The sequence below is a fragment of the Nicotiana sylvestris genome, chromosome 4, assembly GCF_000393655.2.
Source record: "Nicotiana sylvestris chromosome 4, ASM39365v2, whole genome shotgun sequence".
Taxonomy (NCBI): domain Eukaryota; kingdom Viridiplantae; phylum Streptophyta; class Magnoliopsida; order Solanales; family Solanaceae; genus Nicotiana; species Nicotiana sylvestris.
Window position 1 is genome coordinate 93,080,419 of NC_091060.1, and position 72,089 is coordinate 93,152,507.

A 72,089-nucleotide genomic window follows, 5' to 3' on the forward strand; every position below is an offset into this window, starting at 1 on the left:
TCCGATTGACTTTTCCAACTTAAGCCTCCTCAAAAGAGACTAAGTGTCTCAAACCTTACCAAAATTATTCCAGATTCGATCCGACCAATCTGATACCACATAACACGGATAAACAAAGCATAAAGAAGCATAAATAGGGAAAACGAAGCGATAACTCATGAGACTACTGACTGGGTCGTCACATCATTGGACTTAGACGGTGTCCAGCTTACTCTACGACATTATTACATGACTGCTTCCTGTTGAATATTGTTGTTATTGGTGTCTCGTCACAAGTATTGTTTTGTATTCCTTATCCTGTTTAGATTTATTATTAACATTGTTTCACTAGTAGTTCAACTTCATACTTGTTCAAGGTATTTAGTCCGGTAGATGTCTTGATTGTCCCTCGTCACTACTTTACCGAGCTTAGTCTTGATACTTACTAGGTACCGCTATGATGTACTCATACTACGCTTCTGTACATTTTTTGTGTAGATCCAGGTTCCATAGTCCTTGTTGATTATTAGCTAGCTGGTCGAGCTGTGGAGACTCAAGGTAAACCTGTTGCCGCGTTCGCAGGTTTCGGAGTCACCTTATGATATTTCCATTTTATTGTTTAATTGTATTCCGAACAGTTGCATTTTAGGGATTTTCTAGTAAACTTAGTAGAGCTTATTACTTGTACTACTGGTTTTCGGATTGTAAGTTATATATAAAGATGTCTATTTCATATTTATCAGTTGATGGTTAAATTCTTCTATTAATTCAGTAAGTGTTAGGCTTACCTAGTCTTAGAGACTAGGTGTCGTCACGACATCCTACAGAGGGAAATTGGGGTTGTGACAGTATGTTGATGAATATATGGTAGTACAAAATTAACTGAAAGCTCTGGAAGAGCCAATAAGATATTGAATCGTAGTAAGTCTCAAAGAAACTTATTGAGTTTTTAAAGTATTCGTGAAAACGATTGTTTATGTTGAGACTATAAATAAAGCAAAGATTTAATATCTTCTATTACTACAACTTATAGAGGTGTAATATGTATGTGAAAAGCTACCCGCTTTATTCTTCAGATTGTACTACACAAATAAAATAATGCCACAATAAAGTAGAAGTTTATTGATATAAAACCCATATCAATAAACTTAGAGTTTATTGATAATTGCACACGTTATGGTGTAAACTTGAAGTTTATCAATATTGATAATATTATCCAGTTGGCATATTGGTTTAGCATGTTAGTTTAAGTATGATGTGCAAAAATAAAAGAGAATTCACATGGGTAAATATTAAAGAACTAGAAAGTTCTTTACGAATTCTCTTATGTTGGTTGTTCTCATTAATTAATAGACCAACTAAAATTGGGATTGAATCCCATGAATGCTGGAAATATCAAAGGTGAATATAGGCCCATTCACTTGCCATGTATCCACATGTCACGACCCAAAATTTGGCCGGTCATGAGGTGCCTATCGTGAAACTATACCAGCCAAGTTATTTGCAAATACTCCATATTTCATTTAAAACATAAGAAAGCAATATTTTTAACCGAAATCCGATAAAACGTAAAAGTAGAAATCAAAACAAGCGGAAAGAAAGTACTAGCCTAACCTCGGATGTCACTAAGTCACGAGCAAAATACTACAACTGTTCGAAATAAACAAGACTACATAGTCTGAGAATATCCAACAAATGTACTAAGAGGAAGATAAGAAAGGAGAAGGTGTAACTGCGAGCGCCTGGCAGCTACCTCGCAATCTCCAAGGAAAAGGTCTCCAACTGATATGATCAGCAGCCGCTACCGTGACCCGAGATACATGGATCTGCACACAAGGTGCAGGGGGTAACGTATGTACACCAATTCAGCAAGTAAAAAGTCCAAACTATGGATTGACAGGTAGTGACGAACCAAACCTCAACAGATATACAAATAACTGTACGGAAATGTAGACATGCTTGCAGTTCAAGTAAAAACTTAATAGTAAGTAAATACAATATGACCAATATGGAGTATAAATCTCAAGAAATCTCTAAGTACCAATACACAAAAAGCATAAAGACTCCGGAGGGGCTTCTCTTAGCCCAAACGCTACATCAAGCCAACGAAGGCATGATCAATATCTTGCTGCGGCATGTAACCCGATCCCATACTATCTCTCAATATTAGGCTCTCGGCCTCACTCAGTCATTACTCTCCAATCCCATACATACGGGCTCAAAATGTCATGATACTAGCCCGAACAATGATATGATGTCAAATAACAATAATCGAGACTAAGGCATGATATAATATGCATGAATATGACTAAGTACAGAATATCAATGAAGCTAATGATATGACAACAAGAAATGACCTCTCGGGTTTCAACAGTATTGCGTAAAGCCTTGATTTGATATTTAGCATGATTTGCAACTCATTAACTTAATAACATAATTACAACACAAATATCGGCAAGGAAGAGTCACTAGGCGGTGCCATGGAATGACCCAGGCTGCAATTCTCACGGTGCACGCCCACACGCCCATCACTTGGCATTTGCGTCACCTCAATAGTAATCATAGAACACATAGTTCAGGGTTTCGAACCCTCAGAACCAAGTTTGGAAGCATTACTTACCTCAAGCCAAGCCAAACTCTAGCCCGCGATGCCCTTGCCTCTCGATTCGGCCTCCAAATACCACGAATCTAACCAATATCAAAACCATAATGTCAATATATGCTAAGGGAACAAAGCCCACGAGAAAATAATCATATTACATCAAAAATCCCGAAATTGGTCATACCAATTACCAAATAGCAAAATCGGGCCTCAAATAGCCCCTCAAATCCCCACTCAAAGCTATCCAATTACAAGCCCTAATCTCCCAACTTTCTTCCCTAATTTTCCACTAATACCATGATTAAACAATGAAAAATGGTCATAAACACAAGTAATAAGGCTTAAGTAGCTAACCCAACTGAAAACCTTTGATTCCCTTGAAAAATCACAGCACTAGCTTACTTCCCATCTTCAAAAATGGAGAAACTTAGCAAAATTCGCGAAGAGGATCTTTTTATACATTCTGCCCAGTGATTATGCACCTGTGGTCCATTTCCCGCACCTGCGGAACCACTTCTGTGCTCTATCCAACCACTTCTGAGGTTTTTCATTTAAATTTTCCTAACCGCACCTGCGAGGCCATATCCGCACCTGTGGTCATGCAGGTGCGTGCCTTCCTCTACACCTGCGACTTCTGCCCTTTTCACTTGTGGCCATATCTGCAACTGATTCTTGCTTCTGCGATCATCGCACCTGCGGTCCCCTAACCACAGGTGCGGTTATGACAGAACCAGCAATTTCAGTTGCATCCTCAAATTTCCAAACTTTTCGTTAACCATCCGAAATCATCCCGAGGGCCACGAGACCTCAACCAAAAATATGAACAAGTCATATAACACTATTCAAACTTGTACCAATTCTCGGAACACTCAAAACAACACTGAAACACCAAATCATCCTCGGATTCAAGCCTAAGGAATCCAAAACTTCCGAATTCCTCAAATGATCAAAAAGTCTATCAAACCTCATCCGAATGACTTGATATTTTGCACACACATCACAAATGACACGACAGACATACTCTAATTTCTGGAATTCCATTCTGACCCCAATATCAAAATTTCCACTACCGACCGGAAAGCGCCAAAATTCCAATTTTGTCAATTCAAACCTAAATCTACCGCGGACCTCCAAATTACATTCCGATCATGCTCCTAAGTCCCACACCTCACGAAGCTATCCGAATCATAAAAACAAAATTCCGAGATCGTTTACTCACAAGTTAACTTCTAGTTGACTTTTCCAACTAAACGACCAACTTAAGAGACTAAGTGTCCCATTCCTCTACAAAACCACTCCGAACCCGAACTAACCAACCTGATACCACATAATACAACTGAACAACACATAAAGAAGCAAAAATGGGGAAACGGAGTGGTAACTCATGAAACGACCGGCCGGGTCGTTACATCCTCCCTCTCTTAAACAAACGTTCGTCCTCAAACGAGTCAAGAAACATTTCTGAAGCCTCAAATAGGTGAGGATATCTACTCCGCATCTCTTGCTCAGTCTCCCACGTAACCTCCTCCACGGGTCGACCTTTCCACTGCACTTTCACTAAAGCTATATTATTTGATCTCAACTTTCGAACCTGACACTCCAAAATAGCCACTAGCTCTTCATCATAAATCAGATCACCATCTAACTGAACCGCGCTGAAATCCAAAACATGAGACGGATCGCCAACATACTTTCGGAGTATAGAAACATGAAAAATTAGATGCACACTCGACAAGCTGGGTGGCAAAGCAAGGTCATAAGCCACCTCCCCAATCCTTCGAAGAACCTCAAAAGGCCCAATAAATCGAGGACTCAATTTACCCTTCTTCCCAAATCTCATAACACCCTTCATGGGTGAAACCTTTAGTAGAACCTTCTCCCCAACCATGTAAGACACATCACAGACCTTTCTGTTAGCATAACTCTTTTCTCTGGACTGTGCTGTACGAAACCGCTCCTGAATCACCTTCACCTTGTCTAAAGCATCCTGTACCAAGTCTGTACCCAAAGCCTAGCCTCACCCAGCTCAAACCAACCAACTGGAGATCTACATCATTTCCCATATAAAGCCTCATATGGAGCCATCAGAATACTCGACTGATAACTGCTGTTATAACCAAACTCTACGAGCGGTAGAAACTGATCTCATTACTCTCCAAAATCAATGACACAAGCGCGCAACATGTCCTCCAATATCTAAGTAGTACGCTTGGACTGCCCGTCCGTCTGAGGGTGAAAAGTTGTGCTTAACTCAACATGAGTACCCAACTCTCGCTGCACGGCTCTCCAAAACTATGAAGTAAACTGAGTACCTCTATCTGAAATGATGGAAACTGGGACACCATGCAATCGAACAATCTCTCAAATATAAATCTCTGCTAACCGCTCTAAAGAATAGGTAGTACTCACAGGAATAAATTGCGCGGACTTGGTCAGCCGATCCACAATCACCCAAATAGCATCTAACTTCTTCAAAGTCTGTGGGAGTCCAACTACAAAGCCCATGGTGATCCGCTCCCACTTCCACTCTAGAATATCTATCTGCTGAAGCAAGCCACCTGGTCTCTGATGCTCATATTTCACATGCTGACAATTGAGACACCGAGCTACAAATCCCACAATATCCTTCTTCATTTTTGTCCACCAATAATGCTGTCTCAAATCCTGGTACATCTTCGCGGCACCCGAATGGATGGAATACCGCGAGCTATGGGCCTCCTATAAAATCAACTCCCGAAGCCCATCTACATTGGGCACACATATCCGGCCCTGCATCCTTAAAACCCCATCATTACCAATAGTCACATCTCTGGCATTGTCGTGCTGAACCTTGTCCTTAAGGACAAGTAAATGAGGATCATCATACTGGCGCTCTCTGATGCAATTAACTAAGGAAGACCGAGAAATCACACAAGCTAATACTCGACTAGGCTCCGAAATATCCAACCTCATGAACCGATTGGCCAAGGCCTGAACATCAACTACAACAGGTCTCTCCCCAATAGGAACATACGCAAAACTCCCCATACTCACCGCCTTCCTACTTAAGTCATCGACCACCATATTGGCCTTTCCTAGATGGTACAAGACAGTGATATCATAATCCTTTAGCAGCTCCAACCATCTCCGCTGCCTCAAATTGAGATCCTTCTACTTGAACAAGTGCTAGAGGCTATGATGATCAGTAAGCACCTCACAAGACACACCATAGAGATAATGCCTCCAAATATTCAACGCGTGAACAATGGCAACAAACTCTAAATCATGAACATGGTAGTTCTTCTCATGGGGCTTCAACTGACGAGAAGCATACGCAATCACTCTACCCTCCTGCATCAAAACACACCCAATAACAACTCTCGAAGCATCACAATACACTGTATAAGAACCTGAAGTTGATGGCAACACTAACACTGAAGCTGTGGTCAAGGTAGTCTTGAGCTTCTGAAAGCTCGCCTCACACTCATCTGACCACATGAATGGAGCACCCTTCTAAGTCAATTTGGTCAAGGGTGATGCTATAGATGAAAATCCCTGAACAAAACGGTGGTAATAACCCACCAAACCAAGAAAGTTGTGAACGTCTATGGCTAAGGACGGTCTAAGCCAACTCTGAACCGCCTCTATCTTCTTCGGATCAACATGAATACCCTCAATAGACACCACGTGTCCCAAGAAAGCCATTGAACTGAACCAAAACTCACACTTGGAGAACTTTGCATAAAGCTTCTTCTCCCTCAATCTTTGCAACACAAATCTCAAATGCTCTGCGTGCTCCTCCTGACTACGCAAGTACACTAGAATATCATTAAGGAACACAATGACAAATGAGTTGAGATAAGACCGAAACACGATGTTCATCAAATGCATGAACGTTGTTGGGGCATTGGTCAGCCCAAAAGACATCACAAGGAACTCATAATGACCATATTGGGTCTTGAAAGTTGTCTTAAGAATGTTCGAGTCCCTAATCTTCAACTGGTGATACCCTGAACGGAGATCAATCTTGGAGAACACCCTCGCTCCCTGAATCTGGTCAAATAAATCATCAATACGAGGCAAAGGATACTTGTTCTTGATTGTGACCTTTTTCAACTGCTTGTAATCAATGCACATCCTCATAGTTCCATCCTTCTTCTTCACAAATGAAATATGCGCACCCCACGACGACATACTAGGCCGAATATACCCCTTATCAAGGAGTTCCTAAAGCTGCTCCTTCAACTCCGCCGATGCCATACGATACGGTGGAATAGAAATAGGCTGAGTGCCCTGCACTAAATCAATACCAAAATCAATATCGTTGTCCGGTGGCATGCCTAGTAGGTCTGCAGGAAACACATCCGGAAAGTCCCTCACTACCATGACTGAATTAATGGTAGAAGTCTTTGCACTAATATCCCTCACGAAGGCCAGATAAGAAAGACAACCCTTTCCAACCATCCGTTGGGCCTTGAAAAATGAAATCACTCTACTAGGTACATAATCCGTCGAACCTCGCCACTCAATCCGTGGAAACCCAGGCATAGCCAATGTCACTGTCTTAGCATGACAGTCCAAAATAACATGACACGGTAATAACCAATCCATGCCCAATATCACGTCAAAATCAACCATACTAAGCAACAAGAGATCCAATCGGGTATCCAAACTCCCAATAGTAACTACACACGACCAATATACACGGTCCACCACAATAGTATCACCCACTGGAGTAGATACATGAACAGATGAAACAAGAGACTCAAGAGGCGTATCAAAATAATTTGCAAAATATGATGACACATATGAAAAAGTGGAACCAGGATCAAATAATACAGAGGCATCTCTGTGGCAGATTGAGATAATTCCTGTAATCACAACATATGAAGCAATAACATCTGGCCTAGCTGGGAGGGCATAGAAATGGGCTTGACCACCACCCGATCGAGCTCCCCCTCTAAGGCGACCCCTAGCTGACTGACTCCAACCTGAGCTGACTGAGCGGGTAGGGAAGTAACTAGTGCTGAAGCCGAAGGCTGACTCCTTCGCTGGGATGAACCTCCCGTAAGACGGGGACAAAACCTCTTGATATGGCCCAAATCTCCACATTCAAAGCAACCCCTTGCAACAAATGGCGGTGGGGACTGAAGGGAGCCCCGAGCACCGGGATGTCCACTAGAAGTACCATGCATAGATGAGCCCTGAACTGATGGTGCCTGAGTCGAACTCTAAGCTGGAAGGGTACTGAGAGATGAGTGATCCTGATGTGACTGTGAGAACCGTGGCTAGATGATCCACCACGGTAGCCCGAACGGGCCGGCTGAGCATGTTTGAATGGACGGCCTCTGTTGTGCTGAAGCTGACCTCCCGAAGGAATACCACCAAAGTTTCCAGATCCCCGAAACATCTTGGCCTCCCTCTCATCTCGCTCCTAGCGGTGAACTGACTCTATCTTTCTAGAAATGTCAACCACCTCCTCAAAAGGAGCGTCAGATACTCTCTCTCTAGTTAAAAAAATTCGTAGCTGATAGTTGAGGCCATCAACAAACCTCTTGATCATCTCCCTATCCGTAGGAACTAGCCAGATAGCATGACGGGCCAACTTGGAGAATCTAATCTCATACTGCGATATGGTCATATCCCCCTAACGTAGCTGCTCGAACTGCCTACGCAGCTCCTCTCTGCGGGAATACGGTACATACTTCTCTAGGAAGAGAATGGAGAACTGATGCCAGGTAAGGGGCGGTGCACCAATAGGCCTACACCTCTCATAAGCCTCCAACCAAGTAAAGGCAGCCCCAGAAAACTGAAAAGTAGTAAATGAGACCCCACTAGTCTCCAAAATACCCGCTGTATGTAACATCCTCTGATACTTGTCCAAGAAGCCCTGGGCATCCTCGCCTTATGAACCAGTGAAAGTCGGAGGCTAAAGTCTACCAAACTTCTCAATCGACGCTTCTTGTCATCAGGCATAACTGGAACCATATAATACTGAGTAGGTGCAACTAGTTGGGCTGGTGGTGCCTCCGGCGTCTGCAATCCTTGAACAACTTGCTCGTATGTACGGGCTGCGGGAGTCTGAGTGCCTCCCCCGGCTTGAGAAATAGCTACTGTAGTAGAAACTGTGACTGCCTGAGCAAGACTGGCGCACACGGTCAGAATTTGAGCCAAGGTCTCCTAGAGACCCGGAATAGCAATAGGCACAGTCGGTGCCTGAGCTGGTGCTGTTGGAGCATCCCTCACTGGAGCCTGATCATGAACTGGGACGGTGGGTGGATCTGCAAATGCTTCCTTAGTTGTTGTACGGGCTACACCCTTGCCCCTACCATGGCCTCGAGCGCATCCTCGGCCTCTAGTGGCCCCAACTGGTGGTACTGTGGTCGTCCGTCCAACCCGGTAGCACATGTCCTCACCATCTGTGAGAGAATAGAATAACAAAAGTTTAGTTCCAGAATCAACAGATTTGCACGACAAGAATTCAAGAATGTGAAGTTTTTCCTAAATGTTCTGCAACATCCCGAGGATAAGTACAAACGTCTCCATACCGATTTGCGAGACTCTACTAAACCTGCTCATGACTCGTGAGGCCTATGTAACCTAGGCTCTAATACCAACATGTCACGACCCAAAATCCGGTCCGGTCGTGATAGCACCTATCGTGAAACTAGGTCAGCCAACTTATTTTCAAATACTCTATATTTCATTTAAAACATAAGAAAGCAATATTTTTAACCAAAATCCGATAAAAGGTAAAAGTAGAAATCAAAACAAGTGGAAAGAAAGTACTAGCACGACCTCGGGTGTCACTAAGTCACGAGCAAAATACTACAATAGTTTGAAATAAACAAGACTACATAGTGTGAGAATATCCAACAAATGTACTAAGAGGAAGATAAGGAAGGAGAAGGCGGAACTGCGATCGCCCGACAGCTACCTCGCAATTTCCAAGGAAAAGGTCTCCAACTGATATGATCAGCAGCAGCTACCGTGACCCGAGATACCTGGATCTGCACACAAGGTGCAGGGGTAACGTAAGTACACCAATTCAGCAAGTAAAAAGTCCAAACTATGGACTGACAGGTAGTGATGAACCAAACCTCAACAGATATACAAATGACTGTACGAAAACGTAGACATGCTTGCAGTTCAAGTAAAAACTTAACACTAAGTAAATATAATATGACCAGTACAGAGTATAAATCTGAGGAAATCTCTAAGTACGAATGCACAAAAGGCATGATCAATGTTCTCTATGCCTCCACTCACAAGTGCTCAACCACTCGGTACTGTATATGGCCATCCGGCCCAGGGAAAATCCATACCGGAATATATACACATCACTGACCGCAGTCATCTAGTTCCGAGGAAGGCCATTCCAATCCTATGGAGAAGATCCATCTCCAGGTATCAATGCTTCGGATAAGATCCATGTCCAGGGAAGATCCATCCCTCAATATCATCAACTGCGCTCACTAGGGTGTAAAGACTCCGTAGGGGCTTCTATTAGCCCAAGCGCTATATCAAGCCAACGAAGACATGATCAATATCTTGTTGCGGTGTGCAGCCCGATTCCATACTGTATCTCAATATCAGGCTCTCGGCCTCACTCAATCATTACTCTCCAGTCCCCCACACACGGGCTTAAAATGTCATGATACTATCCCGAACAATGATATGATGTGAAATAACAATAATCGATACTGAGGCATGATATAATATGCATACACAGGACTGGGTACAGAATATCAATGAAGCTAATGATATGACAGCAAGAAACGACCTCTCGGGTCTCAACAGTATTGGCATGAAGCCTTGACATTATAATTAGCATGATTTGCAGCTCATTAACTTAATCACATAATTACAACACAGATATCGGCAAGGATGAGTCACTAAGCAGTGCCATGGAATGACCCAGGCCATAATTCTCATAGTGCACGCCCACACGCCCATCACTTGGCATTTGTGTTACCTCAATAGTAATCATAGAACACATAGTTTGGGGTTTCGAACCCTCAGAACCAAGTTTGGAAGCGTTACTTACCTCAAGCCAAGCCAAACTCTAGCCCGGGATGCCCTTGCCTCTCGATTCGGCCTCCAAATGCTCCAAATCTAACCAAAATTAGAACCATAACGTCAATATATGCTAAGGGAACAAAGCCCACGCGAAAATAATCATATTATATCAAAAATCCCAAAATTGGTCAAACCCGACCCCGGGCTCACGCCTTGGAATCCGATAAAAATCACATCACAAGAATCCTCATTCACCCATGAGTCTATACATACCCAAAGCATCAAAATCGGGCCTCAATAGCCCCTCAAATCCCCACTCAAAGCTCTCATATTACAAGCCCTAATCTCCCAACTTTCGTCCCTAATTTTCCACTAATACCATGATTAAACAATGAAAAAATGGTCATAAACACAAGTAATAAAGCTTAAATATCTTACCCAACTGAAAACCTTCGATTCCCTTGAAAAATCACTGCCCTAGCTCACTTCCTGTCTTTAAAAAAGGAGAAACTTAGCAAAATTCGTGAAGACGACCTTTTTATACCTTCTGGACAGCGATTACGCACCTGTGGAACCGCTTCTGCGCTCCATCCAACCACTTTTGCGGTTTTTCATTTAAATTTTCCTAACCGCACCTGCGAGGCCATATCCGCACCTGCGATCACGCAGATGCGTTTCTTCCTCTGCTCTTGTGACTTCTGCCCTTTTCACTTGTGGCAGAATCTGTGGCTGATTCTTGCTTCTGCGATCATCGCACCTGTGGTCCCCTAACTGCAGGTGCGGTTATGACAGAACCAGCAGCTTCAGCTGCATCCTCAAATTTCCAAACTTTCCGTTAACTATCCGAAATCATCCCGAGGCCCACGGGACCTCAACCAAAAATACAAACAATTCATATAACACTTTTCAAACTTGTACCATCCTCGTAACACTAAAAAAAAACACCGAAACACCAAATCACCCTCGGATTCAAGCCTAAGGATTCCAAAACTTTCGAATTCCGCAAACGATCAAAAAGTCTATCAAACCTCCTCCGAATGACCTGAAATTTTGCACACACATCACAAATGACACAATGGACCTACTCCAATTTTTGGAATTCCATTCCGACCCCGATATCAAAATTTGCACTACCAATCGGAAAGCGCCAAGATTCCAATTTCGCCAATTCAAGCCTAAATCTACCACAGACCTCCAAATTCATTCCGAACACGCTCCTAAGTCCCAAATCACCTCACGAAGCTATCCGAGTCATAAAAACCAAATTCTGAGATCGTTTACTCACGAGTCAAGTTTCAGTTGACTTTTCCAACTAAATGGTCAACTTAAGAGACTAAGTGTCTCATTCCTCTACAAAACCACTTCGAACCCAAACCAACCAACCCGATACTGTGAGCATGTGATTTTTGCCATATGTGAAATACTCCTACAAAATTAAAGAAAATAGATTTTTTCCAATTATTTGTAATTTTATAGAATTTTTGTAGGATTTTATTAATTGTTTGCATTTTGTTCACGTTTAATTTTTATTAAAAATAATAAAAATGCCCCAAAAATGTCAAAATCATGCATTACATATTAGACTTTATTTTTATATTTTAAGATTAATTAGTTAATTAATTTCTTCATTAAAATGAAAAATCACAAATTTTGCTCATTTTTACATTTTAGCCTTTAATTTTAGATTAGTAATTTTATCTTTTTAATTTAGGATCAACTAATTTTTGTAAATGTTATAATTAGATAATTAGATTAATTTTTGAAAATTAGATAAATTTGGGATTTTAATTAAAGAAAAGAAAAAAAGAAAACAAAGAAAAAAGAAAAAAGAAAAGAAATTGGAAAAGAAAAAGGGTTTAATTTGAAATTGGGCTAGTTCTCATACCCAAATCGGTCCATACCCAAGCCCAAAACCCTTCCATACCCGGTCTAGTGTCCTAGCCCCAAAACGACCCCATATTTCCCCCTTTCATCTCAGCCGTTGATCATCATAAATCTAACGACTGAGAACTGATTATTTGTTTTAGATAAAACTATCTGAATCGTGGCCCCCCATTGACCCCCTCTCACTTCGTCTCTCACCCCAAGCCTAGAGAAACCCTAGCCGCCCTAGGACGCCATCGCCGACTACGCCTCGCTCCGCCGCCCGAAATCGCCTTACAGCGGCGGAGCTTCACCAAATCGCTCCAAATTCACACCCCGTAATCCTGATGCACTCCCAAACACTATCCCATTATCCACTTCCCTAAAATCACCACCCAAATCCACCAATTTTAGATCTGAAAATCAAACCCAAACCTTAGTTCACCCAAACAACCCCAAACTTACACCATAGGACTCTCAACCTTCCCTCACCACTGTCTTACCTTTGATTTCCTAAAAATCCCTGCAAAATTCTTCGAATCTTGAATCTAAGATCCACTGAACCCTAACTTTTTCCCCTCTTTTGATTTTTCGGTCAATTTTTGGTTGTTTGAACCCAAAACCTCCATTAGTTGACTGTTCTTGTTGAGAACAATCGATTAATGGTAGTTCAAGTTCATTTCACCCCATTGAGGCTGTCCGAGTCCTTCACTGGTCCGAATTTGAAGCGAGTTCTGATAATTTCTTTTCCATTCTTTTCTCCTTTCCTCTTTTGATTATTCATTTCATTTTCTTTCTTCTTTTTAGCCGCATGTTTTAGGTTTGCAATTTTAGGTTTTCTTTTCTTTTGTTCACGACTGTTTTGTTTGTTTATTTGGCATCTGTGCATGTTAGGATTTCATCATCTTAACTTTAATTTCAATTGGCATAGGTTTGGTTTAATTAGGTCTAATCTTTGTAGGGTTTTAATAAATTGGCTATTCTGTTTTTTTTCTCTTATAATTGTTTGTTTTAGTTCAAAGTTGATTAGAATAATTCTGAAAGTTAATTAATAGTCCACTTGGTTGATTTCTGATTAGGTATTAGAAAAAAATAGTTTAGTTGCTTAATTGGTTGATTTGAAAACTGATTAGGATAATTTTTAGGTTTAAATTGCATCATTTCAACTCTGTTTGTCATTTGAATCTGGACTCTGATTCCTTTTGGCCTGGTCCTTGTTTGCCTTGATTTGTAACTCACTAGGAACTTGTAGGGGCCTAATTAAACTAAAAGGAAAACTTAGGGAGATTTCAGAACTTTAGAAAATAAATATCTAAAAGAAGAAAGTTCTAGAAGTGTACCAGCTGTCCAAAATTGATTTTGAAAGATGCTGAAAAATGGACAGCTGGACATTTATTCTCTGTCAATATGTTGTACTATCCAAGAATTAGGGTATAATATTCTTTGATACCATTTTGGATATACACTCTATAAAAGAAAAGAAAACCTGCACTCACACACATCAATCATCACATTTTGACCTAAAATTTCAAAATACAAAAGAAAACCTTTAAAACTTTTCTGGCCTAAAACTTCAGTTTTCTAGCTAGTTTTCTAGGTTAGTTCTTCGAGTACTCTGATTTTCAGGAAGCTTGAGTGTTGGTTCTTGGTTTTTCTAGGTTGTTTTCCCTGCTAATGTTGTTTGGTTCTGTTTGTTGCTCATTTCTTCAAAGTTTCAATCAGTATTTCCTCTATTTTCTGCTGGTTTTGTTGTTGTTTAAGGTACTGATTTTACCTCCCTAGATGTATTGCCTATTTGGAATGATATAATATTGACAAGTTTGGAAGTTATGTGTAATGAATGAGTATTCTTCCATGTGATTAGTTGACTTATTTGGAATGATATAATGAATGAGTTCTCATTTATTATTCAATATGTGGTGCTATAAAAGCTGTTGTTCTGAATCTCAAAAAACCAGTATGCTATGGTAAAATGACACTTGCTACTTTTTTTTACACTTAGTCTTGCATCATGAGCCCATGATAGGTTTGGTCACTTTTTAGTAGTGTTACTTACTGTTTTCTCTCTACTCTTTTGAATATATTGTGTTAATAACTACTCTTCACAAAGTTTTCTTATTCTTCTTGGTTGTATGTGGAGTTTGTAACAAGAAAAAGAAAGCTCTGAGATCCTTTGGTTAGAGTAAAGATGCTGATTTGCAAAGCAGCTCTATAGCTTGCCTTTGTAATTCGAAGCCCTCTTCTGAAAGTCTATAGCAATTGAAAGAGCTCAATGGGGTATTCTATTGGTATAACAAATTTTTCTTAAGCATATGGTCATATCTGAGATGAGTTGTAACTTAAATCTAGGGATTGTTCACTAATGACTCGATTTCAGTAAAGAATTAGTATAAAGTATGTTGTAATAATTTTTTTTGTAAGTTGATCACTGTGGTTAATAGTTGTGGTTTGTATTATCTTATGAATTTTATATTCAGTAGTCCATTGTTATAAACAGCATGTCCTCTCAGATTAGTCGAATGGGAGCCATACGAGTTGGGTCAAGCTTGCAACAAGGCCCAACATGGGAATCACCTGAGCAAGTTTGGGCCTAGACGGATGAGCCTGAGTATTAAACCCAACAGCTTGGCTCAGTTATAAAGCTTCCTTTGTGAACTATAGTATAAACGCATGTCCTTTATGTCTTTCAAATTATGTGTACCGTAATTTCCAACTTGAATTGTATTTTTGATTCTGATTTTCTTCATAAAAGTGAGTGGATTTATAACTTTTGACAAAAGGTGTATACTATGTAAGTTTGGCTTGAAACGTAAAGGTAGATAGGCCTAGCTAGTAAATCTTCGCGACTAGGCCCGCCTAATGTAAGCCCAATGTGGTTTATCCTTGACCAAGTAACCAACAGGCTATTGCTGGCCCAATTCCCTTATCCAAAATGATTAAGTTCCAACATATACTGAAAGCATGTATATAATTAATAGCTTTATATTGAATTTCAAGATAGATTTAAATATGAATATTCATTGATTGCTTTAATTGAGTACAATTTATTTTTTAAAAAATAAATCGAGGTGTGTCATTCATAAATGAATCCCCTAATCTATGGCCCTCACATTAATATTATAACTAGTATAGAAAACACTTTGAACATTCGTAGTTTGCTTTAGGCACGTTTATAATAAAATCATCATAACTACGGGTACGGTTTCCATGACATAGTTGTGATACCTAATTTCCAAATCCGGGGTACATTTGTATGACCCGACCACAACTTCTAATAACTTTAATAAATTAAATATGTTGTAGATCATGGGTACGATTCCCGTGATATGATTGGCAATGTGTATCAAACAAACAAGTGTACGACAATCGTAACTTGTTCCAGAATAATTCCATAAAATAATTAAAAGTAGTTTAAATATTTAAAAATACACACTAGGTTTAACATGTAGTAAATCAGATAATTAGGCCAATTTTAATCGTTTAAGCGACCGTGCTCGAACCACAGAACCCGGGAATGCATAACACCTTCTCCCGAGTTAACATAATTCCTTATCTAGAATTTCTGGTTTCGTAAACTTTTAAATAAAGTCAATTTCCTCGATTTGGGATTTTAAAAATAAACCGGTGACTTGGGACACCAAATAAATTATTCCAATTGGCGGCTTTAAAAAATAATTAAAATAATCCCATTTCGATTTATGTCACTTTAATTGGAAAAACTCCCTTATATCCTCCTCGGGTGGTAAAAAGGAGGCGTGACAGATACCACATAATACAACTGAACAACACATAAAGAATCAGAAATGGGAAAACGGAGCAGTAACGCATGAAACGACCGGCCGAGTCGTTACACCACATAAGATGCAATTATGAGATGGTTACATGTGCGATTATTATTAACCCACAACCTGATATTTGCGAGGTAACTTGCTCAATAATTTAGTCTCAAGCATAATTTCCATATTTTCTATTCAATAAAATTCATCTTGATAAATTGATTTACATCACAACTAGTTTATCAAAATAATTTATTTAGTGCCTTCACTTAATAACTAAACTATTTCTTATGAGAACAAAGTTATCTATATCAGTTGATAAAGGTTATATATGAAATTATATTGCATCCTCCCCTCACAAGTGCTATAGAGTCAGGAACCAAATAATTTCATCTTAGTATTATTAATGTGCGGTGTATATTTTGATTAACACATAATGCATAAAGGTGGGTTTCCATAATTAAAGAAGCAAGTTAGTTTTTCTAATATGAGGGAGAGATATGATAAGTAGTTGAGAAAAAGTTATGCGGAATGAATTATCATTTGTACTTCTAGATCCTTGAATACGATAATTTGAACTTGAAGTCTATAAAAGGATAATTCATCCGCAATGTATTGCAAAGTATGGTAGACACATTTGTTGATCCAAAGAAAGTAACTATATTCTCACTGCAAATGCTCCTATTAGAATAAGTCTTAGAAGGACAAAGTCTATGGTACACTTAAATAGTACAGATAAAATTCTTGATTAATAAAATGATCAAATGATCATAATAAGGAGACAAGTCATCTAGAAGATCACATGACATAACACTTCATAAAATCTTAGGAGGGGTTCAGTTTCCTGAAAAATATGAATTAAAAGATCTCTATGTTATGTTTTTATGAAAGAGGTTGGAACCGTTATAAAATATTCGTCGACTACATCTACGATAACACTAAATATATATGAGGATCTTATATTTAGAGAAACGATTCAAGTAGAATTGATTTAATAAGAAAGACATGTAGTTTTGGACCTGCAATTCAAACACTTAAAAGTATAAAGCGTGACATGAAAACTCGATATGCATATAAAGCCGATTTGTAAGGCTTATATGACTTAACTTATATCACAATCCTTGAAAGATTTAAATCACCTAAATCATATATAATCTTGGTCAAGGAGTACTACATCCTAAGTTAGGGCTGGCAAGTGGATCGGGCCCAATCCTAAGCAATTCTAAGTGGGCCGGTCCTAAGTGGTCCCGGGCTTCATGGACTTTTTGTAGGAACCAGCCCGCGATCGGGACTACGAACTAATTGTCCTGGGCTAAGTGGGCCCAATGGATGAACTTTCTATTTTTTTTAAATTTTTTATAGAAGTTAGAAAAAAAAGATGGTAATAAAAATATCTAAGGCAATGCGTTATAATTTTTATTATAGCATTAACAAAACATGGCAATATCTTTCTTAGTCTTCCTCTCCACTATGGAATGAGCACAACAAGGTGCTAATACCACCATTGAGAAGAAAAAGAAACTAATCAAGATGTGCCAAAATACAAGTTACATATTAATTTACACGGTATCTCTTACAAACTTCATAAATCGATTAAGGTCCGAAGGCATTTCCATTGGTGGTGGCGGAAAAGAAGCTTGGTCATTACCGCTTCCATGCGAAGCAAAATCCTCCGCAAGTTTAGCTAGCATTTCTTCGTAAGCTTCGTCTACCTCTGGTTATGATCCAGCAAGGCCAAAATTTCTTCTTTACGAACGGATCCAATCTCTGAAAAGTACTGATTTTTTCAAGCTCTACCTCATAGACGCTTTATAATCACCGAGTTGAAGTCTTGCTTGACTGAAAGCGCTCTCTGATGCCACTGTTGGAACTTGAATAGTTAAAATGTCTCGCTCCATCCTTGAAAGAACCAGAAAGTATGTTCTTTGTCCTTCCACCATTCCAAAATATTAAAGGAGCCGTCGAGATTCACTTCCTCAATTCCCTGTGACAAATAAACTGCAAGCTCATTTAGTTGTGAAAAATCACTAGTATTAGAACCTTGAGAACCCCTGAACCCAGCCCAAGTAGTAAGTGCTCTTATTCCCGCAGTTCATTTAGATGATTGAGAAACAGAAGAAAAAGGAGTTGGAACATTTGGTCTAGCCTGATCTAATGCAATTTGATAAGCATTATAAATAGTTCGAGCATTTATTTTAATTGAGGTTATTGCTTCCGGAAGTTTAGACAACTTCTCTTCTTCAAGTGCCAAACCATTATAAACTATTTCATACCAAAATTGAGGACCTCCTAATTTATAATACGATTTAACAAGGCATCAATACCATAAATAGGGGGGAATAGGGAAAAAAATATTTTTTAAACTTTTTTCTCATAGAATCAATAGCTTGTTCATAAATTTCCCCACCCTCTGAAAAATGAGCAAACAAATTTGCAAGTTCTGCAATATATACTAAACAGTTAGAAATAGTAGGATAATATTGCCCAGAAAATTTATTTGTAGCAATATGAAATTTTTCTAAAAAATCTACAAGCATTTTAACATTAGCCCAATCCGCATTTGTAAGATGCTCATCATCGTCACTTACATGAGCATTAAACGTTGAGTTTATGGGGTTTCTATATTCATATGAACAACTAAGCTTTCATACATGTAATTCCATCTAGTTGGACAAGGTTTAGGAACCTTTCTTTCTCTTAGGCCAAATTCATCGCATCTTTTAAAATATTCTCTAAGTCTACTTCTACCGTTTGAATAAAAAAGTCAGTTAAGAACCATTTTAACCTTTTTAATTTCAACATTTAAAATTCTCATACCATCACCCACAATTAAATGGTAAATATAACAAATACATCTGACATGAAAAATGTTACTAAATGCAGGACTTAGTGTAGTGGTAAGCAAAACTACAACATTTGTGTTACTAGTAGCATTATCCATTGAAACTGACATGATTTTATCAATAATGCAAAATATCTACAAATATCCGTAATTGTGTCAGCAATAAACTGCCCTGTGTAACGTGAATTAATTATTCTTTTAGCTATAATGCGCTTTTGCATTATCCACTCCTCATCAATTCAATGACTGGTAACAGTACGGTAATCACAATCATTACCACTTCTACCAATATCAGTTGTAATAGCAACACAATAATTTATATGAGTAAATAAATAGTGCAAATATTGTTCATATTCATTTTTATATTTATAAATATCGCTCTTTACGGTTGTGCGGAAAAAACCTTTATAAGTAGGATTCCAATTTTTTTTAATGTGATGCACAAAGTGAGGGTTAGAAGGAAAACAATAGGGTAAGTACATAACAGTAACCATTTTTGCCAATTCTTCCCGATCTTTTTTTTGGATCATAATATAAAATACCACCGGTAACAGTGTTAATTCCCGGTTGAAATTGATTAGACCCGATAATAGGGTCAACCTGACTAGGAGTAGGTAAACTTGACCCCTCGGCCAAGGCTTTCATATGAGAATATTTGGCTTTATCTTGAGGGTGTATTAATATGTGTCATTTCAAAGTTCCCCGCGACCGTCAAAATATTTAAAAGGCAATTCTTTGACACAAGTTTTACACTTAGCCTTATTTTGTAGAATTAGTTGAGTAAAAAAAAAGGCCAAACAATAGATGTTTCTGTCCGTTTGAGACGTTGTCTAGAAAAAGTAGGGGTAGTAACAGGAGGGTCAGACGAGGCATCATTTAGATTATCATTGTTTGGGTTAACTTCAGGAGCAGGACTAGTGGGTGTATCGTCATCCGGTTGCGTTTCATCAAAATCTATTTCTTCATCATCATTTTCATCAATAGTTGGATTACCATAAAGAGCATTCATATATTCATGGTTCAATTATTCACCAGTTCCAAAATTATGCAAAAATTGACTCTCAGTAAATTGTAATAAAATATTATCACTATCAAGAATAGCAGCAGGTGTAAGATGGGTATGGGGTTTGGGTCAGGGAGTCGGGGAAAGTGGAGGAGGAATAGATTGGCCACTAGATTCACCACTCTTGGATTTTCCCTTATTTTTACTAAACATTTTTTTAAGGAATAAGCCATCTTAATTAATCAAGCAGTACAAAGTACATAAAACTAACAAAACTATAATATTAAATCTTAAGAGTTGGAACGAGTTTACCGAATTAACGAACAACTTGTTGAAATTTTTGTTGAAGACTTCAATTCACCAACTTTACAATTTTTCACAAATTGCAACAATAAAGTAAGCAATTATAGAAGAAAATTAGAGAGAGATTGATGATTTTATGAGAAAAATGAAAGAGTGAGGGGGTATTTATAATTTAAAATAGGAAAAAAATATAATTATAAAAAGTTTAGGTTATAACAAAGTTGAGAGGGTTAAATGGTTATTTTGTAAATAGCCAACAACTATTTTGGCAGAGAAACAACTACATTTTAAATGCCCTAACGGGCAGATTTTTTTTTTATAAAATAAGAGTCGTTGGGCCCTTTTAGGCCCGTTTAAGACCGTTTGAACCGGCCCACTTCCCAGCCGATCCCGGTCTCATGGGCCTCGCGCACTAGACTGGCCCACTACCCAACCCACCTCCCTACGGTCCCTGTCTTATACGATTAGGACCGTTTTAGGCCCACAACCCATATGGACCGCGATTTTGGGCAGGTCCCGGTCCTTGACCAGCCCACTTGCCAGGCTTATCCTAAGTGCAATTTGTGCACATATGTATCTTGCTATAACTATAAGCTTGATATGTGATAGTAAGAATAACTCTAGGGAGATATTGAAAAAGCCATTCCACGACAGTATGTGGAGACATTACATATATACAAGAATGATGATTTCAAGGTGCAACATATTCATTCAATTTAATATGGATGATTTATTTATCAAATATCTACCAACGATCTTTTTAAGATGGTGCACAAGATTGGAGTGCGAAGGCTTAAAGATGTGAATTCATGCTCTCATCAGGGGGAGTTAATACGCGTTGTACTCTGTTTTTCTTACAAGTTTTTGTCCCACTGGGTTTTCCTTGCAAGATTTTTAACGAGGCAACAAAAAGGTGTATTGTTAGATATGTGTAATTTTTTTCTTTTACAAGAATTTTTTTCCACGGGGTTTTACTTTGGTTATGGTTTTAACGAGGTACATTATCTGTTGAATAGACATTTAAGGGAGAGTGTTATAAATAAAATTGTATTTAAGGTGAATATCTATAATTTAAGCGGGCTACCTTTGTGTTTAAGTCACTTTTCCCCTATAAAGGGTTCTATTCCATTATAAATCATCCCAAAATCAATAAGAATTCTCTTTCTATTTTTCTTTGCAATACTCTTCTTTTCTTATTATTTTATAACACATCTCATATTTCATGCAAGTTAAAATTTAAATATGCGCAATATATAAAAACAACATTTTAAATTAAGCAAAATACGAGGTCCTAAAATACCGATTTAAAGAAACGAGGTCCTAAAAATGCAAAGTTTTTTTGTTTACTTTCCAACTCCCTCCCCCTTTTGTTGCCACTCTATTAACTGTATTACCCGTATTGAACCTTTTCCGTTTTCAAGACCGAGAGAAAATAATGGAGGAAAAATTGCTCCAATTTTTACAGAAATGCAAAACTAGCAAACAATTGAAAGAGACTCATCTTCAGATTATTGTAAATAGCCTCATCAATAGCAACTTTATAGTGCCTAAGCTTATGTCTTTATCCTCAAACCTTATATCACTTAACTATACACTCAACTTTTTTAAAACATTACAAAATCCTAGTCTTATTGTATACAACACTTTGATTAAATGCTTCATAGGAAAGACACTGAAATATGCATTATATACTTATAATAACATGAGGATATCAAATATTACACCTAATAGTTTTACATTTACTTTTCTCTTGAGGTGTTTTGAGTCTTTTGAGTCTTTGGAAGCTGGCCAAGTAATGCATGGTCACATTGTGAAGTTGGGTTTTGAGTCTAGTGTGTTTGCTAAGAATACCCTTATGGATTTTTATGCTAAATGTGGTGGGAATTTAGGCTCAGCTCGGAAGGTGTTTGATGAAATGCTTGATCGGGATGTTGTTTCGTGGAACACGATGATTGGTGGTTATATGATTCATGGTGATCAAGAACGTGCCCTTTGTTTATTCGAGGCTATGCCTGAGAGGAATGTTGTTACGTGGAATTCGGTTATTGCTGGGCTATTGAAGGCAGGGAACATGGAGTTGGCTCGTTCTGTTTTTAAGCGTATGCCGGAGAAAAATGATGTTTCCTGGAACACAATGATTTCTGGATGTGTAAAGTTAAGTAACATAGAAGCTGCTAGAGCTGTTTTTGATGAGATGCCGGAGAAAAGTGTAATCTCTTGGACTGCTATGGTGTCAGGATATGCTACAATTGGTGATCTTCAATCAGCAAGAAAGATGTTTGACCGAATACCAGAAAAGAATGTGATTTCATGGAATGCCTTGATTGCTGGATATGTAAATAACCATATGTTTGATGAAGCTCTTTCAGTGTTTCAGCATATGTTGATCGATGGGAGTTGCAAACCCAATCAGACCACTTTGATTAGTATACTCTCAGCTTGCTCATATTTGGGATCTCATGAGCATGGAAAATGGATTGATTCTTTTATAAGAAAAAACAAATTTGACGTATCAGTCCCACTAGGAAATGCTTTAATTGATACATTTGCAAAATGTGGAGATATGGAAAATGCAAAAGCAGTTTTCTTAAGCATGGCTCAGAAATGCATAATTACTTGGACTACAATGATATCAGGATTAGCAGTGAATGGGCACTGCAGAGACGCCCTAGAACTCTATGAGAAGATGTGCTTGGAAGGAGTAGAGCCGGATGATGTTGTATTTGTTGCTGTTCTGTCAGCTTGCACTCACGGTGGGCTGCTGGAAGAAGGGAAAAGGGTATTTGACCAGATGGTGAATAAGTTTGGCATTAAACCACGGATTGATCATTATGGATGCATGGTTGATCTTCTTGGCCGAGCTGGAAAGTTTGAAGAAGCACTGAGTTTCATTAAGAGCATGCATTTGGAACCTAACGCAGTCATTTGGGCCACTTTACTTTCTGCTTGTAAAATTCATGGAAATGGGGAGTTGTTAGAGTCCTTAACCCGGAGGATCCTGGAGCAAGAGCCTAACAACCCAAGTTATTTGACATTGATAATGAACTTAAGCTCTTCTATTGGGCGGTGGCAGGATGCCTTGAACTTCCGTAGAGCTACTAGAGACAAGGGAATAGAAAAAATACCTGGTTGTAGCTCAATCCAAATAGGAAATAGTGTCCATGAGTTCTTAGCTAAAGATACAAAGCACTCACAGAGGAAGGAAATCTATAGAGTTTTAGGGTGTTTAAATGGACACTTAAAATTATGTGAGGTCGAATGAAATTTGCTGGCCGTGGTTTCTTAGAGATTCTAGCGATAGAAATATTTTTCTATAATATCCATTTCTTGATAGCTACTTGAATATGCATGGTTCTGAAGCCTGTACAGAAATGAGTTAAGTGAGAGCTTAAAGATTATAGTTAGCGACCAAGTTGAGTTTTCGATTTTCTTCATGGGTTTAACCAAGTGGCACCAAGCTTGACCAGATTATGTTTTATGGAGCGTTTTGTACCAGGCACTATCGATATAACCCAGTCCATTCCTGTTGGATCTGTGATTAAAAATAATTATGCGGAGTTTTACAGCCATGAGAGGGTCCTCAGAAGCGGAAAATTTCGTCAAAAAGCCGAATCTTCTGAAGAAATGTGGATGGGAGCATTCGGGGCAAAGCTCTCGTTGGCTAATAAAATTATGGTACACTACTGTTTTCTCACTATCCTGTCTTCAGTTTTGCCCTCACTATCTTCTCATTGGATGTTCGTTACATGGATCAGACCTTCTTTGTCTGTTGTTCTTTCCCATCTAAATTTTTAATATCAATTAAGTTTTTATGAAATTCATTGTCATAGATCATAATCTTGTCAAATATTACAACTAGCTGATGCCGTTGCACCTTAGTCCTTACTGTTCCAAGTTTTAACAGTGATTTATTTATTCTATATGGTAAATATTATCATATTTGAAATATATTAAAAAAACTTAAAGGAATTAAAATGCAGTATTTAGGCTGAGCAGAAAGGTCTTAATTTCGGATTTCTTCTATACCATGCAACTCTCGACTTTAAATCATGCTAGTTAGAGAAAATACCAATTAATTCAGTTTCCTCAAGTTCTCAATTCATCAAGCCCTGAATTGTCATTCTTCCTTTAGCTCAAATACTTCTTTAACCAAGCAAAACTTGGTCAAACAGGACAACACAACACTTAAACTAATGTTAACCAGACCTTACTCATGTTTATAGTATTTAAACTCTAAGTTAGTCATACTGGGAATATCCCCAGATAGGGCTTAGATGTTTATTCTTACAATTCTCAAGGATTTCATCATTAAAACCAAAATTCACCTCAACATTGTAGAAATCTTTAATATCCCTCTGCTTGTGCCCTCCACAATACTGAATTGCGGTACCTAGAGGGTGTTTAAAGCCTTAACCTTCATTTACCGCGTAGCAGTAGGGGGCTGAGCTAGTATTAAGTTTGCTAGTTCTTTTCTCAACCATGTTCTAAATACTATCTGAGACTTGTTCGGGTGAGGCACAATACAAGTTGGGGCAACTAATGAGCAATCTACACAAGACATCTCTAAATAAGTAGTCACTTGCAATTCCTAAGAGCGTGGTGTTAGTACCTCAATGTGACAACAAGGTACGATAGACAAATCCTATGCACGGATGTCACTTGGTAACAAGTGGTCTTATCAACGTTAATTGACATCCTATGCAAGTACTTTGAGATTGCTTCATATTAATTACCTTTTTTCTTCTTATTTCTTTTATTTATGTTGCTTCGGCTATCTTTCAAGATCCTTTGTAATTTGAGTGAGTAGACTCTGATTTGTCTTAGTGAGCTAGTACCGGGATTAATGTGTCCGTGTCTTTACAGATGACACATTAGTCTGTGTAACATGATTTAGCCCTTTTCTATATATGCTATGTCTTAAAAGTTGATTTAAACAGGAAATCAAATGAAAATCGATAAATTTTTTTAAATTCATGAAAGAATTGTGTTTAAAGATATCAAAAAACTTAGAAACAAAAACAAATATTTAATACGAGATTAAAAAGTTAAGTTATTTGAACTTGTGCTGTTATGTGGATCCAAAAACCCAATTTGTTTAACGATGATTGGGAGACATCAGTGGCCATGGTGGAGGTGAACTTTTGACCTATATTCGTAAGCCATGATAGAATTTATAACTCGCATTTGTCTTTTCAAGAAGCACTAATGCTTTTGAAAAGATAGAGTATTTGATTTAAAGATGATTTGCTTGTAGTCCTGGAGAAGATTAATCACTTTGTATTTCTTCTACTTTCCTCATCTTTTTTTCTTTGTTCCCTCTTTATTGTGATCCATTCCTAATGGTGCCAGCAACTTAGTTCATCTTATTCATTCGTTTCATTCACCTTCACTTGCCCGTTTGTTCTTATTCGAACTAATTAGAGATTGCAACATTTTTCCTCCTGGAAATATTCCTGAATCAAATTAACAAGTAGTCCTAATATAACTTTTTTCTCCTTCCACAAAGGTACTACAAATTCATTAAACATTAAACCAAAAAGAAAGGACTGCACGTAAAAGAGAGGATAGTGGTGCATGGAATACAGAGTGGAATCTTTTTCTTTTTTAGTGAAGAAAACAAAAATTATTGGTAATATTTAATACAATTTTCCATTAGTGGGTATCTTTTTGTTCTTAGAATATCTTAATGCGGATGCTTTTTGGTCTTTATGACGAAGTTCTATTAGAACAGTTTTCAGTACTTCTGATTTTGCTCCACTTTAAGCGGAAGATAAGGTTGAGTGAAATAAATATCAACCGCCAATAAATCTCCTTTCTTTATTTCTTATATGCTCTCTGAATCCAGTGATGTTGAAGAAGCAAAAGAGAGGTGAGGCTTTGAGCGTTTAATTAAAGGTCAATCTCTTTTTCCCCCTAAATAGAAAATTTTAGTGATTATACATTTATAGTTAAAGGAAGAAAGCAAGATTCCCACTCACGTGCAAATGAGAACCTTATTTTATCAAATCTCATGGCATACGAGAACCTTCTATAATGAAAATACCCATACCTGGAAAAGTAGTTTTCTTTTTTGAAAAATAGTTATAAGATGACTAAAGTTATTTATCTCATTGTTTTATGGATTTTTTCCTTCAAGATACACTATCTATGAACTTGTAGAAACATGACTATTTCTGCTATATGATAAATACCTAGATGATTATTATTGTACCGGTCCACCTATTCTCACCCTCTTCAACTTTACTATCCATGGCCAACGAAATTCAACATTAATTTGAGAAAACCTTGGGTGGATTGGGCCCCTATTAAAGCAAACTCTTCTGTTCTTCTTCCCCTTGGCTTGGGTTTCACCCAAAGTTGCTTTGACATATTGGGCTCCAGATGACTTGTAAATTTAACAGAAGACTACAACAACAACAACATACCCAGTATTATCCCACACCGTGAGGTTTGGGGAGGGTAGTGTGTACGCAGACCTTACCTTACCTTGTGAGGATAGAGAGACTGTTTCCAATAGATCTCCGGCTCAAGAAAGCATAAGCACCACATTAATGAAAATATAGATAAGAAGGGACAATACCAAAAAGCCATATAAAAGCAGAATAAAAACAACAAGATAGTAAGGTAATCACCAATGAAAGAAAACAACGGATATTCATAAAAACCTACTACCAACAGAAAGCGAGACTGCATGCCAATACTACTATTATGAACACTCTAGACTACCTACTCTACTACCCTAATTCTCGACCTCCATACCTTCCTATCCAGGGTCATGTCCTCGGTCAGCTGAAGCTGCGACATGTCTTGCCTTATCACCTCTCCCCACCTCTTCTTTGGCATACCTCTACCTCTCTGTAGGCCCTCCAATGTCAACCTCTCACACCTCCTCACCGGGGCGTCTGTGCTCCTCCTCACATGACCAAACCACCTAAGTCGTGCTTCCTGCATCTTGTCCTCAATAGGGGCCACACCCACCTTGTCGCGAATAACCTCTTTTCTGATCCTATCTAACATAAGACTCAAGTAATTATAACTTGAGTTCATAATGAATTAACATTATGGTTGAAAGAAGTGATTGAAAACTTCTACAGGTAAGTGTTTTTACAGATTTTAAAATCAAATTGGATTTGACACAAGACTTTAGCATCGCAGATTGTGAATCCTATCATATTATTACTAGTTAAAATTTATTAGTTTCATGGGTTGTTAACCCCTTAGCTGTATATTGTCTTAGAGTCATTAAAGAGTCGATCAAGTTGATCAGATTGGAGTTCAATTGAGCAAATAGTATAACATAATGTTAGTGGTAAATTAACACATGACTAGCTTGGCATTTTTCTACATTGAATTAAACATAAGCTTGTGATAATTAGATTTGAGAACTTCAATAATCTATGTGTTTATGAGCTTAATTGCCATGTTTTTTACAAAGTATGCATTCTTGTGGACAAGTTCTTGAGATAAAATGACAAGATTTTTGGTATAGGTCAACCATATTTGAGTATATGAAATGATAATTGCGCATGAAAGCTGTACTAGTACTTTGCACTATTCCAAACTAACTGGAAATAGCAATTCACAAAGTGCTGCTTGAACTTGAACTATTCCTATTTTTTTTTGTCAAATCCTTTTATTTCTTCCATAATATAAGTATAGAAAATTAATGCTGAAGGAAAAAGTAAAAATATATTACAGCAACGGAAAAGCTAAAGTTCAAAATATGTTTTCAAGTCCAAACATTTAGATCACATATATGATTGAAAGATATAGTGGGAAAATATTATGTGAAAAAATCCTGATAAGGAGCGTTTACCCTTTAATGGAACAATGGATGCGTATGTATTCGTCAGACCAGTGAATTCCGAATATCAAATGCTTATTAAAAAAGGACCAAATCTCCCATACTATTGCTACTGCAAATCATGCAAGTAAAAGACAAATTAGCCCCTTTTGGGTCTACATTAGACATATATAAACCCAGAAACCACTTGCAAGCCCTGCATCATATGCTCATTTCCAGTTTTGTAGCTTGAAGAGAGATGAGAGACATCAAAATTCTCCACACTACTTTCGGAATTTTAGGTGGGATTGTTCATTGTCCATGCATCTTCTTGTGCTTACTCCTACTTTTTTCTGGATATTGATTATTATACTCTTTTCCTTTTTTTCTTTTTTCCCTGGAATAGGAGATGTTTTTGGTTTATTACTCTTCATGGCGCCCTTGTAAGAATTCTTCAAAATTTTCGTTCTTTTTTTTTACGCGTGCTATTTTTGTCTTCTTATTTGGTTTTTTTCCTCATCAAAGCTAAAAGTGACTAAATGATCAAATTTTGACACTACATACAGGATTACATTCAAAAGGATTATTAGGAAGAAATCAACAGAACAGTTCTCTTGCATGCCTTATCTAATAAGTCTGCTCCAATGCTTGCTCGCTGCCTGGTAAGTTTCTTTAAGTAGCTCCATTGTAACTTGAAAACCTTTAATGTTTCTCCTATTAATACTCTGTGTAAAATAAGTTTAGCATTGTTTTTCCACTTTTCTTTGAGAAGTTATTGAGTTTAATTTAGGAATCTGACTTTTGGTGATTCAAACAGGTACAGTTTACCTTTTGTGTCACCAAACAACCTGCTGGTAACTGTCATCAGTGCCATAGGCATTGGCCTGGAGGCAACCTACGTGCTTATCTTCCTCATATTTTCCCCCAAGAAAGGGAAGGCCAAGATCTGCGGATACCTCTTTGTGGTTCTTTCTATCTTCTCAAGTCTGGCCTTGGTTTCCATGTTGGCATTTCATGGCAATAGAAGGAAGCTCTTTTGTGGCTTTGCTTTTGCAGCTGCTTGTATTATGATGTATGGTTCTCCTCTCTCTGTAATGGTAAGTACTCTTTCTCTTACACATGCATGTTCCTCCGTCCCATTATATGTGAAGGTGTTTGACTAGGTATGGAATCTAATAAATTAAAGAACACTTTTGATATGTTAGCCAAATATATGCAAAGCACCAAACATACCTTTTTAAATGAATAATGGTGGGAGTTTCATATATCTTCATTTTCCCTACCCATAAACAATGAACTTTTATATCAAGTGGGTCCCGACAAGTCATGTTATTAAGGGTAAAATAAAGATACTTAGACTAAGCTAGCGTTTGGACATAGATTTGGTTGAAATTTGAAAAAAGAATTTTTGAAGTTGTGTTGAAAAATAATTTTGGAGGTTTGAAGTTGTGTTTGGACATGCATTTTACTTAAAAAAGTGTTGTTGAAGTTTTGTGAATGGAAGAAAAAGTTTCACCAAAAAACTGGTCCAAACCAGTTTGTGGAACTAGATCAATTTTTTTTTAAAACTGATAAAATTCCATGAACAAACAATATTTTCAATTTGTTTGAAAAAAAGTAGTCAAAATCTATGTCCAAACAGAGGTAAATAGTTCATAAAAAAAAAGATCTCATAAGCTAAAAATAAAAGTGTATCCCATAAAATGGAACGGAGAGAATACTAAGTAATTATACTCAATAGGGTACTAGAAGTTATGTTACGCGGACTCTCCAAAATACTGTGCGCCGGTTTCGGGTTCTCCACAAATATACTACTTTTGGAGGATCCGATACACACCCGACAATATTTTTGGAGAGTCTGAGCAACATAGACTAAAAGTAAGAAAATTTTAAGTTTGTCATCCTTCATGATCTGTTCTTTTTAAGTTCGTGTGCTTGGACATTTTCTTCACCTTTAGATGTAGGTTGTCTTATTTACTGATTGGTCATTTTGTTGTGGACAGCAGTGCGAGCTCAAGGCCAAAGCCACTAAGGCAAAGGCTTGGGGCCTTTTTTTATTATTGTTAATAGTAGGTGATATGACTAGTTTTCTGTAAAATTATTTAATATCTCAAGATAAAAATTAGTTTAAGATTTTTATAAAAAATGGGTAAGAGAACTTTTTAGCCATGTGATTGATTAGCTGGGCACATGTAGCCTTAGAGCTACGGGTTCAACTGAATTCTATACTTCTTATATGGAACATAGATATATATGTGAAATATAAGAACTATTAGATTCTGAATCCATAATTTTGAAGGTTGAACCCATCAAATTAGAATTCTAGATCCACATCTGTTAATTAGCTATATTGTCAATTGAAAAAATGTTTGATTAAAAATTAATTGACTTTTAGAGATTAGTTAGAAAAATAGACTTGAATAAAAATATATATGAAATTTTTTTTCAAGAAAATTTTAAGGCCTCTTGGTAAAATTTTGCTTTAGTCCACCGAATTTGTTAAGCCGCCCCTGTGGACAGGTTACAAGAGGTATGCTTGTTTATAATATATATTTGCGTGTGTTGCCAGTTTTAGGCATTTTATTCACCTTTTGTCATTGGTTGGCTAATTTATATATGTCAGTCTATTTGTCAGTCTCTGGTAACTATATCACTGATTTTATTTACATGTTTTTACAATATTTGAATTTGAAAACATATTTAATTATTACTATAAAATAATTTCTTCTAAAATTGAGCACTAAATATTTAAGGATGTCTTTTATCTCAGCACTTGAATGTGTTTAATTTAAATTTACTTTAAGATTAATAATTATTAAATTCAAATAGAATACTAAGTAATAATTAACAAAATATTGAAGAAAATCTTAATTTACATGGTGTTGTAAAAATTGTTTGATTAAGCACGCTCTAAAAGCTAGCGGTAGTGGAAATTGACGGTGATGCTGGTCGACTCTGATGGTTGAGAGGTGGTGCCTAATATTTATTGTATTTGATAGAGCTGGCTGGCTGGTGGAGGTTGTGCAGTTGTAATTGACAGACGTGGTTGTATCGGTGGTGGCCATAAGTGAAAGCTAGCTTTCCAGTGATGATTGGCTGTGGAGGTGGTTGTTATTGGGTTGTGGTGGTGGTTGTGTGATGGAGATTGGCAGTGGTTAGGGGTGGTACCTGTGCGATGGAAGTGTGTTTGCAGTGTGATGGTTGTATGGTGGAAATGACTGGCAGTGATAGTTATGCATGGTCGCTGATAGTGGAGCTGGTTGGCGGTGATGGTGGTGGTAAAGAGTCACCTTCATAATTCATTTAGTACAAGCATTAATGATTTACAATTATGTACATGATCTGAATGAATTAGACAAATTTAGATAAAATAAGTGGCTTGAAAAAAAGAAAGAAACAAATAAGATACTCTTTTACGTTATTTTCTTTCATTCCTTCTCTTTCCCTTGGCAGAGGCTGGTGATCAAATCTAAAAGCGTGGAGTACATGCCGTTCTTCTTGTCTCTATCTGTTTTCATCAACAGTACTTCATGGTCAATCTTCTCCCTGCTTGGAAAGGACCCTTTCATTTTTGTAAGTAGCTTTTATTTTATTCAGTAACTTATACTTAGGTCATTTCATGACCAGAAAGTTAATAACATTGACAAATCTTAAGATTAAATCTCACAAAAGTGTTGTTTTATAGGTTCCAAATGCTGCCGGAACTATATTAGGAGCAGTACAGCTGATTTTATATGTAGTTTATCGTGATAAAAAAGGAGTCAAGAAAGACGAAATTAATGAATCAGTAGATCAGATGAGGACTGGGAAACTCCAAGACGGGAAGCTAGTCGACATCCAAAATGAGAATGCAAATCCATAACATTCATATGTACACAAAGTTTCTGAACTTTTGTACTTAAAAAGTATTATCCTGTCTTAACTCTGGTTGGATCAAAAGTTATGGTCACTAGTCTAATGTCAAATGAAAAAGGAGTTAGGTTCAAAAGTATAGAGAAAGTTCAATCACTGTGTAATAAATATTTTCTTTTTAACTTTTTAGTGTTATGAAATATTATACTATATAGTGGATGTCTATAACTCCTAAAGAAGTTACTTCTACTATTCTTCTCCATTAACCTCCCACTACTTCTTACTATTATGGTTGTAACTCCCACACCTCCATAACATTCTCCATGATCTTTCCCCATGATCTCAATAGTTAATACCATGTTCATGACATTCTTTTGTATTGCCTAAATATTATCCTATAAATAGACGGTTTGGGTATCACATTATATACATTTGAATACATGGAAGAAATAAGAATCTCTCATCTCTTTCTCCTTACATCCTTGTCTTCTTTCTTGTTTTATATTATTATTTTGACCTAAGTTTCTTAACATTTAGCAGCTTTTACTTTTTCTATTTTATCTAATTTTCTTGTCAAACTTTTCATATGTATTCTTTGAGTCTTCCTTAGATTAGTAATCTTACCTACATTTGAAATCTTTCATTCACACAACTAACCCCATTGTGGGCCTGAATTAGAAGTCTTGCCTATTCATGACTGCTAATGTATTTTAATCCCTTGCTACTTAATTTGTGGGTGAAGAGGTTGATGTCGGGCAAGCAATCAATATAATATTGGTTGGACGAGGGTAGGGGTGGCAGACGGACGGGTCAGATATGGGACATGGTCGGGTCGGGCCGGATATGGAACGAGTAATGAAAAAACGGATAGATTATCCGACCCGACCCATAAAAAAAGGTTAACATAATATGTCCATGGCTTCATGAATATGATCACTTTTCGGAGACTCCATTTGAGGTTTTACAAATGTAGAAGTTAAACCCATTGGTTATTCATTTTCTAAATGGATAATATGGTTCTTATCCATATTTGACCCGTTTTTAAAAAAAATTATTATCCAACCCATTTTTTAGTAAATAATATACGTGTTTAATTGTTTTTTAAAACCATTTTGCCACCCTAGACGAGGGCGATCTCCAATCCCTTACCAAGGGGAAAAGAGTGATTTCTCGTGTCAATAGCCTATTCTTAAAAGTTTAATGAAGGTTAGATATCTTTGACAAAGTTGTATTTTTGGTTAAATTGTGATCACACTCCCCAAATGCAGTTTAGACCATGGGCCTTCTTCTTTTCGACTGGCCTGATTATATTAAACTTTTTCCTTTTTATTGAGATTTTTCCCTTTCCAAAGGTTTAGAGAAGAGTTCTCACATACTGTATCAAGCCTAGAGGGAATCGTTGGATTTGGAACAAGGAATGAGACCATAACAAAAGCATCTCAAATCTGAAGTCTAAACAAATGGCAGCTAATTGTATCGTTGGATCTTGTAGGAAAGGATTAGACAATATAATATTGTGGATGACAATGCAGCTTAGTTTTGTGCTTTCTTGGTCAGTTCTCCATATTAATTTGAATGTGCTTTTGATTTTGGCTAAGCTTTTGGTCATTAGCCGACCTAACTTTAGTGATGAAAACATATATAATGCTTGAATTAGCTTTTGGCTGGTTGGTGAGTTATTCATCTGACCGATTAAATTACGAACTTTGTGGTTCTTGATTCTATCTGGTTTTATCCTTACACCAAACTAAACAATTTAGCTTTAACAATCATAAAAATATAATGTTTACCGTGAAAATGGTAATAACAATTAAATTTGTAAATGAAACTCTAAAAATACGTGATCTATTTTTATGCCAGTTGTTAGAGCAGTGGATGCTAGATATGTGAAGTTTAATTGGCGAAATACAAGCTAAAACGGGGCAGTAATCAAACCGAGGGGCTTGCTACCCGGGCCTCAGACTGATCGATGAAAGCCTCGAGGTCAATGCCTGGGCTCGAGCTCGAGCTATTAGGGATAACCGGGAAGGGAATAACAGCTAGGATATAATCAACAAGGCTCTTTATGGCCAATATCAAGCAATAAAAGAAGAACAAGTATGAAAGCAATAAATGGAAAGAGTCGTCTCGAGCGAGTAAGTAGAGAGAAGAGAGAGAGAGAGAGAGAGAGAGATAATTGTTATTGATCTTGTGTAGAATGGTTGGAGCAACAACAACCCTTTACAAAGTGGTAAGGATTCCCTTTATATAGGAGGGGAATCCTGTTATGGTACAACATGCATTAATTGTAAAAGCATGGAGATGAGACGGCTAGACGCGACGCCTCGATACAGGCTCTGGGTAGGCCGGCTCTGTCAGACTTAGCCGTGTGCCTTGGGAATTCCCTATTTTTCTCTAGCCTCGATCTTAGTCTTCTTTGAGTCGGGCCTTGACGAGCCCCGAGGGAGGGAACTCGGCCGCAACTTCGCGTCCGCGGGGTCTCGAGACATTCTTCTGAAGTGACTTGATAGCAAGAAATTATGCCCTCTGATTTCGCCACATACAGATAGTCTCCGCGTTTCCCAGAACAAAGCGATGGGAAACGACTCTGACACCCGACTCTTCGGGCTTCTCGTGATGAAGTCATACCGATGACGCAACCTGTGATGCGAGTTTTTGCTGTAACTGGGACATCCCATGAACTTATGTTTTCGACATCATTCAATGCACTGTCGGTTCCCGTTCTACAAGGTGAAAATACCGCCGTCAATTCGGTTATTCAAGAATGCAGTAATTGCGTCTACCGGTCAGTCTTCCAAAGGCTTCGATGACCGCGTCGTTATCTCCTATAAATGGGGACGTTCTGGCGTTGTTTTTCTATCCAAGTGCCTTCATCTGCTTATTCACCCTTTTCTTCTTACCATCTTCCTCTATTGTTGATCACCATGTTTGGAGTCTACGACCTCAAGGTTATTTGGCATCGTTCCGATAGGTCGTATCGTAGCCCTTTGCATGGCACGACTATGTCGTCCTGTCGCTGTTGTGGTTGTTGTTACGTCTGCTGCCTCTGTCCCTATTGGCTCGAGATGATGACATACGGGGGTCAACTTTCCTCGCTCATAAAAAGTTCTTCGGGTTATATACCGCTGCTCACAAGGGGGGCTCGAATTATACACCACTGCTCACCTTCATACCTCAGCTCGACGTAGCACTTTGCCCCGAGATGGTAGCTTGCATGACTCAATGTTCCAAGAAGTGGATTCTAAGTAGCCGTGCAAGCGAGGCCGATGCCCGCCAGGTTTGCTGTCTCTCCGAGGTTCTCTTGGCCAGTGAGGGTCCTCGACCTTTGGCGGGTTATGTCATTTTTTCATCCCTCCCTGCTTCTCGACCTATCCTTTAGGGATATCAGTGCGGAAGGCCGGGATGAGGCTTCTGAGGATGCGTGCCTGGAGGCATTTGTTGTAGGAGGTGGACCTTCGAGAGTAGACTAGTCTCTAGGCTTTTACCACGTGTGTGTATCCCTTTACTTTTTTGTTCCCGTATAAGGACCCCTTGCGGGCTTTTGTGATTGTATATAAGGACCCCCGAGGGTCGTTGTAAGCCAATATTTATGAAATATGAAGACATCTTCTTTACTTCTGCTTTTGATTTTTGCCATGTTCTTGTATACTCTTGTGCGTTTGCAGAGATGTTGAATGTATGCCTCTGTTGACGATCGTCAATATTTTTTTCGTTCTTTGGTCGACAGAAATGGCTCCTTTCTGAGCTTATCGTTGTTCCCGGAATCAAGCCTGAAGTGGTCCGATAAACTTGGATCATCGGGGCCCTCAAGCCTCGTGGAGATAGAGCACTGATGTGAAATTCATCTTCGGGCACTTGGAGCTTTTACTTTGAGCTTGACGTAGATAACCTTTCAAGGTGTTGTAGGCAGGTTTCTGAGGAAGGGGCTATTCGTACTTAGGCGACTTCCTGAGGTCGAGCCCTCGTGGACGGAGCTCAAAGTGCTTATTTTTCTTCTCGAGGTAAAACTTCGAGGTCAGGTACCATCTCAGAACTGGAGACGATGTTGCTGACCCTCTAGGGCCTAACTTCTTCTTGATGGAAAACTCTAGGGTCGGGTACCACCTCGGGATCCGTACCGAGGTTGTTGGCCTCCCGAGGCTTATCCTGGGTAGGCGAATCATTGTTGTTTCCCACATATACATGGGGCGGCTCTTGCTTCTTTGGAAGATCCCATTATTTTAGATAGCTACCCTTCCGCCTTGGCATCGAGTCCTTCATTACCTTAAGCGCAAAAATGTCCCTGCTTCAGTTTGCCAATTCTACCAATAGTCATGACTGCTACTTCAGGGCCTGCCCGTCAGGGAGGGGAGAGTTCCACTCCCAGTTCTCAGGATCCGCGGGAGTTTACTCTGAAGACTATGTCTTCGATAAGAGGGGAACATCTGGAGATGGTGAGGAGAGACTGCGGATGGGGCGAGGGGGCAGCGTTGCAGGCGCTTTCCCCGGAAGAGGGTATTGCTGACCCCGCTGATGGATTTCTGCATGTATACTTATACCCTTTCGCACTAGGCCCCCTTGATAGGGTCGTGCTTGATTTCTACCTGAAGTATCGGGTTACTTTGGCACAGATACATCCATCGTTTTGGCGAGTAGGGCTGATGATGAGATTTTTTGCGAAGAAGGTTGGGCTTGAATTTAAGCTTAGTCACCTCGTCAGGCTGTACCATCCCTTTTATCATCGAGGCCTCTTAGGGGTGCCACACACACCAACGGACAGGTTTGACTCTATGTGCAAAACACCTGATTATGCACACATTAAGTCTGTTTTTTGCCCTACCAGGAAAGATGCAGATTGGAAGCATAGGAGTGTGGAGTACCATTCTTTGGCCAAAGAATTCATGAGCGCATTCGTACGGGTAGTTCTAAGCTTCCTATGCAATCGCTTGATGCCATGCCAACACAAAATTGATGTCCCTCAACACCGAGAACTAGTGTTGTGTGCTTTATTTGAGAGGATACCGCTCAACCTGGGGGTCATCATGCACGAACAGATGCAGCGTACTAGGATGAACTACAAGTGGTGGTTGTTCTTTGCAAACACCCTATCGGCTTACTTGACGGAGATGGGAGTAAAATGGGACAAGGAGAATGATGACATTGAAGCTAAAGCTCCAGTGCCATATGATGTTACTCAGGTACTAGAGCCGAACAAAGGAAGGTCCTCTAAGCTTACCATTCAGCTGTTATCTGAGCAACTGCAAGCTGATATGCAAGAGAATATGACTGAGTTGATAGCGACTCGGGCAGAATTGAGTGCTACTATAGCTGAGTTGATTCAGACACGTGCGGATCTAAGCCGAGTCCAAGCTAAGCAGGTCACGCTGATGAGGGAGGTATCATTACTCCTCCGCGCTTTGGTTGAACGTACAAATATAGACATCTCAAAGCTGCTTGCATCGTCCACTGCTGGACCGTCTACTTCAGCCCATCCTATAGTCCCTGAGGCTCCGTTTTCCATGCCTACTGATACCGCCGTGTTGCATACTACAGACTCAGTTTCCCTTGGTGATAATAAGACTATGACCGAGCTCCCTATTCAGGAGGATGCTATTGCTAGGCCAGAGGAGGCCATGATAGATGTTATGGATGCTTCGAGTACCCACTCAGATGTTGATGCTACCTCCGTCCCAGCTGCCCATACCACTACTGTTGCTGTTTCCCTCCCGCCAAACGCGGAGGAGCCTTCCACCTTGACTTGAGGGATTTTCTCCTCACCCTACTCTACTTTATTTATGCATTAGGGACAACGCACAGTTCTAAGTGTGGGGTTATTTATATTTTTGTGCGGATGAATGTACGTAACAGTTACAATTTCTTTTTGTTGTTTTTGACATTGAATTAAGCTATATGTAGTAACTCTTAGACTCTTGTTGTGTTTAGTTGTAGTAAGTAACCGTATAATGTTTTAACAAAAAGAAAAAATAAAAAAAAATATTGAGTTGTGTGTGGAAGAGAAATAGAGGAATTTTCCCGACGACGGACTGCTTGGACAATTCTCTCGAGGGATTAAGGTCCTCAGAAAAGCACAAAAAGATTTTCTTAGACTTGAGTAGTTAGTAAATGAAATCTATTAGGCAATAATTCCCCTTGGTTTTTCTTTGGCCATCGGTTCTTTTCCAAGGGATAAATTTCTGAACCGGGTATTAGTTTTTCTTTTTAGAGTAGTGTAGCATGTAAAGACTCTGACTAAACTCAACATATTCTGTGACCTTTTTGATATTAACAGAGTTAGACCTAAGCATGTGGATTATCACTTTCTCCATGTGTTATGATGACTGTTTTTACCTTTAAAAAGTTGAATAGCTTCTTTGTGACACTTAGGCTCATTGTCTTGACTCCTGTGTTAACTGCTGTGCTGTATGCATTAAAAAATAGGACTTAACTCAGTACTTGCTTTGATTGAAAGTTGAAATGTATTCATCCTAGGTGAATCATGTGCCAATGTGTGGTGAGAATATTTGTATATGTCTCGTGTTGTACATGTGTGTCTAGAACTTGCCCGGTATGTGAGTTGAAGCGAAATCCTAGGTTCTGCTCGATTTGAAATATGATTTTAGGCCTTCTTTGATCCTTTTTAACTGTAATGCTACCACAAATCAAATCTATCCCTAGTTAACCATTTTGAGCCTATATACTTTTATTTGGCACCCACATTACAAGCCTATACCCTTTTTATTCTTAATTAACATTGTTTTAATTTTTTACCTCTTAAGGCACTTTAATTGCAAAACGAGCACTAAAAGAAGTAAGGAGGAACTGAGTGTGGGGTGACTTTTGAGTGGAACCAATGAAAGAAAGAAGGGTGCACTTATTTTGTAAATAAGACACCACTAGCGGAAAAAAAAATGGAAAATTGAATAAATTGTTGTCCTATTTTTGCTAGTGGGGTATACATTAAGGTAGTGCTTAAAGAAGAAGGGAACATTGATGGGAGTGATTTGTGTTGAAAAATGGAAGATGTGATTGAAGAATTTGCGCTCAATATTAATTATGTGTTGTGTTAAAGTGCTTAGGAGGGTGAACTACTATTCCTAAATATATCTTACCCGTCCCTTAGCCCACATTATAACCTTGAAAAGTCCTAATTGATTTGAGATCGAGCAAGCCTACATTAGTAGAGATTTACATTAAGGGCAAGCATATGGTACCTTTTGTGCGCATGTGACCTTCATTGAGAGAGTGAGAGAATTCTTCTACTGTTTTGAAGTCCTTAAATTACGTTCAAATTTTATTTGAATGTGCGGACTATCTTTCTCAATTTTGTGTTGAGAGCACATGTTTCATGATGAATATGCGACTTTATTAAACTTTTCAGTCAGAGTGAGTAAGTTGCCCCGAAAGTAGTTATCCTAAGGAGTCAGTTTCTGAGGCTGAGATGTCCCGAATTGTGCTATTTGATTGGTTTGAATTGTTCAATAGTGGTCTTGACATGTTATTAACATGGAGAAGGAAGTCCGAGAATGCATATGCAAGGGCCTAATTGTTGGTATCAACCAAAGTCATGGGTGTTTAAGCTTAATTGAAATGTGTGGCTTGATAGCAATAAGCTTAATTTTGTTCAATCGGTTGTGGGTTGATTTTACTTTGTTCGAGGACGAACAAATGTTTAAGTGTGGGGTGGTGATGTTGGGCATATTTCTATATGTTTTGATGTTACTTTTTCCATGTTTTAACCGCTTTTTGTTGCTATATAGTGTTAAAAATGCCCAACATGGTTTAATTAGTGGTTTTATGACTAATGGAGTTGTGTGTGATGATTTAAGGTGTGTGGAGTGCAAAAATATGAAGAAAAGATGTTCCAACTAGAGGAAAAGAGGTTGGATGCGTCGCATCCAACCTTGGAAAAAAAAGATTTTTGGTGCACCCCTTAGCAGTGAAGTCAGCCCATAGCATCCACCTTAGCATCCGCACCTGGGCAAAGCTGAGATGAAGGAACAAGCATCCACCTTAGCATGCGAAGCTGAGAAGCAGAGGACGAGGTGGATGTAAAGCATCCACCCCAGCATCAATCCCTGAAGCAGATTCGGACTAGAATAAGGAGAACTTTGGCCCACAACTTTTATACGCAATATATAAGCCAAAAACACCTTTTTTGGTCATATAACAAATCGGGAAGAGGAGAAAAAGGGCAGATCTGATTTTAGAGAGAAGAATAAGAGGAGATTCATCTTCAAGTATCAAAAATCAAGAGAAACAAAGAGCAAGGATTAAAAGAGTTTTTCTAAACTTTCTTCTAGTATCTATTTATTTTATGTTGTTTGAAGCTTAAATTGATGATTTTGAATTTATCGTTAAGGGTTGTTTATTTGATTCTGCTGTTAATTATTTTACTGCGTAGCTAACAGTGAAATACTATTTACGAATCTTGAGTTAAGCTTGAAAAAGGAAATTCTTGATTGCATATAGAATCAAATGGAACAAGATCTGAATCCTGGGCATCAGGTGAAAGATTCGCGATTAAGATAGAACTATGCTTAATTGCCTTGTTTGGTTGAAACATAGGAATTGTAAATGCATTTTAGTTAATATTAATACCATAGAAATATAGGTATTAATTTAACTTGAATAGGCGCATAAGAAATCGACAGATTCTTATGGATATTATCAACCCTATAATCAATAACCCAGATAATTCAATAAATCATTTTTAAGCTAAAAAGCATAGCATGATCTATAGCAAGCCCATAACCCTAGAATATATCTCTTATTAATTGTTGAAAGAAAACTTCATAAGTGGCGTAGTAAATGTGCGTAGTAGTATTGTTAAATTACTAGTTAAATTGTAAATTAGTAATTTATGTATTTTGTAATGAATTAGCTTGAATCGATAATTGTTTGAGTTTGCATCAGTTGATAAGTTAATCACAAGTCCTCGTGGGAACAATACTCTACTTATTACTATATTACTTGAAGATCGCGTACACTTGCGTGAGTATTTTGGTCGCAACAGGCATGAAAAAGCTGTAAGATCTCAACAGGCATTAAAAAGCTGTAAGACCTCAACAGGCATAAAAATACTGTAAGACCTCAACATGCATGAAAAATTTGTAAGACCTTACTACAGGCATAAAACTCGATCCCGAAGTTCAGGCTATATGTCGCATTTGTAAGACTCCCGAAAGGGCATACCCTCGATATAGACGCCTAAACTGCCACACTCGGGATCACAAATGGCTCCGGCCAAACCCAAATGACTATGGTCAATATGGCTGCACTAGCCAAATTAACGCGACTCAGGGATGCCCGACCGTCTCTAACAAAATCACAGGCCATTACTTCGAATCTACTTCGAAAAGAACCAGTTAAAATAGGCTACCCTCAACAGGCAAACAAGCTTCGACCATGTCATCTCCAAATCACAACGCTTTGAGCTACTCAGCCTACGAGCTAAACCTTCCTAGGTGCTCGAACATCGCTGCTAACGACTTGAAATCGAGGTTCTTCCCGAACCGACGACGGGTCAGGAAAATCATTTCAAAAAGTCCTTAACGAGAGGTAAACAAAGCCTACATATGCCCACAGGCAAAAGCGTAAGAGCCATTATCATCAGCCAAACGAGCCTCAGGGCCACACACTAAAAGGTCGCAACGACCAAAAGCGTAAGAGCCACTATCGCCAGCTTAAAATTTGAAAATTTGAGGATTAAAATGAGCTCGAGTCGTAACCCGATTCGAAGATCGGATCCCAAATAGTTAACTATACATGCCTAAGGGAACAACGTAAGAGCCATCGTCGCCAGTTTCACAAGCCTCAAGGCCACATACATAAAAGGTTGCTTTGACCCAAGGCGTAAGAACCAGTATCACCAGCTTAAAATTTAAAAACTTGAGGGCCAAATAAGCTCGAGTCGCAACCCGACTCGGAGATTGAACCCAAAATAGTTAAAATAGAAATGCCCAAGGTCAAGGCATAAGAGCCATTGTTATCCGCCCATGCAGGCACAAAAGATTGAAGGTCAAGTAGGCTCGAGTCAAAACCAGACTTAAAGACTAAATCCAAAACAGGTGAGTATAGCGTAAGAGCTCTAACGCCAGCTTGCATTAAAAGCCGCATCTACCAAGCATGAAAGAGCCTCCAAGCCTGCCTAACGAGCTCCGAAATCGTATTACGAATCTAAGGATTCTCGCCAACTCTGAAACCAGCCGGCCTGGTCAAAAGCAAAGCAAAAAGGGATACATAATAGACAAAGCTTCATGTTTTCTTTTATTTACATATGCAAAAAAGTGCGTTCTCCATCTACAAATGCGCTCTCCATCTACAAAGTCTATGCTCCGCTTCAAAAGGCTACGGCCTACCAGCCTCATCTTCACTCTCTGCAACATCGGCAAGAAGTGACCGAGCATCACGCTCGTCCGCCCTCGCTCGAGCCAGCTCTTCCGGGAGAATAAAACCCTTGGTGCCGATCTCTTCGAGTACCTCTCTTTGGGATCTGCAACAAACATATTCCTCGATCCTCTTTTCATGATCGAGGGCCCTCTTCAACTTGGCTTGGGCATCAGTAGCATCCTTCAAATGAATCACCATCTCCTGATCAGCCTTAATCCGACTCAATATTGCTTCAGCCCGAGCATCAACGATTTCAGCCCTGACCCTTGAAAGTTCGAACTCGAGCTTCGCAATTATATCCGCTTGAATTGAAGCGTTGTCACGAGCCAAGTGGAGTTGGGCCTCGAAGGCGGGAACTTTAGCCAAGGCACCCTTCTTCTCTGAAGCTTGAGCCTACACCTGATCTCTTAGTTCGCCACAATCATTCCTAACTCGATCGGCTTCACCCCTAGGGTGCTCCAAAGCCTCCGTCTTTTTCTACAACTGAGATAGGAAAAAATATTAACCTTAAAGGTTAAAAAGCGAAACGCATACTATGAGAGGTTACCTGCTCCATCAAATAGCTCTCGTAATTCGAGCTCCGATACGCCTCATATCGCCAGTGCATCAACTCAACCTCCCTCTCCTCGCAGAGGAGCCTAAGGGACCTACCCTCATCCAGAGCTTTCTGAAGCCTATCCCCATGACGGAGCACTCAGACCTGAGCCTATCAAAGGCCTGCAGAAGAAAAACTCGATGAGGAAGGAAAGACACGAGATGCGGAAGGACTATGCCGAAACTCACCGCGAAGTGAAGATAGCAGACTTCCTCGAAGCCGAGCACACTCCTATTGGTCCAACCCCCTCGGCCCTGGAAGAACCAACCTCGGTCGGAGCATGATCACTCGGAGGAACCACTGCTCCAGAATCGAAAACTTCGGGAACAACAGGCTCGGGCGATGTTTTCCCTCGAAGACACAGACCCGATTAGCCCCGCTAAAAGCTCCATCACACTGCGAGTGCATATCCCATTTATCGCCATCGTCCCTTGGCTCGGAAGCCGACAACTCCTCCTCTACTCCAGAGGAGCACAGCCTCGCCCTTGGGGACGTTTCGATACCTACGATGGCAGAGCCAGCACAAAACAAAGAGGAAAATGTCATCTCAAATATATGAAGACCAAGGTAAAAGCAGCGTACACACATACCTTGGTATTTCGCTTTCCATCTGCCCTGGGATACAACTCTCCACCTACGCTCGTCGTAAGTCGAATGGGTCGCCAACCTCCGGACCCAGCCAAGCAAATTGGGAACTTCGCCCGGCGCCCACGAAGTTGCTGCAGGAAAGGAGGAAACACAATTACTAAACTGGTTTTCACTATAAGCAAATCTAAGAAAGTACGAGACACTCCACTCACGCACATAATTCCATCCCTCGGGAAATGGCATGAGTTCCACAGGGATAATGTCAGTCGTCCGGACCCGGACAAATTGACTAACCCACTTCGATCCCCATCTTCCTCATCATCAACAACAAAGGCGTGGACGAATGGCTGTTAAGAGCTTCAGCCGAGACATTAATGTACACACCTCTTACTCTCACAATGTTGCCCCGTGAATGACGCCAATTGGCGTAAAACTCTCTAACGATAGTGAGGTTGGCCTTACCGTGGCCCTTCAAGATAGGCCCCTATTGCTGCACTTCTTAAATGGATTTCAGGAAATCTAGATACTTTTTGTTAAGCGTTCTGATGTTGATTGGATTTTCTGGAATATACTTCTTTGAACCTAGGATCTTTTCATAAGCTCGGAACGCCTTTTCACTAACAAAATTATCTTCCCAGGCAGCTCGGTCTATTGGTTCACCCTTATCTTCATCACTCATGTCACCATGTGGGAACTCATCATCCGAATCAGACTCGGACTTAGATTCTGCCATAGTTTTCTGCTTCCCTTTATCTCTCGGGTCACTCTGCTTAGAAGGTTGGCTTCTGATTTCTATCCCCTTTCTTGGCGGATTTGATGATGTTGTTGAAGTACCCCTCTTCACCATCCTTCTTACCAATGGTTCCTCCTCCTCTTACTTAGATTCATCAACTAGCTGCCTAGTCAGCAGTTCCTTAGCTTTCTCAGTTTGCTTCCTCTTGTTTGGTGGCTTTGGAGTACATGTAGCCTTTCCGGTAGGCTTTTTAGGCAGTTGTTTGTTATTATCTCTTTCTTGTTGTTTGGATGTTTTGCTTGTTGCTGCCATTTGATGAACCTAAATACCTGAAATACATAGGAATCAACAAATTAATGTGCAGAAATAGTGACATTTCAGAGATAGAACATCTGTACAAAAGCATGCACTTCGAATCAATTTTATGTCATACCATTCAGTTCTTCAGGAATACAACCCATGGCTTTCAATCAGGATGAAGTAACTGGTGCCTCATTTAAATTCACAAGTGAGCTTTGCATTTTTCATAGAAATTATGATGCACAACAAAAGGGTGATTCTATTCATGCTCACAAACCAAGTTCGATTACATATAATAACGCATTCGACCCCACACTTGTTCACTAGTAGATACCAATAAGCACAAAGCGCACAATTGCAGTTGTTGGACAATGTACTCCACAATACAACTAGTTTAGCAACTTGTTTTCATATAATGCAAACAGGTCGTTAGTCACTTGAATGTCGCATGTTCATTACATGCCTCAAAACATGAGTTGAATGAGTGGCGAGCACCCATAACTACGACACTTACAAATGATATACACAATTCATCAAACAACCCCACACTTATTCTCATGGCATATCAATAAACATAGAACGCACAGAATTCAAATTGAGTAACATTTTACACTTCAAGAGATTGAGAATGTGCATGATGTTTAATGTTTTGAACAATTTAGCATAGGAATAAAAATACTCCAACAGGGCTATACACAATCAAACAAATGACCCCACACATATTCACTAGCATATACTAGTGTCGCTCGGTTACTCAAACTTCACCGGCGCCTAAATTCACCTCACGGACAATTCGTCGAACATGTGGTATGCAATAGTTTTACCTAGCTTGTTCTAACAATTGGGCACTACGATTGCCCTCCCAAATTTGACGAGATGAAGGGAATTCTAGTTTATCATCTCACAACAATCATAAGCAACAAGAACAACACCCACCAGTCTCAAAATACAAATAAATTTTTTCAATTTTCCCTCTACATCACATGTGTTGTATTTCAAATTTTTAAGTCGTTAAGATCTACCCTACAGGAATTTGGGATGGGAATCTATTTCTACCAGTGATAGAGAGAAGAGGAGAGAGTTGGGAAAGAGAAGAAAAAAGAGGAGAGAAGAGAAATTACCTGTGATCGTTGAGGTGGGAAGCAGTAAGGGGCGACGTGATGAGGGAGATGAATTTAGGTGTTTGAAGTGTTTTAAAATAACACTTACCTGTGTTTGTGATCTTGGACGCGACGCATCCTAATTATTTTTCTAAAACTTTTTCGGATGCTGGTTGGGATGCGATGGGAGGACTTCACTGCCTTGAGCAGCTGGTCCGTGAATTGTTGATGCTGAGGGGGATACAACACATCCACCCTATTTTACCACAACTCACATTATATTTTTGTAAATACATACAAGAAATAAGTCCTAAAAAAATTAAAAATTCAAGGAACTCCTAGAAAAAAAAAACTAAAAAATAAAGATCAAACGGGAAAAATGAACAAACTACGAAAACAAAAGAAAATACTTGGGTTGCCTCCCAAGAAGCGCCTAATTTAATGTCGCGGCATGACTCAACATTTCATCATACGTCAACCAAATCTACCGAGGTCTTGTGACGTTTAATATCACCACCCCAATAGTGTTTTACTCGCTGCCCATTAACCAAGAATGTACCACTTGAATTATGTCTCGTAATTCAATTGTTCCATGAGAATTACACTTACCACAACGAAAGGGCCTGCCCAACGGGACTTAAGCTTTCCAGGAAAAAGCTTTAACCTTGAATTAAACAAAAGAATTTCGTGACACGGCACAAACTCACGATGTTGGATGTGCTTATCATGACACCTCTTGGTCTTTTCTTTATATAACTTGGCATTTTCATAAGCATGCAACCGAAACTCATCAAGTTCATTGAGTTGTAGCAGTCTTTTTTCACCAGCAAAGTCCATATCAATATTTAGCTTTTTGATTGCCCAATAAGCCTTGTGTTCTAGCTCAACGGGTAAATGACATGCCTTTTCATAAACCAACCTGTACGGAGAAGTACCTATTGGAGTCTTGTATGCAGTTCGGTAAGCCCACAATGCATCTTCTAACTTACTGGACCAATCTTTCCTATTTGCACTCACTGTTTTCTCCAAAATCTGTTTTACCTCTCTATTTGACACTTCAACTTGACCACTCGTTTGAGGGTGGTATTCAGTAGCAACCTTATGTCTTACCCCATATTTTGCTAGAACATTTTTCAACAATTTGTTGCAAAAGTGTGTTCCTCCATCACTTATCAACACCCTTGGAGTTCCAAAGCGTGTGAAAATGTGCTTCTTTACAAAGCTTACCACTACCTTTGCATCATTAGTAGGAAGAGAAATGGCCTTCACCCACTTAGACACATAATCGAATGCAACCAAAATGTATCTATGACCATTAGAGTATGGAAATGGTCCCATGAAATCAATTCCCCAAACATCAAAGAGCTCTACTACCAAAATACTTTGCAAATCTCGTTCCTCTTCGTGATTATACCCGTTTTTTGACATCTGTCACAATTTTTAACAAAAGCATGCGCATCTTTAAATAATTTTGGCCAGTAAAAACCTGATTGCATAACCTTTTATGCAGTTCTGTCTCCACCATGATGACCTCCATACAGAGAAGAATGACAGTCATGCAATATTGCATTCATCTCCTCCTCAGGGACACATCTTCTTACCAATTGATCTGCACATTGCTTGTATAGAAAAGGCTCGTCCCACATGTAGAATCTCATGTCATGTAAAAATTTTCTTCTATGATCAGCTGTGAATTCTGGTGGAGTCACCCCACTTGCAATGAAATTCACATAATCAGCATACCACGGGGTTTCATCCGAAGTGATGGCTAGCAAATGTTCGTCAGGAAATGTTTCTTTGATTGATTCTCCTTCAGTGACATGGCCTCGATTTTCTAGCCTGGATAAATGATCTGCAACCTGATTCTCTGCCCCTTTTCGATCTCGAATCTCCAAATTAAATTCCTGCAAAAGAAGAACCCATCAGATTAACCTTGGCTTGGCATCTTTCTTTGCAAATAAATACCTGATAGCTGAGTGATCTGTATAAACTATGACTTTGGTTCCCACTAGATAGGACCTGAACTTATCAAATGCCCATACTACTGCGAGCAACTCTTTTTCAGTAACAGTGTAATTCATTTGAGCTGGATTAAGAGTTCTGCTCGCATAATAAATGGAGTAATAGATTTTCTCCTTCCGCTGCCCCAAAACAGCTCCAATGGCTATATCACTTGCATCACACATCAGCTCAGATGGAAGTTTCCAATTTGGAGCAATGATAATTGGTGCAGTAACTAATCTTCTTTTCAGCTCATTGTCGCACCTCCTTTTTGCCGCGCCCGCGGGGCGCGTGGGGAGTTTCTCCAATTAAAGGACAGTCGAAACGGGATTTATTTAATTATTTTCAGAGTCGCCACCTGGGAATTTTAAGGCGTCCCAAGTCACCAATTTCAATCCCTGAATCGAGGAGAATATGACTCTGTTTATTATTCTGCGAACCAGAAATCCTGAGTAAGGAATTCTGTTAATCCGGAAGAAGGTGTTAGGCATTTCCGAATTCCGTGGTTCTAGCACGGTCGCTTAACTGTTTTTATTATTGGCTTAATTATCTTGATTTTATTAAATATATTGATGTTACATGATTTTACTACCGCTTATACTTATTGTGATTGAGGACCCTTCTTTGAATCGAATTACGCGTACGTATATTCGTGTTATAAATTTAAAAATGCGGAATTGTGTCACGCGTACGTGTACACGATAACTTTTGGTAATATATTTATTAAGCAATCATTTTTTCGAAATTGTGTTGAATCAAGAATATTTGTTTTTCTTAAATATTGAACCGCACATCGCGGGTTTTTATGAAATTAATTTAACGCCTTTGAAAAAATCCTTTTATTAAATATTCGCTCGAAATTGCGCGTACGCATAATCCGAATTTTGCTTTTAAAAATATAATCAGGGTACGCGAACGTATCCCTAATTGCGCAACATTATTGTAATGATATTATGTAATTTCCACAAAATGTTTGTTATATCACGAGAAATTTCCTTTTAAGACCTTTTAATTCTTGAGAAAGAATTCACGATTTATTAAATGTTTCCCATTGATTATAATTTCCGAATATAAATTATATTCATTCCAACTATTCAAATTCAAAGGACATAATAAAAATATGATTAAGACTATCTTTAAAACAAATATGACATATATATATATGCCAAAGAATAAATGGCATATGAAACTGAAAAATGAATGATTCATAAAAGAAAGAAATATTTTCCAAGAAATTTCATTATTTACTTAATGCAATTTCTATCTTTTGCTTACCATTGATTTAAAATGTTGCAATCTGTACATGTACGTCTCAACTTATTCTCATATATTCGTTTTTAATCGAATAGGCGAAATTATTATAATTGATTTTGCTTATGGTTAAACGTAAATGTATATATAATCAACCCTTCTTACTAACTTTCACATTATAACCTCCTAGGCCATTTGTTATTTTGAGAAAGAGAACAAATCTACCTAATTGACTTAATAAAGTAATATTGCCTACAACATTATTCACCCTGTTTTGACGTTTGCAAACATAATGGAGGATAATAATGCAACTTCCAAATATTGGTGTTAACCATAATCATTATTATGCCATATATGAATTAAGTACAATCAATCATCATCTAGCCTTAATCCACATACAAACAATCGAAATACACTAACCACTCATTTCTTTATATTCCCGGACTACTTTATACCTGTCTAACAATGTCGTAAGACTTAATTAATAACCAACCTCGTGCCATATTCCCTATCTTAACAATTCAACCATAGTTATACCTTAATGAAATTCTGGAATAGATAAAATTATTACAATACTTATATGAATTTCAAAAGAAAATGATCAATTGATAATTAACATGTCCAGCATACCTCTATATGAAATAACATGAAACAAAACTGAAATTTAAAATAACAAACTTAGATAAACGGAAAAATAGAACTGCAATTCAAACTTCATTGATTTATCATGCCGAATCTCTTTCCAACATAGAATTTAAGAAAGATATGTACCTGGAAATGGAGGTAGAAGAAGTAAGTTTCAGCAGTTGCAGCAGTAACAAAAACAGCGAAATACCAGTATTCCCACAGATTTGAGCAATAATAAGATCCGAAGAGAAACAGATGCACAATACAGTTATTTTTAACTGGACACTTCAGATGTTAACTGAATCAGTGGAACCAAGTAAGGATGAACAGATTCAACAAAAGAACAATATTTCAAATCTCAATTTCTTTTCAGTTTCAAATTCCCATTTTTTTTTTGATTTTTTCTGTTTTTGTTGCTGTATATCTGTGTGTGTGTGTGACTGCCCTTTTGTTCCTTTTCTGTTTCTTTTTCCTCTCCTAAAATCTCTCAAACTCTCCTCTTCTGAAAACTGATCCTAAAAATCTATTTGCTTCCCCAATTTCACACTCTCTTTTCCTCTTAAAACTCTTAAAGACTGCCCTCTTAGAATTCCTTCAAAACTCTCCTCAAAAATTCTCTCTCTGTCTTTCAAAAACTGATAAAAAAAAACCTCCTTTTAAGGTCTGTCCAGCTCCTGTATTTATACAGGGCTGGTTCCATACCAATTAGTATTGGAGGGACCCTTTATCCCTTTAACAACCAGAAAGTTTCCATTGAAACTTCTTTTTAATACTTTATGTGATCCTAACATGATTTTCAGCAGCCCCATTATCCCTTGTTCCCCCTTTATTACTTAAATATAGCCATTAACATTACATTATAATACACTAGCACTAACACCCTGTTTTTTACTGTTTCATTCCAGAAATGCCCCTGACCTACTGTTATTACTTGAAAAATCAGAACCCACTGTAAAACAGATTCTACAATCTGTATAGACTTAACTATCCTTCTGATTTACAGCTATAACCAATTCTATGATTTTGAGACAGTATATTACATTTCTAATAACTGATTGACAAAAACTGAATTTAAACAGGGAATTCTCAACTGAATACTGAATAAAAACAACCTTAACATTATACAGAACATGCAGAATTATTTCAACTGGAATTCAAAACTGAATTAAAAGCAAACAAATACAGGAGCATTATCAATATACTGACAATGTCCTGTTTAGAAAACAACAATACAGCATACGTTTGAATTCATTGATTCACAAACAAACATTGATTTAATTGACGAGTACTAATCAATTGACTATTTACAACATTTGTCAATAATTAGTCTGAACAATAGAAGCAGACTGTTTCAGTCAACATTTTCAGAAATGAAAATTCGTAATATAACTAATCGACGAACTTAATCGAGTCGATTACACACATTGTAAACAATCACAACCAACAGAAACAGTTCTCATTTCAAATCAAATAGACGAGTAGGAGACAGTATGACAATAAAAGATGGGAAAGTTACACAGACTAAAACAAACACAAAAATACACGTATAATACACAAAATAAATAGAAAAATACCTTTGAATCTTCAATTTTATTCCGACTCGAACTCAACTTGGATTTGGACTTTGTTTGAAATCAAACTGACCTTAGTCGAAGTATTTTCTACTGAAAATACTTCGACTAAGGTCGATTAAACCTCAATCTTCATTTAATATGCACAGAATCCAAAAGTTTGGTATTTTTAGGGTTTCAGGTTCTTGGATCTTAAATCCGAACATTTCAGGGCAGATTCAAAGGGAACCAAACATGATATAAGGGTGAGGGTAGCCTAGGGGTCATTTGGTGTTAATTTGAAACGGATCTGAGTTTGTTCTTGTTTGGTCCGAATCTTCAAAAGAAGATTCGAGAAGTTCCGAACTGATTCGAACCAAACAAACGATAGATCCATATTCAGGGTGACTAGGGGAAGCTGTGGTGTCGATTTGGGACTGTTAGGTCTAGATCTGAACTTGGCTCGAATCTTCAAATGAAGATTCGAGAACCTTCAGGGAGATTCGAACCAAGCCGATAACATATTTGGATAGAGGAGGTTCAAGGGGTTCTGGGGTGTTATTTTGGTGACCGGCGGCGTTGATGCCGCCGGGTTTCAGGCGGTGGAATCCTAGGGCGGCTAGGGTTAGGAGTGGGGGTTTGGGGGATGATGATGAACAGTGTAGGAGGGGGGGGTGTTCAGTTAGGGGCCGGGTAGAGGCTTGGGATTTATATAGGGGTGGGGTGGACTGGTATCGTCCGTTGGATCAAGCAAGATGAATGGCCAAGATTAATTCATTAAATCAAACGACGTCGTTTGGTTCAAAGTTGGGGTCGGACTGAATCGGGTTAATGGATCGGGTAACGGGTTACGGGTAAGGGTAGTGTATCTTGACCGTTGGTTGAATTTAATCCAACGGCCCTTGATGAGAGGTGACCAAACGACGTCGTTTGGTCTTAGCTTGGGACTGGGGCAGACTTGGGCTGTTCGGACTGGGCTGTGGGGGGAATTAATTCACTTGGGCCTGGATTTTAATCCAGGTCCAATTTCCTTTCCTAATTTTATTTTAAAAAAAAAAATCCTAATAAGAATTATAAAACAATTTTTAACCTTACACAAAAATATTAATTACTTCATAACAATTGTTTAACACATAGACAAAACATCAATCACATAGTGAAACATTTAAAATAGAACCAATGCATATTTTTTGTGATTTTATTTAAATTAACTTAATTAAATGCATACTTAAATCCTAGATGAAACATGTATTTTTATTTTAATTTTGTTTAATTATAACAAAGCAAACATTTTACGGACATAACAAATATTTAACACCACGCAAATTCAGAAATTACACAGTAAAAGAAATTTATTTTGATTTATTTTGGAGTAGTTTTTCGTAAGGCAAAAATCACGTGCTCACACTCATCAAATGCTTTCAGACAAGCATCATCAAACTTGAAGGATGTATCTTTCTCAAGAAGCCTGCACAAAGGAGATGAAATTTTTGAAAAATCTTTAATGAAACGACGATAAAAACCTGCATGGCCCAAGAAACTGCGAATGCCTCTAACTGATGTCGGTGGAGGTAATTTTTCAATTGCTTCCACCTTTGCTGTATCTACCTGCAATCCATTCTTGGACACTCTATGCCCTAGGACTATGCCTTCTCTTACCATGAAATGACATTTTTTCCAATTTAGTACCAAATTTATTTCTTCGCACCTAGCAAGTACCTTGTCAAGATTCATTAAACATTCATCAAAAGAACATCCAAATACAGAAAAATTATCCATAAATACTTCCACAAATCTTTCAACCATATCAGTAAAAATAGCCATCATATACCTTTGAAAAATCGCAGGTGCATTGCAAAGACCAAATGACATTCTTTTAAATGCATATGTCCCATAGGGACATGTAAATGTGGTCTTCTCTTGGTCCTCTGGGGCTATAACAATCTAATTATATCCCGAGTAACTATCCAAAAAACAGTAGTATTCTTGCCCAGCTAATCTATCAAGTATTTGGTCAATAAAGGGGAGAGGAAAATGGTCTTTTCGGGTGGCATTATTCAATTTTCTATAATCTATGCAAATCCTCCACCCAGTAACAGTTCTAATGGGAATCAGATCATTGTTTTCATTTGTCACTACGGTCATTCCTCCTTTCTTTGGAATACATTGGACTGGACTTACCCATTTGCTATCAGAGATTGGAAATACAATACCTGCATTAAGCCATTTAATCACTTCTTTTCTTACCACCTCTTTCATGTTAGGATTTAGGCGGCATTGTTATTCTATGCTCGGCTTGTGTCCTTCCTTCATGAGAATTTTATGCATGCAAAAAGCTGGACTAATACCTCTTATGTCAGACATTGTCCACCCAATTGCTCTTTTATGCTCATGTAGTACTCTCAGTAATTTTTCCTCCTGCAATTCAGACAAGTCAAAAGAAATAATAACAGGTAACGTATCAGAACTACCCAAATAAGCATAATGAAGGTGAGAAGGTAAAGGCTTTAGTTCCAATTTTGTAGCTTCTTCAATTGATGGCTTCGGAGGAGGACCATTTGGCCGGTTCAAAGGCTCAAAGGGATGTAAACCTTTCATATATTCACATGATGCATTCAAAATATGCTTCATATATTCAACCTCATCATTAATCTCCAAACTCTCGAACAACACGATTGCTTTCTCTAAAGAATCCTTCAAATATACACTTGGGGAATAAGTTGCTCATCCATCTCCATGACAGATATCATAGACAATTCTTCATAATGGCGAGGAAGTTGAATTGCTTTGTATACATTAAAAACAGCTTCCTCGTTGTCAACTCTCATGATCATTTTTCCCTCTCTTACTTTAATTATAGCATCACCTGTAGCCAAGAGAGGTCTTCCCAATATAATGGGAACTTTTTCATCTGCTTCAAAATCTAAGATAATGAAATCAGCGGGGAAAATGAATTTCCCAATTTTCAGCTGCACATCTTCAATCACCCCTTCTGGGTAAGCTATGGACCTGTCTGCTAGTTGCAATATTACAGTGGTGGGTTTTGGAGCTCCCAAACCCAATATTTTGTATAAGGACAATGTCATCAAATTTATGCTTGCTCCCAAATCACAAAGTGCATGGCCTACATCAACATTGCCTATTCTCACAGGGATAGTAAAGCTGCTAGGGTCCTTAAGATTTTGAGGATTCTTATTTTGGACCCTTGAAGTGCACTCCTCAGTAAGTGCGACTGTTTCAAATTCAGTCAGTCTCCTCTTGTTAGCCACAATATCTTTTATGTATTTGGCATACTTTGGAATATCACCAATCGCATCTACCAACGGAATATTCAATTAAATCTGACTCAGCGGTGATGAAATCAGCGGGGAAAATGAATTTCCCAATTTTCAGCAGCACATCTTCAATCACCCCTTCCGGGTAAGCTATGGACCTGTCTGCTAGTTGCAACATTACAGTGGTGGGTTTTGGAGCTCCCAAACCCAATATTTTGTATAAGGACAATGGCATCAAATTTATGCTTGCTCCCAAATCACAAAGTACATGGCCTACATCAACATTGCCTATTCTCACAGGGATAGTAAAGCTGCTAGGGTCCTTAAGATTTTGAGGATTCTTATTTTGGACCCTTGAAGTGCACTCCTCAGTAAGTGTAACTGTTTCAAATTCAGTCAGTCTCCTCTTGTTAGCCACAATATCTTTTATGTATTTGGCATACTTTGGAATATCACGAATCATATCTACCAACGGAATATTCAATTAAATCTGACTCAACATAGAGAGAAATTTGTTGAACATGCGATCATCATTCTTTTTCTGCAATATTTGTGGAAAGGGTGGTGGTGGCCTTGGAACATTCACAAGTGCTGAAACTGTATCATCTTTCTTTGCTTCCTGTGTTGTTTTGGGAATCAATTCACCCTTAGGTATGGGCTTGTCTTTTTTCTTCTTTGGAACTTCTTCTAATTCCCTTCCATTTCTAAGTGTAATTGCACTAACTTGCGGATTTTTCTCTGTATCACTTGGAAGAGTACCTGCAGGACTAGTATTTTGATTTGCAGCTAGCTGTCCCATTTGTCTTTCAAGATTTCTGAAATCAGTTCTGAGTTGTTAATTCTCATGCAACAATTTCTTCAACAAATCATTTGTACTTTCTTCTACCTGTTGGGGTTGATTAAAATTTTCTTGGGGTCTATGTTGATTCTGATTTGATTGATTTCCACCCCAAGAGAAATTAGGATGATTTCTCCAATTTGCATTGTAAGTGTTCCCATATTATGCCTGTTGGTTCATCGGACCTCTGCTTTGTTGTCCCACATAATAAATAGATTCAGGATTCGTTGGGCACATGTCACTTGTGTGATTATCACCACACATTTCACAACAAATCGACATTTGTTGAACATGTTGCAATTGTTGTGTCTAGTTCATTGTCATTCTATTCATTTGATTTGCCAATTTTGCTATATCTACTCTCATGGCTGAAAAATCATCAAGTTCAAGTACCCCTACTGCTTTTTGTTTCATTGCTCTCCTTGGTTCTCCCTCACCTTGCCAATTATGATCATTAGCAGCGAAGTTGTTTAGCAGAAGTTGTATTTCACTATATGGTCTCGCCATGCAACTACCTCCACAAGCTGAATCAAGATTTATCTTTGAAGTCTCATCTAATCCATCAACAAAAGTATGGCCCAATACCTCATCAGTTTGACAATGATGCGGACAGTCTCGGAGTAGTTTCTTGTATCTTTCCCAAGCTTGGCGAAGAGTCTCACCATCCCGTTGTTGAAATCCAAGAATCTGGATCCACAAAGACTTTGTCTTTTTTGTGGGGAAAAACTTGATTACGAATTTCTTTGCTAAATCATCCCAAGTATGGATTGAATTAGCAGGCTCCTTATGCAACCATTCTTCAACTTCCCCCAACAATTAAAAAGGAAACAAGGTTATCCTGACATAGTCCTTGGAAATATTTGGATAGTTGTAAGTATCCGTGATTTCCAAAAAATTCTGAATGTGCCTCTGCGGGTCTTCATGAGATAGACCTACATATTGCCCAGTGGACTAAATCAGCTGTACCATGTACTGTTTAAGCTCAAAGTGACCAGTGATATCAGGCTTGACAATAGCCTGGGTCATATTAGCAAGATTTGGCCTTGCAACTTCTATCACTAGACGCCCTCCATTACCTGCCATCACTGTTGGCTGTGGTTGAACTAAAATGTCCAACTCTCTTTCTGTTTTGTATCTAGATTCCTACTCATTCCTTGCTCTATGAAGTGTTCTTTCAATTTCAGGATCAAGAGGGAAGCGATTGCTTGTGCTTCTACTCCTCCGCATTCAAGAGAAGAGTCTGCGTGACACAAACAAAGTGAACTGAAAATTAATACTTAAAGCAATAGCTAATAAAAACTTAACTTAGTCAAGTAGCTAATTTCCAAGTTCCCCGGCAACGGCGCCAAAAACTTGTTGCGATCAAAACACTCACGCAAGTGTACGCAATCTTCAAGTAATATAGTAATAAGTAGAGTATCGTTCCCACAAGGACTTGTGATTAACTTATCAACTGATGCAAACTCAAACAATTATCAATTCAAGCTAATTCATTACAAAATACATAAATAACCAATTTACAATTTAACTAGTAATTTAACAATAATACTACGCATATTTACTACGCCACTTATGAAGTTTTCTTTCAACAATTAATAAGAGAGATATTCTAGGGTTATGGGCTTACTAGAGATCATGCTACGCTTTTTAGCTTAAAAATAATTTATTGAATTATCTGGGTTATTGATTATATGGTTGATAATATCCATAAGAATATGTTGATTTCTTATGTGCCTATTCAAGTTAAATTAATACCTATATTTCTATGGTATTAATATTAACTAAAATGCAATTACAATTCCTATTTTTTAACCAAACAAGGCAATTAAGTATAGTCCTATCTTAATCGCGAATCTTTCACCCGATGCCCAGGATTCAGATCTTGTTCTATTTGATTCTATATGCAATCAAGAATTTTCTTTTTCAAGTTTAACTCAAGATTCGTAAATAGTATTTCACTGTTTGCTATGCAATAAAATAATTAACAGCAGAATCAAATAAACAACCCTTAACGATAAATTCAAGATCATCAATTTAAGCTTCAAACAGCATAATCATCTAACACCCATAACCCCAGAATATTTGGGTTTTTAGCCACTCATAATGATACAAACATCAACAATATAAGTCTTAAACATAAAATAAATAGATACTAGAAGAAAGTTTAGAAAAACTCTTTTAATCCTTGCTCTTTATTCCTCTTGATTTTTGATACTTGAAAATGAATCTCCTCTTCTTCTTCTATCTAAAATCAGATCTACACTTTTTCTCCTCTTCCCGATTTGTTATCTGACCAAAAAGGTGTTTTTGGCTTATATATTGCGTATAAAAATTGTGGGCCAAAGTTCTCCTTATTCTAGTCCAAATCTGCTTCAGTGATTGATGCTGGGGTGGATGCTTCGCATCCACCTCGTCCTCTGCTTCTCAGCTTCGCATGCTAAGGTGGATGCTTGTTCCTCCATCTCAGCTTTGCCCAGGTGCGGATGCTAAGGTGGATGCTATGGGCCGACTTCACTGCTAAGGGGTTCACCAAAAATCTTTTTTTCCAAGGTTGGATGCGACACATCCAACCTCTTTTTCTCTAGTTGGAACATCTTTTCTTCATATTTTTGCACTCCACACACCTTAAATCATCACACCCAACTCCATTAGTCATAAAACCACTAATTAAACCATGTTGGGCATTTTTAACACTATATAGCAACAAAAAGCAGTTTAAACATGGGGAAAAAATCAAAACATATAGACATGTGCCCAACATCACCACCCCACACTTAAATCTTTGTTCGTCATCGAACAAAGTAAAATCAACCCACAACCGATTGAACAAAATTAAGCTTATTGCTATCAAGCCACACATTTCAATTAAGCTTAAACACCCATGACTTTGGTTGATACCAACAATTAGCCCCTTGAAAATGCATTCTCGGACTTCCTTATCCATGTTAATAACATGTCAAGACCACTATTGAACAATTCAAACCAATCAAATAGCACAATTCGGGACATCTCAACCTCAGAAACTGACTCCTTAGGATAACTACTTTCGGGGCAACTTACTCACTTTGACTGAAAACTTTAATAAAGTCGCCTATCCATCATGAAACATGTGCCCTCACAATAAAATTGAGAAAGATAGTCCGCACATTCAAATAAAATTTGAACGTAATTTAAGGACTTCAAAACAGTGGAAGAATTCTCTCACTCTCTCAATGAAGGTCACATGCGCACAAAAGGTACCATATGCTTGCCCTTAATGTAAATCTCTACTAATGCAGGCTTGCTCGATCTCAAATCAATTAGGACTTTTCAAGGTTATAATGTGGGCTAAGGGACAAGTAAGATATATTTAGGAATAGTAGTTTACCCGCCTAAGCACTTTAACACATCACATAATTAATATTGAGCGCAGATTCTTCAATCACATCTTCTACTTTTCAACACAAATCACTCCTATCAACGTTCCCTTCTTCTTTAAGCACTACCTTAATGTATACCCCACTAGCAAAAATAGGACAACAATTTATTCAATTTTCCATTTTTTTTCCGCTCGTGGTGTCTTATTTACAAAGTAAGTGCACACTTCTTTCTTTCATTGGTTCCACTCAAAAGCCACCCCACACTTAGTCCCTCCTTACTTCTTTTAGTGCTCATTTTGCAATTAAAGTGCCTTAAGAGGTAAAAGATCAAAACAATGTTAATTAAGAATAAAAAGGGTATAGGCTTGTAATGTGGGTGCCAAATAAAAGTATATAGGCTCATATTTTTGCACTCCACACGCCTTAAATTATCATACACAACTCCATTAGTCATAAAACCACCAATTAAACCATGTTGGGCATTTTTAACACTATATAGCAACAAAAAACGGTTAAAACATGGGAAAAGTAACATAAAAACATATAGAAATATGCCCAACATCATTGCCTGTTGAGGTCTTACAGTTATTTTTTGTTGGTATGAAAAATAGATCTGGTTAGATCGAGTTTTCCCACTCGGGGTCTTACGGCCTCGGGTTTTTCAGTGAATGGCGATTGACGACAGTTTCCGAGTCATCAAGTTTGCTTAGGCTTGAAAGTCGTTACTCGTGAGCTCGAAATTGCCTCGTTGAGGTCTTACGAGCACGGAGTTTCGACCCTGAGGTCATGTGGGTATCAAATTGTTTACGCTAAGTCTCCGAGTATTTCGGGACGTACTCAATGGAGGGATCCTTGCCGTGAGTATACTGAATTTTCTTTGGAGTACGAGATGCTTTTGGAGAAAGATATTCTTTGATTGCTTGGCGTAAGTACATGTTGTTTCGTTGCCGTGATCTCGGCCTGTGCGGGCACGACTCTTTTGACCGTTTGGCCCGGTACATTGTTTCCTATTGGAACTTAGTCTGTCGTTCCTCGGCCCTTCCGAGCGGACGATGTCTTCAAGGGGGGTGCCTTCCAGCATTCGGGGTTGATTGCAAAAAAAGTCCTGTGAGCTTGTCGGATCCTCATTAGGAGGCACGTCGCCCCGCTGAGAACCTTGCTGGCGAGACCCTCTTCGGGGAGAAAGCTCGGCCGAGGGGAAAGAGTACGATGGGTGCCATTAAGGGCTTGGGATCTTCGGGTAGGGTTAATACTTCCGAACGCCCTATCCGGGTGTTTGCATATGGGTTAATGTAAAATAATGAAGAAGGGAGGTGGTCTTACCTTATCGCGGGGTGCGCAGGAGATGTTCCGAGGCCCAATATGTCCATGCTGTTTTGGAGCGAGAATTTTGTACAACCCTCCGCTGTGTTTAATCGGGCTTGGCCGAAGACATGGTTTGAGTACCCTTTGACTCTTTCGAGAGTGGAGATATTGGTGCCGGCAATACGCTATGTGACGCAAACATTCCCCTTGCCGCGTATTGCTCCATGCGGACAGTTTTAATTCCGTCCCTTGCAGGGGATTTCATCCTTTGGCGAAGAGGGGACGACACTACCTTCATGCAGTGCGTCTGCGGCCGTCTGAATAAGGTGTTCATGCCTTGTGCCTCCTTTAATGATATGGAACTTGGCGTTCCGGTCCACGCCAGCCATGCTGACTGAGAGAATGGTGTTTCTTCTCATCGTCTCGATCGCCGTGTGGAGAATGGTCTTTTCTTCTCATCCTCGGCCCGACAATGTTGATCGAGCCACCTGAATTCATGAGCACATGTTTTATTTGAAATGGATCGAATGAGGAATAAGGTTACCAGTGCGTCAGGGTGAGGCTTAGACAAGGTCTCGGTGTCCTCTTCGCTGAATGTGAGGGCGTCCTCAGGAATATATCCCCGTATCTGCTTTTCTCTAGTGACAGGCATTTTTACCCTCCTCTTTATAAGTTCTTGGAGAGTGTCATCTCTCCTCCACTACCATGGTAATATGTCGCGGCCCATTTGCTTCGTTCTTCTTGGTTGCCTTCCTTACTCGGAACTGAACTTGAGCCCGATCGTTCGATAGTTCTTGGCGGTGATTTTTATTGAGTAGCTTGGCTTTTTTATTTCAGAGCTGGTGGCCATATTCGTCCCCGTGGTTGTGCTATTATATAGTTCACACACCAAGCTGTAATTCCTCTTAGAGGGATTCGACTGAATAGGCCTGGGCCATTTGGCGTCCCTGGTTTTCTGACGGTGAACACGGTGTCTGATACATCGATGTTGAAATTGCATCCTGATAGGCAAGGCACCCTCGCCGGCCTTGTGTCCTCGTCGAATTTGGCTCTGTTGACGATTCCTCGAGGATATTGTCCTCAATCCATTCTACGATCGTTGTGAGATAGGTTGCGTCTCAGGGCATTCCTCCTATCTGCGGTGTACGGCCGGTATCTCTCTTTGTTTGGCATCGATTTCTTTGCTAGGAGCCTGCTTGGGTATACTGAGCCCGAGGGGGCTCCCAACTGGTCATCCACGACCTTGATTCATGACTGGTGCCGGATGTGGGCATCTGACCAGGTCCTTGCTGGATACCCTATCAAGTTCTGTTTCAACTGCCTTGAAATCACCGGGCTTTGTTCATTTTGGCTTTGAGTGAAGGCGTGCACCGCCTAGTCATCTGAGACCGGGGGTAGTTTCGTTCGTTCCATCTGGGAACAAGATGCGAATTCTCGTAGCATTTCATTCTCCCTTTGCTTAATCTCGGATGCATCGGGCTTTCTCGTCGTTGCTTCAATGGCACCGGCGTGTGACTTTATGAAAGAATCTGCCAGTATGGTAAGTGAGTTTATGGGGTTGGGAGTTAGGCTATGATGCTATATCATGGCCCCCTTCGAGAGCGTTTCTCCGAACCTCTTCTATAAGACGGACTTGATCTCACCGTCTTTTGTGTCATTGCCTTTCACCGCGCACGCATAGGTAGTGATGTGTTCGTTGGGATCTGAGGTCCCATTGTACTTTGGGAGTTCTGTCATTCTGGACTTCTTTGGAATGAGTTTCGGGGCCGCTTCCTCGGGGAATGGCCTTTGTATGAACTCCTTCGAATCCACGCTCTTGAGGACCGAGGGTGCACCCGGGATCTAGTCGACCCTAGAGTTATAGGTCTCGACCTTCTTATCGTTGGGTGCTATAATTTTCTCGCCCGATTTGATCCTTTTGGTGAGATCCTCAAGCATTTTTACTATGACAGGGTTGGTTATCGATCCGTTATTGCTCGATCTCCCGTCTGGTGATACTGTGTTGGGAGTCTTCGGATGGCTTTGCAACTGAGCGATAGCCAACTATTGTGTCTGCAACATTTCGAAAATAATATGAAGACTAACTTCCTATTCTTCCCGAGCTGGGATATTTTTGGGCTTCTTGTTGGTCGTCATGTCGCATGCTCCTGTCGGTGTGAGGTTTGGTCGACCTGATGTGCGTCCTGCAAATCCGCATCTGCTGAAATTGGTCCGGACGCGTTATCGGGATTCTGCGGTGGTGCGCCGACGATGGGAACAGCCACACCGTTTTTCCCATGGTTTTTGAGGTTGTCGTTCTCAACTCTGTTTACTGAGCCAGACATTTTATCCCGAAATCAAAAGATCTTAGACAAGAAAAAACGTGAAAGATAACTTGCGTTGTGTAATGAACCAGCAAGAAAATAATCACTATTATTTTTAGCCCCACGGTGGGCGCCAAACTTTTACCATGAAAATGGTAATAACAATTAAATTTGTAAATGAGACTTTAAAAATACGTGATCTATTTTTATGCCAGTTGTTAGAGCACTGGATGCTAGATATGTGAAGTTTAACTGACGAAATACAAGCTAAAACAGGGCAGTAATCAAACTGAGGGGCTTGCTACCCGGGCCTCGGACTGATCGATGAAAGGCCTCGAGGTCAATGCCTGGGCTCGAGCTCGAGCTATCGGGGATAACCGGGAAGGGAATAACAGCTAGGATATAATCAATAATGCTCTTTATGGCCAATATCAAGCAATAAAAGAAGAACAAGTATGAAAGCAATAAATGGAAAGAGTCGCCTCGAGCGAGTAAGTAGAGAGAAGAGAGAGAGAGTTGTTATTGATCTTGTGTAGAATGTCTGGAGCAACAATAGCCCTTTACAAAGTGGTGAGGATTCTCTTTATATAGGAGGGGAATCCTGTTATGGTACAAAGTGCATTAATTGTAAAGCATGGAGATGGGATGGCTAGATGTGACGCCTCGATACAGGCTCTAGGTAGGCCGGCTCTGTCAGACTTAGCCGTGTGCCTTAGGAATTCCCCATTTTGCTCTAGCCTCGATCTTCGTGTTCTTTGAGTTGGGCCTCGACGAGCGTCCGAGGGAGGGAACTCGGTCGCAACTCCGCGTCCTCGGGGTCTCGAGACATTCTTCTGAAGTGACTTGATAGCAAGAAATTATGCTCTATGATTTCGCCGCATACAGTAAAATTACGTATTACCTCTTGATAGTAAAATGCATCAATTTATATATAAAAAGATACATGTCTTGCATTCATTGATTTGTTACAAATATTGGTTCAATTCTTGTGGTTTAGTTAAAAATATTTCTAAATGTATAGCCTTTTAACTTAATTAGATTTTGTATAACACTCCTTATTAAACTCATTCATCTAATCATTTCTTGTTCATGATTTTATTAAGGAATGAAATATTGTTTTTTTTTGCTTTGACTTACACATAATTTGCCATGAGCAAAGAAACTTTTTTCTTTTAGAGGAAGTGTTGGATAACGATAGATGCTTTCATTGTCATATGGTTTAGGGACACTAAATATCGAAAGCACAAAAAATAAAAATAAAAAAGAATCGCAAGCACAATAACAAAACAAAAGTACCCATGAGGTGATGCAATGTCAAATTGTCATTATTTGAATCCTGAAGATTATGTTTTATAGATCTTTTTAAATCCACTGAGAGTACTAATTTTACTATTGTCACATATCCATGCTTTAATTCTCATATGTTTGTGCATTGACTTTTTATTACTACTTTGGTGAGCTCGTGTTATGAATAAATGGCAGAGGCAGAGCTAGAAGATCGAGTATGTAATCAGCCGAATCTAGTTATTTTTGTTCAAACGATGTATTTATGTTAATAAGTTCATTTAATATGTACAAATATTAAATTTAGAATCCAATTATTAGTACTTGAAGTCGTTCTAAAATTCAGAACCCATAAAATTGAAATCTCGGCTTTGCCTCTGGTAAATGGTCACCTTTTTTTCAATAAAATAATTAAATATATTTCTAGAAAACAACTCGGCAACTGAGTTGTTCTGACTATGGGTGTCTAACGGGTGGGCTGGGTAGGAAAAATTAGTAACCGTACGGGTTGTGGTCCGGGCCGGCTACGGGTTGGGGCTTACAGGATTTAACGGGTTCGGGTTCATCCAGGTAAAAAATAAATCGTAAAGGTTACGAGTACAAGGGGCCGGGCCGGGCCGCGTTAGTGTAATTTTTTTTTTTTTTTGTATTTGTATAACTATTGTAAGTTATATTAATATAAAGTAAAAATATAAAGAATACAAATGAAGATGGGAAAAAATTGCACTTATAAATTTCAAGTGCTACATTTATTTCAAAATTCAAAGTTTCAAACTTAGAAATTGAAAGGTTTATATTTAACAACAAGTAAATTAACCAAAAAAGAATAAATTCAAAGGTTTTACATTGCCTTAGCAAGTTCGTCATAATCAATATGAACTGAGTGGCCTTCTTCTGGAGTGTTAAATTCGGATGGGTTACCATATGTTAATATATCTTCAAGTTCCTCGTCTTCTAGGCTATCAACATCTTTACGTCCTTGATATCTTCGTTTCGATCTAATCCAATCTCTTAAACATACTAAAACTTCCAAAGCATTGCTTTCCAATGAGTGACGGGTGTCTCCAAGTTGTTATCTTGCTTGGCTAAATGCATTCTCTAATGCAACAGTTGAAATTGGCATATTCAGCACGTCCCGAGCCATAGCAGAAAGAACAGAAAATTGCTTTCCATTCTCATGCCACCATCCCAACGGTGAAAATTCCTTTGTGCGAGGCTCTTTTTGCTTCTGCAAGTAGAATTGAAGTTCATCAATGTTCCTGCTACTAGTTTGAGTGTTAGAAAATGTAGAAAAAATATTAAAACTATCAAGGCCTTCATCATCATCCACAGTAGTAGAAGTGGTACAGTGCATAGTGGGATTAACATTGCCTACATTAAGAGCAACATCATCAATTACATTTGCATAATAATTATATAATTGTTGTAAAGAATCATTTAGCTTGTTCATACAAGCATATAAATCTAGGGTTTCAGTTGGTCCAATCTCCATATAAGTATATAAAAGCATTCATTAATTGGTGACAATCAGACATCTTAATAAAAGGATTTAAAATAGCACCACTTAAGTAAATCAGAGGAATTGGAAAGAAATATTTTTTGAATTTTGCTTGAATTTTTTCAACAACATCCCTATATTTTTCTTTCTTCTTAAATTCAAAGAGTAGAAAAGAAATTTCAGCTATATATACTAAAGCCATAGTAACAGTAGGGTAATATGCTCCAGAAAACTCAACAGTAGTTGTATAAAATTTATGTAAAAATTTAACAACATCATTAATGACCTCCCAAGTAGTAGTTGTTAACAAACAGTTTGGATCAGTACAGTACGCATTAACAACTTCAGTTATTGAGAATCTATATTTGTAGCAACATTTTAACAATATATATGTATAATTCTATCTAGTAGCAATTTCGTCTGGCATGAATCTGGGTTTAAGGTTATACTGGATACACTTATTCTTAAATTCCTTTATTCTAGATTGTCTATTATTCCTTTGAATAACACCAACTCCTCTTCTAACATGAGTAATCTCAGTTGAAAATAAATCAAGGCCACTTTTAATAATTAAATTATAAACATGACATGCACACCTAACATGAAAAATTTCATCAATTGGTGGTTGCAAATGCAGTTTTAATATTGAAATTGCGGCATTATTGTTAGAAGCATTATCAAAAGACATACACAATACCTTTTGCTTGAGATTATAAAATTAAACAACTTCACAAATAGTAGTACTTATAAACGCAGCAGTATGACTATGATCTTCATCATATTTAAAAGCGATAATAAGTTTTTGCATACAATAATTATCATCTATCCAATGACATGTAATTGTCAAATAATCATTTCCATTAACAGCATGACCAATATCAAAAGTTAGTGAAACTCTACAAGGAAGGTGGGTAAACAAATAACGTATGTATGTTTGATATTGTCCATGAAGTCTAAATATATCAGATCTACAAGTACTTCTAGGGATACCTTTAAATAAAGGATTGTAAATCCTTTGAATATACATAATAAGAGATGATGAAGAAGCAAAAGAAAAAGGTAGACAACCCAAAGCAATCATTTTTGCTAACTCCTCACGATCCTTTATTTTATCATATTTCATAAGACCTCCAGTAGTAGGGTTTAGAGTTGCTTGATTTCCCAGTCACCCCTAATAGTCCTCCAGTCTTATGTTTAAAAGTATCATTACAAAGTTTGCATTTAACTCTATCAGTACCTTCTATTTCGTCAAAAAATTTCCAAACCTTACTTCTCTTCTCCGATTACTAGTCGGGGCCACAGGTGGTCTACTACTAGCACCACGACCAACATCCTAGCTACCAGCTCCAACACTACTAGGTGTAAGTGGTATCTAATCTTCCATTTCTAATTCATTATTATATACCGAAATCTTCCTAGAATTGTTCATAATCTATATTATTATCAGGTAACGTTTTAGGAATATTTGTGGAGTCATTTAAATTACTACCAGATGCTGAAGTACTACCTCTTTTTTTATTTCCTCCATTAGTAATCTTATTACAAACTCTTTTTGCAGCATTAAACATATTGTAAAAATTTAACTACTAGCAACAATTAAATATGCAAATAAAATAGTAAATAAGAGAAAGAGTTGGAGGGAGTGCACCGAATTCGACAATAAATTGAGCACTTGATGATTTCGCAACTCCAATGTTACCACGAAGAAACGTCAATTGTTCCAATTTTGAAGTTCAATTGTTCAAACTTCAAATAATAAATACTACGATAAATTAAATTCCCAAAAAAAGAAGAAGAGCCAAATAGTTGATTGCACTTTAGGTGAAGATTGAAGAATGAAAGAATATGAGAATTGAGATTGAGAATGAGAGATGAGTGAAGAAATGAAGAAGGAGGGGGGATATTTATAGTTTTTTAAAGGGATGTTAATTTTTTTTTTAAAAAAAAAACCCAAAAATTTGCTATTTGTGAAATTATGTTGTTGGACAACGACCATAATTGGAAAAGGACCGTTGCCAACGGTTAGATGTTAGGCCCACTAGTAAAATAAATAAATAAAAATTAGTTACCGTTATACCAGTCTGGGCCGGTCCGGGCCGGGCCGGTTAACCGGTTGAACAGTAAAAGTTGTTAACCGGATTTGACCGATTCCGTTAACCGGTAGGAATTAAATAGATGGACCAATCCCCTACCCCTTTAATCCGGTCCCATCCAGCCCCCTTGTACTGGTCCGAACCGGTTTCGATTTTAACCGGTCTGGGCCGGTCCGAAACTTGGCTTACCCAGCCCGTTAGACACCCATAGTTCTGACTCAATAAATGTGAAGAAAAGCCAAAATATTCTGTAGAAATATATGGATGAGGCTTTAGCTGTAAAAGCTCTTATTGGTGGAAAATATACCTTTAGTAGAATATTTTTTACTCACTATATTGTCATTGTTTCCGACTAGGATAGCACTTACGTTTTGTTCCATTTTCTCCTTTTAAAGTTATATATAAGTAAATGTCATGGTGGGATTCACTGTCATAAAATGAAAATCATAATATTTGTCAAAGATACCAATTAGCTTACGTTATTGCGTATCAAGAATGCCCCAGTTTGTTTCCTTGGATGGTTAATCTAAGTCAATTTACGCTATAAGATAAAAAAAAAAGGCAGCCCGGTGTACTAAGTTCCCGCTATGCACGGGATCTCGGGAAAGGCCGAACCATAAGGATCTATTAAACGCAGTCTTACCCTGCATTTATGCAAGAGGCGTGGAACCCGTGAGGCCGTGACCTCCTAGTCACATGACAACAACTTTACCAGTTACACCAAGACTCCCTTTCTTACGCTATAAGATAAAGACTGATCTATTTGTTCTATAATTAAGGGTTATACATTTATAGCATTAAAACATATGAAACTTAATGGGATAGCTCAATTAAAGATATCATTACATGCAATAGGAAAATATATGACAAAGTAAACGATAACTTCTATAGAACGATAGTAAATAAGATCAACAACAGTTGTATATTCGAGTAAATATAGTGGGCATCTAAGGTCCACAAACAAATGAATGACATACAAATGTGATGTTATGATGGGTGCATGCCGCATGTGTGATCATAATAAAATCTGAGAAGGACGTCTAAAATTGTTGGGACATATATTACATAAATATATGTCCATATGAACAGTATGTAGACGTAATATTATGATGATCGAAAGTGTTAAACTAAAGAGGAACGATCAAAAGTTTCATGGCCATGAATTCTATAAAAATATCTGCAATCTCTCTATATTGGTGGAAAAAGAACATTACACGTTAAATGTCAGTGTGCTGACGAAGCACGACGCGTGGAGCAATGTTTCAACCACAAGTGGCGTTCTCAATAATAGAATTAATTGAGAAAAGAAGGCGCGGGAAAAACACCTACGAAACGGTACATAGAAGAGAACCGGGCCTTACAATTGCCAAAGAAAAGGCAAGAATGCAATGAATAAGAAACAAAAGAAGGGAAAATATACGAACCAGAAGTAAATAAAGAGGAGGAATCGGAAAAGTTATAAGGCATTAATAGCAATAAATATGCCAGTTACAATTACCTGAGGTACTGGGCAATCAATACAGTTAATGCCTATAATAAATCCAAATTATATGAGAAAACCGTTACGATTGTAAGCTCCTATATAAGGACACAGAAAAATAGATTTTAATTACTATTGAAATATATTTTTTACTTCTCTGCTTTATCAAAGTTCTCAGCCTTGATTTATTCTTCATTGCTCTCAGTATATTTTCTTTACCATTTTTGTTACTTTTTCCGAATTGACATTGTGAAAGTGAAGTAAAACATAGTTATCAGTAACCCATTTTCTTCTAAATTTAGACTTTGACTGATAAATCTATTATTTGGTTAAACAAATTTGTTTTGTTGCCGGGAAATCAGATAATCTTTTCACTTTCCAAATTTTCTCTCTAATAACCAATCATGTCAACTGTCAACGAAAATAACTAGTTGAACCTACAGGAGGGAGCAACTCCACCACTCCCTTCTCCACAAGGATCTCCTCGACAAACCCGTGAGGGGTCACCTGAAAGATCAGCGTCACACATGAATGATCATCAAGGAGACGAGCAAACTGTTGAACAAGACGCTTAAAACAATTGATCGCAGAACATGTGAACAGTGCTCTTCAAGCCTTTGTTAGGGGATTACTAAATGCACCGCAAACTCCTCCTCTAAATAACACCATAATCCTGGAGAACCCACGTTTGGGGTTCACCAATTCTGAAAGCGGAGGAACTCCCAATAAATCCCGTGATGGAAGGACAGGTACACCAAATAACTCTAATTTACAAAGTTTGGTACTAACTTTGCAGAAACAGCTGAAGGAGCAAAATGATCGCATAGAACAAATACTTGGTGTACCTCCCGTGATTAAAGGAGTAGATATTGATAAATATTCACAACAGCTCTGGAAGCCAAGTGCAACACCTTTGCCGATTCCTAAGAAGTTTAAAATGCCTGACATTCCAAAATATGATGGAACGAATGACCATCGAGATCACGTAATTGTGTTTACAACTGGCGTGAAAGGCACTGATTTAACCAAGCAGGAAATCGAATCGGTTTTGGTTAAAAAATTTGGTGAAACACTCACGAAAGCAGCATTAATGTGGTATTGTCTCTTACTTGAAACTCTATTAATTCTTTTGCTGAGCTTGCAAATTCATTTATAAAAGCACACTCAGTAGCTCAAAAAGTTGAAAAAAGGAGGGAAGATATCTTTAAGGTAAAACAAGGAAACACAGAATTAGTCAGAGAGTTCGTAGATAGATTCCAATGAGAGAGGATGATGTTACAGTGAGTACCAGACAATTGGATAGCTATGGCATTTGCGAGTAATCTAAATGAGAAAAATTCAGAACCCACGAGGAGGCTTAAGGAAAATTTGCGAGAATTCCAACAACAACTTGGAATGACGTGTACAACAGATACATCATGAAGTTGTGGATAGAAGAAGATACGGTTGCACAACCAAGGGTTGATGAAAGAGTAGGGTCAAGACATTCAAAATCAGATAAAAGAGCCGGGAAAAATAGGTACGCGCCTTACATGGGTCCTGCAGGTCGAGATTCTCGATCCAAATAGGAAAAATTACAACTGAATCGAGATTAAGACAAAAAGATGCGGGTTCTTCATCTAGAGTCAGAAAGGAATGAGATACTCGAGGTGATAATTCCAGCACACATGCAAGAATTAGAGATTATAGTTTTAATATCAGTACTTCCGAGTTGGTGGCTGTTTTAAGAGGTATGCGAGATAAGGTGTGGTGGCCTAAAGAAATGAGATCAGACCAGAGCACAAGAAATCCAGATTATTGGTGTGAATTTCACAACGACCATGGCCTTAGAAACACAGATTGTAGGTTATTACAAGGAGAGGTCGAGCATTTGTTGAAGCAAGGTTATCTAACTGACTTGTTCAGTGAGAAGGGTAGACAATCATATATGAAGAACAGACAAGAGTCCCCCAAAACCCCCATCTCCAAAAAGAATAGTTAATGTAATAACCAGGGGAGACGAAGTCAATGGTGTGACTTATACAACTGCAAAGAAGACATCAAAAGTTACAGTCACTCATGGGAAGCGAATACGCCAAACCTTGGAAGAAGACAATATAACATTTAATGATGAGGATGCTGACGGCTTGATGATTCTTCACAATGACGCACTGGTAACATCTTTACTTGTACATGATACTAATGTAAAACGAGTTTTGATTGGCCCAAGTAGTTCCTTAAATATCATTTTACTAAGAGTGGTGGATGAAATGCAAGCTAATGACAAAATGATACCAAAGGTACGGTCTTAGCCTGGATTTGATAATTCAAGTGTTATCACAAAATGGGAAGTAGTGCTTGCTGCGTTTGCAGAAGGGGTTATCAAGGATACGAAGTTTCAGGTGATAGATACAGATATGGCTTATAATATAATCCTAGGAAGACCATGGATTCACGATATGGATGTTGTACCATCCACATTGCATCAAGTTATCAAATTTCCCTCACAGTGGGGGATTCATCAAATCCGTAGAGATTAACAAGCTTCTAGAAGTATCAATTCAGTAGGAGCTACCAGCATGGTAAACGATGTTGCAGGCGAGAAATAGCAATTACAGAATTCAATTAAGGATGTCATGATACAAACCTTAACTGAAGGCTTTCCAGCACAAACTGATGTTGATTCAAGACCTGATGTTATTCAGGAGCCAGAAGAAAATGAAAACATTAAGACAACTACCGAAGAAATTGAAGCGGTGGTGCTGTTTATACACTGGCCAGATAGAAAATTTTACATCGGAGCGAACCTGAACACAGAAATGAAAGGTAAGTTAATTAAATTTTTAAAAGCTAAGGCGTATTGCTTTGCTTGGTCGCATTCAGATATGACAAGTATACCACCGGAGGTGATGACCCACAAACTAAATGAGGACCCATCATATCCGCTTGTCAAGCAGAAGAAGAGGAAGCAGGGATCCTTCAAAAATCAAGTAATCCAAGATGAGGTACAAAAGCTTTTAGAAATTGGGTCAATAAGAGAGGTAAAATATACTAACTGGCTAGCTAATACTGTGGTAGTTCCAAACAATAATGAGAAATAGCGAGTTTGTGTAGATTATGCTGATTTAAATAAAGCTTATCCAAAAGATTCATTCTCTTTGCCGCACATAGATCAACTAATTAATTTTACCACAGGACATGAGTTATTACATTTTTTAGATGCATACTCAGGATTTAACCAAATAAAGATGGATCCTATAGATGAGGAGAAAACTTTATTTATCACAGACAGGGAGACTTATTGTTACGAAGTCATGCCCTTTGGTCTAAAAAACACCGGGGCCACGTACCAAAGATTGGTAACTAAAATATTTCATGAACATCTGAGAAAGATTATGGAAGTATACATTGATGATATGCTAGTCAAGTCGGCACATGCAGGAGATCACTTTCAACACCTGTTAGACACTTTTCAGATTCTCCGCAAATACAATATGAAGCTAGATCCAGAAATATGTACTTTTGGTGTAGCTTCATGTAAGTTTTTAGGTTTTCTCATTT

The 72,089-nt window shown here is 38.4% G+C and overlaps 4 protein-coding genes across 6 annotated transcripts; 2 read left to right on the forward strand and 2 right to left on the reverse strand.

The window, feature by feature from the left end:
• Window positions 1–22,068: 22,068 nt before the first annotated feature.
• Window positions 22,069–23,628, forward strand: LOC104227571 (pentatricopeptide repeat-containing protein At1g08070, chloroplastic-like). Its single transcript, XM_009779846.2, has one exon. The coding sequence runs from the start codon at window positions 22,069–22,071 to the stop codon at window positions 23,626–23,628; it is 1,560 nt and encodes a 519-aa protein (XP_009778148.2).
• A 202-nt stretch (window positions 23,629–23,830) lies between these two features.
• LOC104227570 (bidirectional sugar transporter SWEET1a-like) lies at window positions 23,831–32,206 on the forward strand. 3 transcript variants are annotated; one of them, XM_009779844.2, is made up of 6 exons: window positions 28,377–28,451; window positions 28,556–28,592; window positions 28,716–28,811; window positions 28,967–29,246; window positions 31,603–31,722; window positions 31,835–32,206. In XM_009779844.2, the coding sequence occupies exons 1-6, from the start codon at window positions 28,409–28,411 to the stop codon at window positions 32,009–32,011; spliced, it is 753 nt and encodes a 250-aa protein (XP_009778146.1). In that variant the 5' UTR covers window positions 28,377–28,408; the 3' UTR covers window positions 32,012–32,206. The 3 variants fall into 3 exon arrangements, with proteins under 3 accessions (XP_009778143.1, XP_009778146.1, XP_009778144.1); XM_009779841.2 differs by lacking the exons at window positions 28,377–28,451; window positions 28,556–28,592 and adding an exon at window positions 23,831–24,041; XM_009779842.2 differs by having other exon boundaries at window positions 28,392–28,592.
• A 12,220-nt stretch (window positions 32,207–44,426) lies between these two features.
• LOC138889845 (uncharacterized) lies at window positions 44,427–47,113 on the reverse strand. Its single transcript, XM_070173182.1, has 3 exons — window positions 46,703–47,113; window positions 46,295–46,588; window positions 44,427–44,606 (listed from the first exon to the last, which is right to left on the reverse strand). Exons 1-3 carry the CDS (start codon window positions 47,111–47,113, stop codon window positions 44,427–44,429), a joined length of 885 nt encoding a protein of 294 aa, XP_070029283.1.
• A 74-nt stretch (window positions 47,114–47,187) lies between these two features.
• Window positions 47,188–55,188, reverse strand: LOC138889846 (uncharacterized). Its single transcript, XM_070173183.1, has 9 exons — window positions 54,885–55,188; window positions 53,964–54,430; window positions 53,463–53,808; window positions 52,834–52,898; window positions 52,638–52,722; window positions 50,748–50,776; window positions 50,605–50,661; window positions 50,457–50,513; window positions 47,188–47,589 (listed from the first exon to the last, which is right to left on the reverse strand). Exons 1-9 carry the CDS (start codon window positions 55,186–55,188, stop codon window positions 47,188–47,190), a joined length of 1,812 nt encoding a protein of 603 aa, XP_070029284.1.
• Between the last annotated feature and the right edge of the window lie 16,901 nt (window positions 55,189–72,089).

Coding starts and splice junctions, on each gene's coding strand:
- LOC138889845 (XM_070173182.1), bottom strand. CDS start 47,113: ATGTCAAAAAACGGGTATAATCACGAAGAGGAACGAGATTTGCAAAGT. Junction 46,589..46,702: donor AACAGATTTTGGAGAAAACA/GTGAGTGCAAAT, acceptor GTTTATGAAAAG/GCATGTCATTTACCCGTTGA. Junction 44,607..46,294: donor GGGCAGGCCCTTTCGTTGTG/GTAAGTGTAATT, acceptor TCAGGTATTTAG/GTTCATCAAATGGCAGCAAC.
- LOC138889846 (XM_070173183.1), bottom strand. CDS start 55,188: ATGGGACAGCTAGCTGCAAATCAAAATACTAGTCCTGCAGGTACTCTT. Junction 52,899..53,462: donor GACAATGTCTGACATAAGAG/GTATTAGTCCAG, acceptor GATTTGTGGAAG/TATTTATGGATAATTTTTCT. Junction 52,723..52,833: donor GTTTAATGAATCTTGACAAG/GTACTTGCTAGG, acceptor AATGGATTGCAG/GTAGATACAGCAAAGGTGGA.
- LOC104227570 (XM_009779841.2), top strand. CDS start 23,917: ATGCGGAGTTTTACAGCCATGAGAGGGTCCTCAGAAGCGGAAAATTTC. Junction 24,042..28,715: donor CGTTGGCTAATAAAATTATG/GTACACTACTGT, acceptor CACTACATACAG/GATTACATTCAAAAGGATTA. Junction 28,812..28,966: donor CAATGCTTGCTCGCTGCCTG/GTAAGTTTCTTT, acceptor TGATTCAAACAG/GTACAGTTTACCTTTTGTGT.
- LOC104227571 (XM_009779846.2), top strand. CDS start 22,069: ATGAGGATATCAAATATTACACCTAATAGTTTTACATTTACTTTTCTC.